Source organism: Rana temporaria, chromosome 7 (genome assembly GCF_905171775.1).
Source record: "Rana temporaria chromosome 7, aRanTem1.1, whole genome shotgun sequence".
In the NCBI taxonomy this organism is placed as follows: Eukaryota; Metazoa; Chordata; class Amphibia; order Anura; family Ranidae; genus Rana; species Rana temporaria.
In genome coordinates this window covers 78,977,115-79,049,203 of record NC_053495.1, presented here as the reverse complement: position 1 = coordinate 79,049,203, position 72,089 = coordinate 78,977,115, and positions in this window count along the sequence as shown.

Here is a 72,089-nt window from a genome sequence, read left to right as displayed (position 1 = left end):
TGACTTACTTACTAAGGTGGCTCACTTCCTCCCCATGAAAGGTTTACCCACCTCCATTCAGACTGCCAAAGCCTTTATCGCCCACGTTCTTAAGCTCCACGGCTTACCATCTCGCATCATCTCGGACATAGGCAGCCAGTTTATCTCCAGATTTTGTAAGGCACTGTGTGGAGCATTACAAATTGACCATCGCATGTCCACGGCATACCACCCGCAAACCAACGGGCAAACTGAACGTGTCTACCAAACACTCAAAGTATCTCCGCTGTTACTGTACCCATCTTCAGGATGACTGGTTCCATCTACTCCCTCACGCTGAATTCACGTACAACAACGCTACGAATTCATCTACGCAGTTCTCCCCATTTTACACGAATTATGGGTTTCACCCTAATACTCTTCTCTCATCCTTCCTTCCAAGTAATGTGCCAGCGGTAGATGACTACCTTTCTACTTTGAAAACGACTTCTGGAATTCTTCGTTCCAACCTGGAAGCAGCTCAACAGAAACAGAAAATTTACTACGATGCTCACAGGACAGCACCCCCTTCATATAAGGTGGGAGATTTAGTCTGGTTATCCACCCGTAACCTTCGCCTCAAGTTTCCTTCCAAAAAGGTCGCCAGTTCATCGGTCCCTTCCCAATTTCACAAGTAATTAATACCAATGCCGTGAAACTCCGGTTACCGCCGGATTGGAAAATACACCCTTCATTCCATATGCAAGAAAAGAGGATATGTGGCGCATGATCCAATAGAGCAAACACAATGGGCTGAGGTATATAGAAAAGTCTAATAATCAAACAAGTCCAAAGATAATGTCCATGAAAGTCCTGGATTATAATAATATAAATGGCTGTAAGGGACACTTGGCGGCAGCACCTAAAGCAGAAGCTCTGAAAGATTCAAAGAAAGAGAGAACAAGATGTGCCAAAGGAGGGAGGGGCCTGATGGGAGATCAGAGATGGAGCTGCTGCTGCTGCTAAGCACGTCCTACCCCTCCGGCAGCATGGAGATCTAGAGCCGCCTCCAGCGTCCATCCAGTCCACACACCCCCGCAGAATTCTGGGAGGACTACACGCCGTACACGCCATACATACTGAAGGCATGTTGTAGCCGAGTCGTTTTCAAGTCCGCGACAGGTACTCTGTGCATCCTATACCTGCTGTTTACAACCGTAGCAGCAGTAGTTGGCTCCCGTGACTCCCGTGTATCTCATCTCTTCTCTTAGCGGGTCTGTATCGGAGCCTGTACCGGAGCTGGACGGGCTGTGCAGTAGTGCAATGGTGCATCGTATCCCCGGGGGGTACGGGTGATATGGGTGACGTGGAGGGCATGGGAGCGGGCTGGAGCGAGCTGGTCCGGTCTTGGTCTGGGTAGTGCTTGGTGTTGAGTGCTTGCTGCTTCTGGGCTCCCTGGCTCCCTGCTACCCGCTCACTGTCCATCGCTGTCCCCCCCCCCCCGGAGATTCGCACGATAGTACAGTGAATAGCACGGAACACACGGCCAGTGCCTGATAGGTGCCCGCTAGAGCATGATACCGTGACACCCGTGACATCCAAGTCGCATTTATAACCCCTGTGTCACTAAAGCCATTTGTCGTCACAATCAGCGCTGATCTGCACTGACCTATACTGACCAATGTTATTTTGAACCTGGGTACTCGGGTGTCTGTGAGTGGAGGTGGGCGCCCGGCCTCCCAGGTGACCTGTCGGTTGTCTGACGTCTGGTAATCAGTATTAGCCTGGTGTATAGCAATGAAAGCATGAAATATGCATGCACCAGAGAGCAGCTAAGGAAGATAATGAAGCAGTGAGTCAAAGGGTGGTTAAGATGTTACAATGATCAAGTGAATAAATGGTCAAAGAGGCTGGAAATGGTATGGTTGTACAAAGACATTAGAAGATGAAATACCACTGAAATGCCATAGAAACTACGGAATATTGTGGAAAGGAATGATTAACATATTTGCTAATAGTTGTTATCGGATTGCACAATTATTTATTACCATTTGTTCATCATATATCCAATTATATATCCAAAATTATCACTGATATCATCGCTGACATTATCGCTAAGGTCTCATTATCATGGAGTATTGATGCTACCACTTGCTACCACTTATACTGTATATTGCCATACGGATCTTTGGGAAGATTCTCCAGTTTACCTGCTGCTATATATCTATCTATATCACGGAATTAATATGGTTCAATACCTACACTTTTTTGGAACTACCGGTAACTACTGGTAACTGCTGGCAAATCACTGGTATTATAAATACTTGTTTCAATATATCTGTTGCTGTGCTTGATGATCTGTGGGGTCTATCTGTGACTCTTGTCCGCAAAAAAAAAAAAAGGGGGGGTTGAGGTTCTTTGTTGAAGACTTTGTTAACTGACCCGTGCTGTGGCTGATACTAGCACCCGTGTATCTGGGGTGGAGGTGAGCAGGGGATGTCAATTGGTTGCTTATAGCAATGGTGTTTTTGAGCAAATGATCTAAACAGCGAAAGAGGAAAGAGATGGTCACGCTGGGTAGAGACATCAGAAACTGAGAATTCCCTTAAAAAATCTTTCTTTGGATATCACTGAATATTTTGGAAATTAAAGTTACTAGCTCTGTTTCTCTCACCATTTAGTTACAGTACTAACTAACAGTACTAACCTTTGGTCGTGGATGGAATAATTGTGTGCGGTCGCCCGTCTTGTGCATACTCATTATTATCTTGCGACATTACTGCGACATCACTATGGACATTATCAGTGGTATTTTTCATGGTCTCATCTATACTGTTATATGCCATTCGGCCCTTTGAGGGGTCTTGTGAACTTTTTCCACTGCCACCTATGCATGTCTCCTTAAATGTTTTTGGCAGCATCTGATGGGAAGGGAGAGCATAAAGAGCGCATCTGGGACTGACTTAGGTTAGGCCTAATATTGCCCGTTAGGTAAGCACACCCTTTGCTGTACCGTGCGCCCCCCCTGAAGGAGCACATATCAGGAATTGTTTTTCATGAGCTTAAAGATGAAGGGGAGATCGGGGAGAGGAGCGGTCGCAAATATTCCTAGAGTAAGCGCAAGCCCCGGATCTATAAGAAAATATATAATACAGGAAGGGGGAAAAGCCAGCCCTATTAACAAGGCGAGTGCTAAAACAAACTCTGACTCTACCAGTTTGTTGAGAGAAGAACTAGAGGACGACGGAGAAATGGAAACAAGACAAAAAAAGCAACAACTAACGAAAGGGGATATGGCAGAAATGCTAGCAAGCATGGAACTAAGACTAGAGTCCTCTATAAAAGGAGAAATAAATAGCCTAAGGGAGGACATGAAACATATGCTGAAAAGAGTGGAGGAAGTAGAAGAAAGAATGGAATGCCATAGCTTAGAAATAAAAGGTTTAAAGAAACAAGTGGAAGATATATATGTAAAGAACAGAGATACATGAGGTATAAAATTGAGGACCAGGAGAATAGGAACAGAAGAAAGAATATAAGGATCAGAGGTCTACCTGAACAACCAGGTGAAGATAACTTACAAGAACAATTGGATGAGATATTTGGTCATATGTTGGGTACAAAAGATGTCACAAGTAAAATCAAGTTCGAAAGGTTACACCGGATTAGAAAACCACCAGAAGTAGGGGCAGAGGTTCCAAGAGATGTGATAGCTAGATTTCATAACTATCAACACAAGGAGTTAATAAATAGCTACATGAAAGCTAACCAACCGACCAAATATCGAGAGACTAGTCTACAGGTCTTCCCAGATCTATCAGGTAAAACGTTATCTCGGAGAAGAACATTAAAGCCATTACTGGACGTACTTAAATCACAAAATATTCAGTATACATGGGGTTTTCCGGCTTGTTTGACAGGCCGTAAGGAGGGCCGCTCAGCAATATTAAGATTCCCAGAGGAGACCCCAAATTTCTGTAGAAGATTGAACATAGACCTAATTGAGATCCCAGGATGGTGGGAGAGATCAGAGCAAATAGATAGTCCAGAAGAAGTTCAGGCATGGCAACCGGTTTGGAAGAGACCACCGGGCAGAAAGAAACTGTAGGCTGAAAGAGGGTGAGGTACATAAGAGAAGTTGTTATGTTTCAAAAGAGGGAAAAGAAAAAACAAGGGGAAAAAAAAAAGGATGAGAGAAAATGTGGTCATTTTGTGACACAAAGGTAGAGGGATGTTTATGCGGGGAGGTTTTGGAGGGATGGAGCTGGAGGAGGTGAACAAGGGGGGGTAGAGTGCTCGATTTTTGTAATCCGTCAGAGCTCAACCTCGAGGAGGATGAGCTGGGGGCCGGGAAAAGGAAAGGAGGGCCACAGCCAAGGGCCTCAGAGAGGCCAGTATTTCCTCCAAGGGACAGGGGGGTGGGAAGGGAGGGTGGGAAGGAGGTAGAGGGGGGCAGGGAAGACAGGGAGGGGGAGGGACTAGTTGAAGGGAAGGGGGGAGCCAGAATGCCGCCAAAATATTTAGAAGAATATTTCCAAGAAAATGTCGGAGATAAACATAATATCTTATAATGCTAGGGGCCTAAATGCACCCATAAAGCGCGCAAATGTAATGAAGGAGCTCAGTTTATTGAAGGGTGACGTGATCATGTTACAGGAGACTCATCTCACCTTAGAAACAAATCGCAAAAATATGACACAATTTCACCCAGTGTGGTATTTTGGAGATTCTCCAATTAGCCGAGCGAAAGGGGTCGCTATAGGCTTTGCCAAAGAGATCAGGTTCATAGTAGACGAGAGGAAGGTAGATCCAGAGGGCAGATACTTGTTCCTTAGAGGAAAATTGAATGGAACAGAAATTTCATTGGCAAATATATACTGCCCAAACAAAAATCCTATCCGCTATGTAATAAAAACGATAACAGAGTTCATGGAATTTAAACGGGGAATAGCTATAATAGGAGGGGATTTTAATTTTCATATGGACCCGGATTTAGATAGTACGTCTCGTGCACAGGGGACTGGAATGGCCTGGAGAAACAAATTGAAAAAAAAACTCCATCAGTCTCAATTAGTAGATGTATGGAGGATACAACATAACAAACAGCAGGATTATACATTCCGCTCCCCTGTGCACGAGACCTACTCGAGGATTGATTTTTTTTAGTGGAGCATAGGTATTTAGAAAATATAAGTAATTCTAGTATAGGAATAGTAACCTTCTCTGACCACGCGCCAGTATCACTGCAACTAAAAATAGGGGAGAGACGGGAAAATAATAGGAAGTGGAGGCTTAATGAAGAACTCCTACAGGATAAAGAGGTAGAAATCAGAATAAAAATAGAACTGGAGGAGTTTTTTTAAATAAATTCAACAGAGGACGTCTCGGAGGCTATAGTCTGGGAGACTCATAAGGCGTTTGTGCGCGGAGTATTAATTAAGATGGGGGCGGGAAAAAAAAGGAAGGATAAGCATATTAGAACAACACTCATAAACGAAATCCATAAGCTAGAACAACAACATAAACAAGACAGAAACAATGAAATTTTATTAAATTTAAATATCAAAAGAGAGGAGCTAAGAGAGCAAATAGAACAAGAAACAAGAAGTACGTTTAATCAAGTAAAGAAAGAGAGGTATTTATGGGACAAAAAAGCAGGGAAACATTTAGCAAATTTATAAAAAAAAAAAAAAAAGCGTGAATTATATTGAGAAAATACAAACAAGTCGGGGGGAAGTAGTTCATAAAACCAGCGAAATAATGGAGAGTTTTAAAGAATATTATGAAAAACTATACTCAATCAAGAAACAGGAGACAATGGAAGAACTAGGATTAAGGGAAAAAAAATATATACATTTCTAAAGGAAATAGAGTGGGAGGTAATATCCGAGGATAATCTCAATAAGCTTGAAGCCCCGATCTCAGAAGAGGAAATTAGAGAAATAGTCAAAAACGCGCCAAACGGTAAAAGTCCAGGACCGGATGGCCTAACGGTTCTTTATTATAAAAAGTTTATCGATATTCTGGCCCCGAAAATGTGTTCGTATATGAATGGCTTAGGCGAAAAGTGGGACATGGGTAAAGAAGCTATTGAAGCTACTATTACTTTAATTTTGAAAGAGGGGAAGGATAGTACCCTTTGCTCGAATTATAGACCGATCTCTCTTTTGAATTGCGACACCAAGATTTTTTCCAAAATAATAGCAGAGAGGATGAAGGGAATAATGAAGGACCTGATCCACCCTGACCAGGTTGGCTTTGTATCAGGACGGGAGGGGAGAGATAATGGGATCAGAACACTGCTAGCCATTCAGAAAATTAGCGATAGTGGAGCCCCAGGTCTACTCTTATCAGTAGATGCGGAAAAAGCGTTTGATAGAGTAGACTGGAGCTTCATATATAAGACTTTAGAGAGAATTGGAATAGGTCAAAAAATGTTAAACTGGATTAAGGTATTATATAACAAACCTGGTGCAAGAGTAAAAATTAATGGGACCCTTTCAGGGGCATTTGAACTTCACAACGGCACAAGACAGGGATGTCCCCTTTCTCCCTTATTGTTCGTTCTGGCCATAGAACCATTACTAAGGAAAATAAGGAAGAATCCTGATATAAAGGGCATAGAAGTCGGACGGAAGGAACACAAACTCGCGGCTTACGCGGATGATATCTTGTTCTACTTAACATGCCCGAGAACAACGTTACCAAACTTATTAAAACTTATGAAACAATATGGAGAGCTCTCTAACTATAAAATGAATCCATCTAAGTCTGAAACTCTATGTATTAATATAGTTAAGAAAGACCAAAATACTTACCAAAAGGAGTTCCCATTTGTGTGGGGGAAAAAGGAAATAAAATACTTAGGGGTAAAAATAGCAATCTCCAAAGAGAGGATCTATGAAGTAAATTTCGTTCCTATGTTGGAAGATATCAAAACAGAACTTAGTAGACTCACGGCAGGGCAGATATCTTGGGGGGGGGGGAGAATGAATATTTTTAAGATGGTAATCCTGCCCAAAATCATGTATAAGATACAGATGCTACCGATTGCTCTACCCCAGAAGTACTTTAAGACTTTACAAACAATTTTACTAAACTTTGTCTGGCAGGGTAAAAAAGCTTGTATCAGTTGGGCAACTTTGAAAAAAATAAGACACAAGGGGGATGGGGAGCACCAGATATAAGAGGTTATTATGAAGCAGTAATTCTCACAAGAGTGATAGACTGGATTAGGGACACTAAGCAAAAAAGGTGGGTAAGTATGGAATACCAGATGAGCAATGTCCTATTAGGGAGCATCATCTGGATCCCAGACAAATATAGGGAGTTAGGTAGGCAATCACATAGCATTACTCGTCACGCTATAAAAATTTGGGACAAAGTTCATAAGAGGGGAAAAATGGGATTTTAATTCACCACTTATGCCAATAAAAGACTCAAACTATTTTACACCGGGGTTAGAGAAGATATCTGGTAAATGGATAAAAAAAAAAAAATGCTCAGCTGAAGGATGTCATGACGCGAGATAAATTAAATACCTATGAGGAATTAAAGGACAAAGGGGAGGTAATAGAGATAAACGAATGGCGGTATGCCCAGTTAAAACATTTTTTTGAGGCTCTCCCACAGCCGTGTAGATCAGCAGAAAACCTACGCCCACTTGAGAGAATTAGTCAAGGACAAACAGGGAAAGGAGTTATCTCCAAGATTTATAAAAATCTGATAGAATTTGATCAATTGGACATTCCACCATATATTAAAAAGTGGGAGGAGGAATTGGGATCCTCGCTGAGTATTCCAGAATTAAAACAAATATGGAGAAGAGTGCATACCTCATCAGCAAATTGTAAAATAATTGTGGGGTGGAAGGGTTATAAGAATTAAGGGAGAAATGTTTAAAAATATGTAAAAGTAGATAAAATATATATTTGCTCTTTTTGGATACGAGAGGGGGAAAGAGGGAAAAAAAAAAAACCCCACACATAAAAACTTCCACATATGATGCGAAACCAGGAAGGAGATATGGCGGGCAAATGAAAGGCGGGCAAGTCTCGCGACCTTCCTCTGCAAATGGTTACGTCTGAGGTGGAAAGAAAAAAAAAAAAAAAGAAGATGCGCCAATCTAAGTGCAATAAGCCCAAATTTAATGAAGAATATAAATAAAATAAATGTACATGTGCAGTGCCTACTCACAAACAAAAGTAGATAACAGACACAGAACCGGAATGGAGGGGTGCAGGTTTTCGGTGGTCAGATGCGTGCCTGGAGTCACTCAGTGGTATCAAATAACGGGTGTCCAAATCACGGGCAGCAGCAGGCTGATGGTATTCAATGTCCGGGGATAGAAACACCAGAAAAGCCACGGAGATTCGGCGTGCGCTTCACCGTGGAGCGCAGCGTCCCGCCGTCACACCGGAAGAGACGTGGGAGTCCAGGCCAGCCAATGGGATTACGCGTTTCACAGCGTCAGTTGTTTCTTCAGATCCATGCTGTCCATAGAGGACAGACGTATTAAGAAGGAGCGGAACTGCTGTGATAGGCTGGCGGCAAACATTGATATCAAACACGGAATGAATTAGACAGAGATAGCTAACATATAAACACTGAGCTAGCGCAATGTATAATGCAACAAGAAGACAAAATTGATATATAAACCGGGCATCTTGGGACATTTTAAACACACATAGAAACAATATATATTAAAAATGAGAAAAAAAAATTGCATATTTAAAATACATGTATAAAATTTATATGTAATATGTATGAAAGCGAATAAAATTATTTTAAAAGTATTATTTAAAAAATTGTTAAAAAAATACTATTTAAAAAATATATATATAATGACAGTGTATCCTATATGGAAATAATCAAATGATGATAATAATGATACTGCTCACGCATACGCATGCACATACATATACAAACATATATGTATACATGTGCGTACGTGCAAAGAATGTACACATAAAATTTAAAATTTAAAAACAAGGGCACCATATACAATATAGTCCTAATCCAGGGTAACCATACGTATAATTAATAGGGAGGAGAAGGAAAGATCCAGGGGTCAAATAATATATTCATTCAAATAAAAAATAGATGTAACATATGATGTAAAAAATAATAAATAAATAATAATGATGATGATGGTGATGATGACTCTCTACTCCTATTATATCAAACAGCAACAATGGAAAGAAGTCATAAGGCACGGAATCACTATTAATATATGTGCATAATGAATATCTAAAATAAATAAATATGCACAATGAATATCTTAAAAACGCAAGAAAACTTCAAATAATGTTGTTAGTGTCAATTTCTTCATTCAAGCCATGCGGCGACATAGTGTTAAGGGAATAGATCCAATAAGTTTCTTGTTGACACAGACGCTGGAATCTCTCTACTGCTGTGGGGGTTTCAGGTATAGCTTCAATAACCCAAACTTGCAGTAGAGATGATGGTGGGAAGCAAAATGACGTGCTACACTGTATTTGGGATTTGCTCCTTGAACAGCCCGCCTATGTTCGCCAAATCTCGTGCGAAGGGGTCTAATGGTACGGCCGATATATAACAGGCCGCAAGGACAGGAGATACAGTAAATGACATAAGTTGTCGAGCAATTGTAGAAGGAATTCAGTGTGTATGTCTTTTTATTAGCTATAAAGTTCTTCTTACCATGCGGGACATTGACAAAAGCTAAACATTTAGATTTTTTACACTGATACATCCCAACCAAGGGGATAAGGGTAAGTTGTTTGAGTCTTACTAATTTGGAGTTATCTGAAGGTTTGGTTTTACTAGGCGCAATCTTGCCTTTAATGTTGGGTGCCCTACGGTAAGCAAATTTGGGTGAAGGGGTAATGGAAGAAGATAGATGAGGGTCCTGAGTTAAAATAGACCAGTGTTTTTCAAAAATCTTCTCCATTTTTTTGTGTTTGGCGTGATATTGGGTAATAAAACGAGTGATAGGTGCTGTAGTGTTTTTTTGAGGTGGAGATGGGGGGTCTCGCCCATACAAATCACAAGCATTTTGGACAAGATTGGGGGGATATCCCTTAGAGATGAACTTATCTTTGAGATTAGTACTCAATGAATTGTAATCTTCAAGTCTGGTACAGTTTCTTTTGAGTCGATTGAACTGACTCTTTGGAACATTATTAATCCATCTAGGATGGTGACAACTAGAATAGTGGAGATATGAGTTGACTGCTGTGGGTTTAGTAAAGCTCTTAGCACTGATAGTCCCATTGTTATGGAAAAGCTCTAAATCTAAAAAGCATAATGAGTCTTGATATAATAGTAGTAGAGAGTCATCATCACCATCATCATCATTATTATTTATTTATTATTTTTTACATCATATGTTACATCTATTTTTTATTTGAATATATATATTTTTTTGACCCCTGGATCTTTCCTTCTCCTCCCTATTAATTATACGTATGGTTAACCAGGATTAGGACTATATTGTATATGGTGCCCTTGTTTTTAAATTTTAATATTTATGTGTACATTCTTTGCACGTACGCACATGTATACATATATGTTTGTATATGTATGTGCATGCGTATGCGTGAGCAGTATCATTATTATCATCATTTGATTATTTAGGATACACTGTCATTATATATATTTTTTTTAAATAGTATTTTTTGAACAATTTTTTAAATAATACTTTTAAAATAATTTTATTCGCTTTCATACATATTACATATACATTTTATACATGTATTTTAAATATGCTAATTTTTTTTCTCATTTTTAATATATATCGTTTCTATGTGTGTTTAAAATGTCCCAAGATGCCCGGTTTATATATCAATTTTGTCTTCTTGTTGCATTATACATTGCGCTAGCTCAGTGTTTATATGTTAGCTATCTCTGTCTAATTCATTCCGTGTTTGATATCGACGTTTGCCGCCAGCCTATCACAGCAGTTCCGCTCCTTCTTAATACGTCTGTCCTCTATGGACAGCATGGATCTGAAGAAACAGCTGATGCTGTGAAACGCGTAATCCCATTGGCTGGCCTGGACTCCCACGTCACTTCCGGTGCGACGGCGGGACGCTGCGCTCCACGGTGAAGCGCACACCGAATCTCCGTGGCTTTTCTGGTGTTTCTATCCCCGGACATTGAATACCATCAGCCTGCTGCTGCCCGTGATTTGGACACCCGTTATTTGATACCACCGAGTGACTCCAGGCACGCATCTGACCACCGAAAACCTGCACCCCTCCATTCCGGTTCTGTGTCTGTTATCTACTTTTGTTTGTGAGTAGGCACTGCACATGTACATTTATTTTATTTATATTCTTCATTAAATTTGGGCTTATTGCACTTAGATTGGCGCATCTTGTTCTCTCTTTCTTTGAATCTTTCAGAGCTTCGCTTCTGCTTTAGGTGCTGCCGCCAAGTGTCCCTTACAGCCATTTATATTATTATAATCCAGGACTTTCATGGACATTATCTTTGGACTTGTTTGATTATTAGACTTTTCTATATACCTCAGCCCATTGTGTTTGCTCTATTGGATCATGCGCCACATATCCTCTCTTTTCTTGCATATTGACTTTATTTGAAGCCTTTTGTGTGCTGCAGACCCTCTAGTGCTTATTTTCCTTTTTATGTTTGATTTTATTCTTTGATGATATTGAGGTGCGTTTATATTTTTATTTTCATCATCTGTCTCTTTGATTTAGTTGTCTTCACTCGTCGGTTTTTATCATGGATATAGAATTGATAGAGAATCAGAAATTTGCCCTTTTGGATGAGCTATATACATTATTCCCTGATAATTTTTTCAGCACCACTGTGCATTCCCGCACATGGACTAATAATAAATATAAAGACACATGTACGAGAATGAAACGTATAGAAGACCTCACTATTTCAGCCAACCAACAGTGGTGGGATTGTTTCTTTCTCCAACAATATTTTGCATCCAAGATTTCACCGAGAGGACTACGGGTCCTCAAGGCATGTACTTTCTTGGACACTGATACTTGCAAAGAATGGGCTGATATAGCCAAGTTCTGCACCCAAAAATGGATACAGATCCTTATTAAACATAGAAACAAACGATACCTTTTGCTACGACAGAAGATTATAGATAATATTGCCAGTCTTTACTCTATATATTCCAACCTTCCGGTTGAATGGTTAAAAACTTTTAAAATTAACACCAAAAAAAGAAGATGCCCTCATTCAAAATAAATTGAGTAAATTTAAAAGAGACCTTAATGATTATGCATTTAATAGAGTTTTCAATTGGAAAAAGAAGTTGTCAAACTCCATTCCGGTACCGCTTATGTCCATCATTGTGACACCTAAATCCACCTGGCCCACTCAGTACACACCCTTACCTAGTAATGTGAGACCTTTGATCTCTAGTCCCCTCATCTCTGCTCCTAAGATTATTGATAGTATAGGACCACAGTCCACCTCATAATGATACTGTCCCAGTAAACTCTCCTCCCTCTGCTGTTATTACTACAGATAAACCATCTGGTTGTGAGATTAATCACCCCAATGACACTACTACATACACATTTGGAGGTCCTTCTAACATCATTTCGGACTCTTTTTTAGTATCACTACCCCTGCCGAAGTCTGTACCTTCCCATACAAAAAGAAAGCACATAGAAGAGGTACCAGAGGAGGTAGGGGCAAACATAGACTTACATCTTCCACGTCCCGACAAACTACGGAAACTGTAAAAATATACAACTTATCCTCTGTTATTTTAAATACGCAAGAAACATCACTACTCGCTAAAGGGTTACATTTTGCTCCCACCTTTTATCCTAATTCTTTTACCATGTTTAAAGACCTCAATAAGTTCATCCGCAATCTTACCTTAAAAAGACACTTTAACATGAAAACCTCTGATATTCTTTCTGAACCCGTCGTGCCTTTTTTTTTTTTATAATTAGTATTTTATTTTAAAAGAAAGTCAAAACAAATACAAGATACATTGACAGTGGAACATCATTACTTAACATAATCCGAACACAGTCGGGCATGCATCTGGGATGGGGCTCTGGAAAAGTAAGGGAGCGGAGGTCATCCGCCCACCCCGGATGTTCGGTCCAGTTGAGCAGGCGTCCCCCCCCAACAAGTGGGGAGCGGGATAGACCCGAACCCCTACCCCCTGCAATGCTAATTACACTCCCAAAGTAACAGTGAAACAATTCTTGGAACAGCTAGGGGCGCCATGGGATGCCGCGTTCGTATCCGGAACTGGTATGCTGGAGGATCACTGACAGACAAAACAACTCTCACTTCCACCTTCTCTGTATCTTCCACCTCCTGTCCGTAGTATCAGCCAGTGCTCAGGGGGTACAAGATGGAAGAAAAGAGAGGAAGGCCCATGGTGCAGTATCTTATGAAATTTATTAGAGTACAAGTAGCAGCAAAGTAAAAACTCACATTTAAACTCACATTGGGGCAGAAGCAAAACACCTACGAGCGGCGAGCTCGTCTCATCGCCGTCGGTCTGTGTCGGCTCTGTAACTCCTATTCCCTTACGCGTATTCGTCACATCACATGACTTCTTCAGGGGATAACGCAGGGTGTAAGCAATAGGCTTGAATAGGCTGTAAAAACATCTATTAAACTGGACGTCCGTCGGCCATTTTGTTGTAGCTCAATGTAGTATACCTATGTGTTGCTAACGTTGGACAGGACGCCATGATACCTAGGTCTTAAACAGAAAAACAAACCAGGCAGCAATGTACACATAGGAAACGTATACATGGGCCACACACCAAAAAACAAGCCATAATAAGTGCATTGCATCTTATTGCAGACGGAAAAAACGATATACATGGGGGACAGTAATGACTGGTAAAATACTATAATTAGACAAGTATAAAAGCATGGGTGAACGATACAGGAGGCTGTGTATAAAGCAATTAGGTGGCTGCCAAATTGAAACCAACACACCTCTCACAGCGTACAGCTTAGGAGACTGTTGTAAAAAAAGTATATAAATGGGACACAGAGAGGATACCAAATTTAAAAGCCAGGACACCTGGAGGTAGGTAGTCAGGCATGAATAAAAACACATAAAATATATATAAAAATATATTGTAAATATAAAAACAGTTATGTTCAATTGAACAATAGGTGTGGTATAAAATAAGTAGAGGAGCTCCAGAGCGGGACATGTCTGACGACTGGGTATAAATACAGACAGATATATGACATATATATATATAAAATATATATAAGACAACCATATGGTAGCAGGGTGGTGCTAGATTGAAAACTAGAAGTAGACGCTGAAAAAACAGGACGAAAGTAAAAAACCCACTGGTACGCAAGGGGGAAGGTAGGTCAATAGGACACTCTCAGAAATCACTAAGGAAGCAATAAGGTCAAAATCTATATTAAGACCCTTTGGTGCAAAAGTATCCATACAGAAAATAAATTTAGATTCTAGCTGGCTTAGAGACCTCACCTTATGTCCACCTCTCCATTGCCTGACATAAGGTGCAATACCCCAGAATCTCAAATGTGAGGGGTCCCTGTTATGGACTGTGTCGAAATGTCGAGATACACTATGCTTGTCAAATCCATTCTGGATATTGACCACATGTTCTTTAATCCGTATCCTAAGCAACCTTTTCATTCGGCCAATATATTGTAGGCCGCAGCTACACTCGAGCGCATAGACAGCGCCCTCAGTGTTGCAACCAATAAATTCATTAATTTCATATTCTGTCCCATTACTGTTGGATTTAAAGGACAATACCTTCTGATTAGGTTTTTTGGTACGGGTACAGGCGTAACATCTTTTGCACGGATAAAACCCTTTGCCTGTGAAAAAGGTAAATTGTTTCTTTGGTGAATCTACGACACTTTTGACCAATTGGTCTCTAAGAGTTGGGGCTCTTTTATATATAAATTTAGGCCTCTCTGGTAGAATCTCTTTCAGTTTGGTATCCGCTTTCAAGATGTGCCAATGTCGATTAATAATTTTCTCGATTTTTCTTATGGTGAATATTATAGTCCAAATCATAGGGACTGAATCTGGTTTATTATTTGGTTTCTCTTTTATCTCTAGGAGAGCACTTCTAGGTACTTTAATGACTTCTTCGATTTTCTCCTGGATAAAAGAGTCTTCATAGCCTTTCTGTTTGAATCTGTCGCCAATCATATTGGCTTGCAACCGGAAGTCTTCGGTATTTGTGCAGTTGCGCCTAAGTCTAAGAAGTTGACCTTTAGGGATGTTAAAAAGCCAGTTTTTGTGGTGGCAGCTCGTAATGGGAAGATGGCTATTGCGATCGACATTTTTGAAGAACGTTTTCGTAGCAAACTTATCTTTGATCCGAGAAATTTCTAGATCTAAAAAAGAGATCTGTTTCTCTTCAATTTGCCACGTAAGGGTAATGTTTTTAGAGTTGATATTTAGTTTCTCAAAAAACAAAACAAGGCCACAACGATCTCCCTTCCAGATAATAAAAATGTCGTCTATGTAGCTTTTGTACATAACTAAATCTTCATGTTGTTCCAAAAACACAGATTCCTCTTCCCATTTAGACATAAAGTCCCGCCACACTAGGGGCAAACTTAGCCCCCATGGCAACACCAGTTGTTTGCTGATAGTATTCGTGATTGTACCAGAAATGGCTATGTTTAAGACAGAAGTCCAGGCATTTGACGATGTATTTCCTCTGGATACAGGGCAAGTTGGAATGTCTACGAAGTCCCCATTTGGTGGCTTCGCATGCAAGAAAATGTGGGATGATCGTGTAAAGGGATGACACGTCTGCTGTAGCCATCAGAAGGGGCCCTATGTCATTTCTACTCTCAAGCAAGGAGAGCATGTCCTTGGTATCTTTGAGATATGCCCTAGTCTTCTGGACCGCTGGTTGAAGAAATCTATCGATATACTGACCCAGTCTAGCCGTGATGGACTCTATTCCATTCACGATGGGTCTCAGGGGGGGTTCGTCCTATCTTTATGGACCTTGGGCAGTGCATAAATGATAGGGGTCCTGCACGCCTCCGGTATCAAATACTTTGCCTCCTTTTTGTTTAGGACTTCTCGCTTAAGGCCCAGGTGCACTACCTGTTCTAGTTCTTTCCTCCATTTGAAAATTGGATTGCTGGGTAGTCGGTTATAGGTATTATGATCTTCTAGCATTTTCATCATGCCATCGTGGTACTGTTCGGTTGTCTGTAACACAATGCCACCCCCTTTGTCTGAAGGTCTAATGACAAGGTCCCTTCTTTTGGTCAGTTTTTTGATCCCTATTTTCATTGCCCTAGGTTCTTCTATTTTCTTGACCGTTAGGTTTTTAATTTCCTCTGTTACCATATTTTTAAACACATCTAAGTGTTTGTTGTCTTTAGATTTGGGGTTGAATGTAGATTTGTTTCTTAAATTACTGTGCACCACTGCATTTTCTTCTCTTGGCCGAGCATTGAAGGGCTTTTCAATCAGGTATTTCTTGATGTTTAATTTTCTGACGTATCTTTGCACGTTGACATACGTCTGGAATGTATCCAAATTCCTTACCGGCGCATACTTCAGGCCTTTATCAAGTACTACAAGTTCTTCATGGGATAGTGGTGCACCTGTAAGATTAAAAATCCCCTCTCCATCTATTCTCTTTGTTTGTTTTCTTTTTCCTGCTCTGCATCCTCTTTTCTTGTAGGACTTTTTCTCCTTGTTTCCTCCATTTTCCTTCCAAAAAAAGATTGATTGGGTCCATTTTCATATCGGTATTCAAATTCTCTTCTCCCATCTCTATCGACATCTCGTAAGTCTCTCAGGGGGGCATAATGGTTATAGGTATAGATGGGGCTCATCTCTCTTGGCCTCTGAGGAGGGGGACCCCGCCCCCTCTAGGGTCATAATATTGCCTAGGGCCAGGACTCCTAATATAGGATCCAGGTCCATAGTGTTGTTCACCTCTATAGTCTCTTGGATCATAGTAGCCTCTTGGGTATGCTGGGCTCCTGTCTTGTTGGTTGGGCTCATTATAAGGGCCTCTCGTGTCTTTCTGTCCCTCGTTTTGCTTATTACAATGGTTATGTGGTTTTCTATTTTTCCAGTGATTCGGTTTCTTCCAGTTCTTCTGAGGGGTATGTTCACTTTGTGAAGGTTTTCCCTTATTACTGTGTGGAGTATGACTACTAGATTGTCTTTGCACTCTTGCTCTATCTTCATTCTTGGATTGATCCTCTTTAGCTCTATTATCTCCTGTTTCTTTCTGAGTGGCATCAGGTCTTAGTCTTTCCTCGATCGGGGACAAAGCAAAATGTTCAGGCCGTTGTCGGGTCGGTTTCTCAGGGGTTGAGAAAGTGGAAATTGGATCGTTTATGTCAAGGTTATTTTGCCATTTATAGACTAAATCATTTATGTAGTCATTAATATCCCTGAGCACTGGCTGATACTACGGACAGGAGGTGGAAGATACAGAGAAGGTGGAAGTGAGAGTTGTTTTGTCTGTCAGTGATCCTCCAGCATACCAGTTCCGGATACGAACGCGGTGTTCGTGGAGATAGGTCCACTATCCACAGCCTCAATGTGAGTGCGTGTATATGCCCGATATATCATTTGCAAGGTTTCCCACAGGGTTATTGGCTATTATCCATTTATTTTGCTTTCCATGTTTGTAGGGAATATTTGATGAGGAGCCCCCTTCATCTCAACCTCAATCCGAGAGACTGCACCCCCTAGGAGACATGTTGGTACTTTGAGCCATCCGTGCTATGGCTCTGAGGTGAGCATCTAGTACCACAAGAGGTGTGTGCGCACAGAAGTTTGCCTACTTTTACACTGGACTGTCTTCTGGGACGTCACTATTTTAAATATACTTTTTTTCAAACATTTTTGCTATACATTGTTTTTGTACACAGTTATTTTGGTTCACATCCGTGCACCTTCACTACTGTGTCTCTGGTTTATCCAGCCTGGTACATTCGTGCCACACCGGACTGTCTTCTGGGATGTCACTTTTTAAATAGACCATTTTTCCCACGTATTTCTGTTAGACATTGTTTCTGTACACAGTTATTTTAGTCTGTGTAAGCTACTGTTTGGTTCACATCCGTGCACCTTTACCACTGTGTTTCTGGTTCATCCAGCCTTTGTACATTCGTGTCACTTTATGTTCACATTATATGTTGTTTATTCACCTTTCTTTCCCTGTAATAGTCACCTATTATCTATTTATTTATGTATTTCACTTTAGGGTTACCTACTTGTTAGGTATTGAGATCCCCTTCTATTATTAGTTCACAGCGCTTCACCATCACTTTCCATATGGGACGCCTAATAAATGTACATAATAATAAGACAGGGAAAAAAAAAAAAAGGGAACATTCCAAGAACATCCTGAGCGCCCGAGGCAAGGCTGGGCACCTGAGCACCACATGCCCGCCTAACATTAACCATAGTCTGCAATAAAAAGGCAAAACCGAAATAAAAACTAAATAAAATAGTAAATTATTAAAAATTTAATTAAATTAAAAGAGAGACAGTGGACTGACACAGAGAAAGAAGAGAAACAAGAGGGGTAGAAAAAGAAAGAGAATCGAGAAGCGAGAGACAGAAGGAAGGTAGCGGAGGAGTCAGCCCCCACCTATGGTACACAAGGGTATTGCAGAATCAGGAGGTCTCCTGGTTAGCCCGTTGTCCGATGCTCCTGGACGAGTCTCCCAAAGGAGGGGATCCGCCAAAGTAAGCAGAGCCCTCCTCTAAACTGGAACGATAACGGGGCAGCTTGTGAATGGTGTGCCTTCCACTCCCCCCAAACAGTGTTTGAAGCGTTCCCGGGTATCCCTGCATTCCGCGAGCCAGCTCTCTGCCTCCATGATCTCCCCCACCTTCCCCAACTAGTCCTGTTCGCTAGGGATAAGCAAGCTTTTCCAATGAATTGGAATGAGACGTTTAGCTGCATTGAGGAGGTGGGGGAGAGCACTTTTCTTATAACGGGACAGTGGAATGGTAGGAACGTGGAGCAGAAAATGCGGAGGCAGGGCCGGGATATCAAACCCAGGCCCTCAGAGATATGCTTACTGACCAACATCCCAGAACGCCGGAGCACCGGGCACTCCCCACCAAATGTGCAGGAACGTGCCCTTCTGTCCACATCCCCTCCAACCACCTCAGAGGCTGTAGGGAAAATCTTTGCTAGCGTAGTGGGTACTCTGTACCACCTTGTTAATAGCTTATAATTGTTTTCCTGGGTTCTAGAGTCCACAGAGCTTGAGTGCGTTAGCTGTATAAGTGATGAAGCTGTTCCCTGGTAAACTCTATGTGTAAGTCCCTTTCCCAATCCCTTATAATGTGGGGAGTGGGGGAAGGCGATGCCTCCCCAGGCATCCCATATAATGCAGAGATCGCGTGGGGCAGGTGTTTCCCGCCGCAGCCCACATCTTTCGATTCTGTCAGGGTAGACCTAATCTGTGCTGTTCTTGCGGATTTAGTCATGAAGGCCTCAAGTTGTCGGTGTCTCCAAAAAGCTGCCAAACCTCTCTCGCAGGGCATCTAATTGATTTCCAAAGCGCCCCCCTCCGCAAATTTTGCCAAACTACAAAGTCCGTCACCTACCCATGTGCCAAGGGAAGCCCTTAGCTCTCCAGGTGCGAACCACGGGAACCCACATATCGGCGCCAAGGGAGACGTTCTGGGCGCCAAGCCCAGTCTGGTGTTCAGCCTATCCCACAAACTCAAGGAGTGAGTCGTCAAGGGGGACACCCACTCCGACAGCCCCCTCTCCTCAGCTGGCACCCACGGCGCATACGACAGGTCTCGCCCGGCCATAGTTTTCTCAAGGGGGACCCAGAGCTTAAGGGACGTGTGGAATTTCCAGTCCAAAATCCGTTGCAATGCGATTGCTTGGTAATATTGTGGTATGTTCGGAATGCCCAGGCCCCCTCTGGTCTTAGCCCGCAGGAGTATAGACATTGCCAGTCTGGGTTTCTTGCCCCCCCACACAAATTTAGTAAAAAGACTGCGGAGGTCTATGAAAAAACGTTTCGGCATGCGAATAGGCACCATTTGCAGAAAGAATAAAACCCGAGGCAGTACTACCATTTTTAGGATGTTCGTCCGCCCCACCCACGTAAAAAGAGCCCTGTCCCACGTCTGGAGGTCCCGAGTAATGGAGCTGAGGAGGGGAACATAATTAGATTTGTATAGAGAATCGTGATGATTGGTGAGTTGTATCCCGAGGTACTTTATAGAAGAGGTGGCCCATTTAAAAGGAAAGGAATCCCTCAGGGTAGACATCAAAGTCTGCGGGACAGTGATCGGCAGTATTTCGGATTTCGTGAGGTTTACGGTCAGTTCCCTCATCAGGTTCGGCAACGAGAAAAAGGGGTCGACGACATGAAACAGTATGTCGTCTGCATAGGCGTTTATGTTCAAGGGAGCCCGCCTGCACCCCCCTGATATCCGGATTATCCCTGACCCTCTGCAGCAGTGGTTCTAAGACCAGAGCAAACAGGAGGGGCGAGAGCGGGCACCCCTGTCTTGTGCCGTTCCGAATGGGGAACACCTCAGAGAGGCCACCATTAACCTTAATTCGGGCCGTTGGTGAAACATATAGGGTGGAGATCCAGTGTAGCATGTGCGGGCCCAGACCTGTCCTCGCAAGTACCGCGCGGAGAAAATCCCAATCCACGCGGTCGAATGCCTTCTCCGCGTCGGTGGACAGTATCAGATAGGGAGGCATCCGACCGCGTGTGTGTGCGCCCAATGTATGAGCTGTAGGGCCCTATTGAAATTATCCCTGGCCTCCCTACCCACCACAAAGCCAGTCTGATCAGCATGTATCAATTCGGGGATAAGGTGTTTCAGTCGGTTGGCCAGTATTTTGGAGAAAATTTTTAGGTCGGTGTTCAGGAGGGATATTGGCCTGTAGCTCTGCGGTTGGGAGGGGTCCTTGCCTTCTTTAGGGAGTACCGTAATGTGCGCCAGCGAAGTCTCCTGTGGGAGGCCGCCGGTCGTTGCCAAGGAGTTAAGAAGGGCACAAAAAGGGACCTTCAACGTGTCGAAAAACTTCAAGTAATAGTCCCTAGTGAACCCGTCTGGTCCCGGGCTTTTGCCTGAGGGCAGGGATTTAATAGTGGTTAACAGTTCGTCAGGGGCAATTGGACGCTCCAGGTCCGTCGCCTGATCTGAGGGAAGGGAAGGGAGCCCAATCGACGAGAGGTATTCTTCTATTTTAGCCCGTTTGAGAGTCACTGCAGCAGGAGAGGAGGCGGATTCCAGGTTATACAGAGACTCAAAGTAGTCTCGGAACAACGAGGCGATCTTTGAGGTATGCTGTGCTTGTTCACCCCCAGGGGACAGTAATTTGTGCACATGGGCTAAGAGCCTCTTCTTCCGAAGAGCACGAGCCAACAACCGGCCGCATTTGTTACCTTGCTCGTAATAGGTGTGGGCCATATATCTCAGTTTACGATTGATTTTACGGTCTAGTAATTTCGAGAAAAGCACTCTAAGTTCGATAAGTCGCTTAAGGTCTTCTGGACCCGACGTCTTCTTATGGCTGAGCTCAGCCTGCCTAAGCGCATGCAGCACCCGCTGGAAATCCGCCTGCCTCTCTCTATTCAGCTTGGCACCTAGAGCAATGAAGGTGCCATGAACCACTGCTTTGTGGCCCTCCCACAGGATGCCCTCGCCCACCTTGTCAGTATTTTCCCGAAAATAGTGCGTCAAAGTCTCCTGCACCCCTGCTACCACCCCCAGATCATCCAGCAAGTTTTCGTTGAGCCTCCAATTTCTGACCCTAGAGAGTGCCTGGGACAGAGAAAGCGTAAGAGTCACTGGGGCATGGTCAGATATCGTGATTTGGTCAATGGTTTCCCCCAAGAGAAGGTCAAGTGCGTCCTGGTCTACCAGAAGCATGTCGATTCTTGTATAGACTTTGTGAACACTAGAAAAATAACTATAGTCCCTTTCCGTAGCATGGAGGGCCCTCCAGCCATCTACCAAAGTGTGGTCCTGGAGTGTCCTCCTGAAGTGTCGCAGAAAGGCGTCAGAGTGGGTGGTCCTGCTCGTCGAAGTGTCTAGCATCGGGTCCGGGCTGACGTTAAAGTCCCCCCCCCAGGATTAATCTGCATTCCCGAAAGTCGGCAAGCTGGGCAAGGGTCTGCAGTCGCAAAGGTAAACTTCTGTCCCATGATCGTGCCCTTTAAAAAAACAAAGCGTCCCTGGGGGTCTGCCTTGTGTCTATGGGTTGAAATTGGCAATGTTTATGGATGGCGATGGCCACCCCCTTAGACCTTGGGCTTTGGTGAGTTGCTAAGGTACCATTGCGAGAACAAATGAGTGGGAAGCTTTGGTAGAGAGGGAGTCTGTGAAATGGGTCTCCTGTAAAAAGAGCACCTGGGCCTCCCAACCTTTTCACCTCTAACCAGAGCCTGTTCCGCTTATCAGGGGAGCACAAAACCACGTATGTTGTAAGATACTACCTTGATCGTCTGCCATGAGGGTACGAGGAGGGTCGCCATACGCTAATCTGATTCCGCAGGGGGCTGACACGCTTCCCTAGCCGGAGAGGAGAGGAAGGAAAAGAGAGAAAAGAGATAGGGGGAGAAAAAAAAACATTAATGACACAAAACATACAAAAAAAATTTACATTCTCAGGTCCACTAATGCCGTAAAGGCACAGGAAGGTGAAACCCTACACTGTTTGCCAGACCCAGGTGGCCCCTCAGATAAAGCGGGGCCACAAAGGTGAGGCAAGGTGCCCATATCAGGGCATATACCCATGACAGGTAGTCCTAGGTGGGAGTCGTGATCGGACACAGAGAGCCAGGAGGTCTCCGCTCCCCACACACTGAAAAAAAAAGAAAAACAACATACTTCCAGCACATCACTACCCTGAGGGGGCCCGGGTATGCCAAGGGCGCCTAACATAACAGGCCCACACTAAGCAGATCAGAGCCTAAGGAACCCCATGGGCCAGAAAGAATCCCATTCCTAACTCCCACCCAACAGACCCTCCCCTTCCACATCTTAATATTGGTTTCCCGGTGGCGATGTATGTCCAAGGCACTGTAACATGGTCAAGGCCGTGAGGTAAAAGTCCCACTGAGGCAAAAGAAAAAACAGAACTAAATAAGAGTAGGACTAGGACCAAAAAACCAAAAAACAAAGCAACTGTGTGCGGAGGGACACCAAAGAAAACAGAGAGGCCCCTAGTTAGGCCCCCCCACCGGCCAGTCCAGGGAGGGTGGTGTTTGGAGAGTCAGGGTCGATCCGTGAACAGAAAAAAGGTAGAATCAGCGGTCTCTTGGGGTCTCCATCTGTGAAGATGAGGCATTGTTCAGATCTTCAGTCCCCTGCTGGAGGTCCCCAACCGGCCACTGTGGACGAGGAACGTTTACGACCACGGGAGCTCCGAAGCTGCTGCCAGGGTTGAGGAGCCGGCACTGTCGGAATAGCAGAAGTCATCCTCCAGTCTGCGAAATCCACCGGTTCCAGCTGCAGCTGCGTCAGGAAACGTGGAAGGTCATCCTTATTGCGTAGGATAGCGGACTTGCCATCTCTGCCGGCCTGCAGACTGAACGGGAACCCCCATCTATACTTGATGTTTGCAGCACGCAGTGATTCCAGGAGGGGGGATAGGGCCCTGCGCTGCATCAGGGTGCGGCGCAACAAGTCCTGATAGAAGAAAAGCCTGGCACCGTCAAAGTCAAAATAAGGGCGTTTTCGCATCAACTGCATGATTCTGTCTTTAACAGTGTACCTATGGAGCTTACATATAATGTCCCGCGGGTTCTCTGCGTCTTGTGACTGCGGCCTGAGGGCCCTGTGAGCTCTGTCAATCTCCACTTTGTCATTCGGTGAGAGGCCCAGCAGCTCTTTGAAAATGCCTTGCAAGGTGGGGACAATATCACTGGCTCCTGTGGCTTCAGGCAGGCCCCTTATGCGAATGTTAGACCTGCGGCTACGGTTCTCATAATCGTCCAGCTGTGTGATCAAGGCCTCAATTTGGTAGTCCTGAGCTGCACACTTGTCCCCTAGTTTAGCAATGGTAGGCAGGGCCTCATCCACAATCTGCTCCAGCGTTTCTAACCTGTTGCCAAGCTGGGTAGTATCTGCTTTCAGCTGGTCAATGTCCTGCTTAAAGGCTTTTTCCACCCTGGTGGCAAAGCGATCCAGATCTTCCCTGGTGGGGAGGGATAGTAAATGTTGCCTCAGGTCCCGGTCACCCAGTACATCCGTGGCGTCAGGAGTTAGGCCTAGTGAAGCCACAGAGCCAAGGGAGTCGGAGGGGGTCGCTGCCCTTACCAGGTTCGGCGTCTGGATAGGAGACCCTCCGTGCTGCGACTGCGGTGAGTGCCTGGCCGCATCCTTCTCCTGTACCTCCGTCCCCTTGCTTCGCCCGGACGTCATCTTGGAAGGTCCGCCGCGTGTCTGCAGGCCGCAACCGAAATATGCGCCGATGGACCCAGTACCGTGCTGTGCGGGATGCTTGGTTCTGGAGGAGACTCTCCGGGACTGGGACATGCCGTTTGGGCCCGGCTGGAGGCAGCGAATCCGCCGGAATTAGCTAATGAAGCTGCGGTGTGTAGGGAGCTCTGGAAACCTGCATTCCTCACGCGGTCCAATGTCCAAGCCACGCCCCCCGTCGTGCCTTTTGAACAACATCGACTTTAGGACACTCTGCTGACCTTCAGGCCCTAATGACCTGGTGATCTTTGGAATGGAGATAGAGACGAGGATGATTTTACAGTGTGGTCCCCAATACACTCAATCTCCTCGCTCTATAGTACACACTCAGTTTCGACCAAAATCTTTTACCCTACTCAATCCAAAGGTCCCTTACCTCTCTAAAACTTTACCAGGTAGGTTTTAGGAGCTCACAGAACTATGTAAGCCTGATATTTCCCAAAAAACTCACTTTTGTAATAATCTCACTCCCATTGGAACACAAAGCGCTACAGACCCTTAGCACTAACCTCTACCATCATCATTAGGTCCGCTGATAAGGAGGGGGGATAGTTATTCAAGATAAATCTGATTATATGCTGGAGGCTAAAAGGCTACTTTCTGATAAAGATACAACATAAAACTAAACAAACGATCCTTTTACCCAATTTTACTTTGGAATCTAGTGACCTTGTGAAACAGGCACTTGCTGAACGGTATATTGACAAAAATTGGAGGCTGCCTTTTTCTAAAACCATTTTTTCCATGTTCCTTATTTGTATCATTTACCGAAGATTCATAAGGACATCAACAACCCACCTGGACGCCCTATCGTGGCTTCTATGGACAGTATTACCACGGCTACTCTTTATACATAGACCACTTTTTACAACCTTTGGCCCAGGCCCCTCCCATCATATCTTCGAGACGGCACCCATGTAATCGAATTATTATCCCCCTATTCCTGGGAGTCTACATACCATTGGGTATCATTGGACGTATGTTCTCTTTACACATCCATCCCTCATTCGGTAGGACTCAAGGCAGTTTCACACTTCCTTAAAGAGGACTCTAACCTAAATTCCAACAGATTGATTTTATCCTTTCAGCTACCAGGTTTTGTTTGGAACACAATTATTTTCAATTCGATAACGACTTTTACTTACAAAAGAGGGGCTCAGCTATGGCGCGAATTTGCACCAAGCTACGCTAACCTCACCATGGGTTTATGGGAAGCCCACTATATTGATAAAAACAATCCATTTGCAGCAAACTATGGTGTTCTATGGCCGTTACATAGATGATATCATCATGATATGGGATGGGCCTATTACTAGTATTATTGATTTTGTGGCTTACTGCAATGATAATTCCTTTGGCCTTAGTTTCACCCTCAGTAAGTGACCCGGACTCATTATGCTTTTTAGATTTAGAGCTTTTCCATAACAATGTGACCTATCAGTGCTAAGAGCTTTACTAAACCCACAGCAGTCAACTCATATCTCCACTATTCTAGTTGTCACCATCCTAGATGGATTAATAATGTTCCAAAGAGTCAGTTCAATCGACTCAAAAGAAACTGTAGCAGACCTGAAGATACAATCATTGAGTACTAATCTCAAAGATCAGTTCATCTCTAAGGGATCCCCAATCTTGTCCAAAATGCTTGTGATTTGTTATGGGCGAGACCCCCCATCTCCACCCAAAAAAACACTACAGCACCTATCACCTCGTTTTATTACCCAATATCACGCCAAACACAAAAAATGGAGAAGATTTTGAAAAACACTGGTCTATTTTTAACTCAGGACCCTCATCTATCTTCTTCCATTACCCCTTCACCCAAATTTGCTTTACCGTAGGCCAACCAACATTAAAGGCAAGATTGCACCTAGTAAAACCAAACCTTCAGATAACTCCAAACTAGTAAGACTCAAACAACTTACCCTTATCCCCTTGGTTGGGATGTATCAGTGTAAAAAATCTAAATGTTTAGCTTGTGTCAATGTCCCGCATGGTAAGAAGAACTTTATAGCTAGTAAAAAGACATACACACTGAATTCCTTCTACAATTGCTCGACAACTTATGTCATTTACTGTATCTCCTGTCCTTGCGGCCTGTTATATATCGGCCGTACCATTAGACCCCTTTGCACGAGATTTGGCGAACATAGGCGGGCTGTTCAAGGAGCAAATCCCAAATACAGTGTAGCACGTCATTTTGCTTCCCACCATCATCGTGATACATCTCTACTGCAAGTTTGGGTTATTGAAGCTATACCTGAAACCCCCACAGCAGTAGAGAGATTCCAGCGTCTGTGTCAACAAGAAACTTATTGGATCTATTCCCTTAACACTATGTCGCCGCATGGCTTGAATGAAGAAATTGACACTAACAACATTATTTGAAGTTTTCTTGCATTTTTAAGATATTCATTGTGCATATTTATTTATTTTAGATATTCATTATGCACATATATTAATAGTGATTCTGTGCCTTATGACTTCTTTCCATTGTTGCTGTTTGACATAATAGGAGTAGAGAGTCATCATCACCATCATCATCATTATTATTTATTTATTATTTTTTACATCATATGTTACATCTATTTTTTATTTGAATGAATATATTATTTGACCCCTGGATCTTTCCTTCTCCTCCCTATTAATTATACGTATGGTTACCCGGGATTAGGACTATAATGTATATGGGTGCCCTTGTTTTTAAATTTTATGTGTACATTCTTTGCACGTACGCACATGTATACATATATGTTTGTATATGTATGTGCATGCGTATGCGTGAGCAGTATCATTATTATCATCATTTGATTATTTCCATATAGGATACACTGTCATTATATATGTATTTTTTAAATAGTATTTTTTGAACAATTTTTTAAATAATACTTTTAAAATAATTTTATTCGCTTTCATACATATTACATATACATTTTATACATGTATTTTAAATATGCTAATTTTTTTTCTCATTTTTAATATATATCGTTTCTATGTGTGTTTAAAATGTCCCAAGATGCCCGGTTTATATATCAATTTTGTCTTCTTGTTGCATTATACATTGCGCTAGCTCAGTGTTTATATGTTAGCTATCTTTGTCTAATTCATTCCGTGTTTGATATCGACGTTTGCCGCCAGCCTATCACAGCAGTTCCGCTCCTTCTTAATACGTCTGTCCTCTATGGACAGCATGGATCTGAAGAAACAGCTGACGCTGTGAAACGCGTAATCCCATTGGCTGGCCTGGACTCCCACGTCACTTCCGGTGCGACGGCGGGACGCTGCGCTCCACGGTGAAGCGCACGCCGAATCTCCGTGGCTTTTCTGGTGTTTCTATCCCCGGACTTGAATACCATCAGCCTGCTGCTGCCCGTGATTTGGACACCCGTTATTTGATACCACCGAGTGACTCCAGGCACGCATCTGACCACCGAAAACCTGCACCCCTCCATTCCGGTTCTGTGTCTGTTATCTACTTTTGTTTGTGAGTAGGCACTGCACATGTACATTTATTTTATTTATATTCTTCATTAAATTTGGCTTATTGCACTTAGATTGCGCAATCTTGTTCTCTCTTTCTTTGAACCCTTCATTCCATGTCTCTCTCATTAAAACCCTTCAAACCTAATCCTTTCCCTAACAGAGTACCGCGCCCTCCTTCTCCGGTAGAAGTAGTGGGCGAGATTGAATACATAGTTGAAAAAATCCTGGATTCCAGAAAGCGCGGATCTACTCTTCAATATTTAATACGCTGGAAAGGCTAAGGACCTCTGGATGACTCTTGGGAAGACGCCTCACATGTTCATGCTCCTCATTTAATCAAGGCCTTCCATCGCAGGTACCCTAATCGCCCATCTGCTCGTCGGAGCCCCGGAGGTGCTCCCTTGAGGAGGGGGCTATGTAACGCCGCTGTACTAACTTTGCACTAAGAACGAGCACAGATGGTTCCTTTCCTGACAGCTGCGATCTGTTCTGTTTGAATATCCTCTCACTTCATCTGCACCCGTGCGCTCCACGTTGGTACGCGGAAGTGCGCCACCTAGCCGTGCTTCTTGCTGCGCTCCAGCGTGGCTTATTTAAACCCCCAGCACTGACAGTATGGCGTTCCTCTATTCTGTCAGGACGCCACTGTCATCTGGAGATCCACACCTTCCTGTAGCAACCTACCTCATCCTGTACCGGACCACCAGGACTCCTAAGCCTTGCGCAATCTCCTACCTGTGTCAGGACTGGATCTGCAGGACGTCCATCCCTTCTCAGCATCCACTATAAACGCAAGTACTCTGCTAATGTTACCAAGTATTGTGGCACGCTCTCATGCTGCTCAGTACCTCCTCACATGCCATTAATCTCTGCTAATGTTACCAAGTGTTGTGGAAAGCTCCTCATGCCTGCTCAGTACTTCACATGCCATTAATCTCTACTAATGTAACCAAGTATTGTGTAATGCTCCTCATGCCTGCTCAGTACTTCACATGCCATCAATCTCTACTAATGTAACCAAGTATTGTGGAATGCTCCTCATGCCTGCTCAGTACTTCACATGCCATCAATCTCTACTAATGTAACCAAGTATTGTGGAATGCTCCTCATGCCTGCTCAGTACTTCACATGCCAATAATCTCTGCTAATGTTACCAAGTATTGTGGAAAGCTCCTCATGCCTGCTCAGTACCTCACATCCCATTGATCTGTGCTAATATTGTCAGGTATTGCTTGAAGCCACTCATGTCTGCCAAGTACTGTTTACCTGCCTATGGACTGTGTACTACTGCATCTCACCCATGACAGCTCAATACTAGTCATTAACCTATGAACTGTGATATTCAGACCAAGCAGTCCGCAAGGACCTCATAGCAGCCTAAACTATACATACACCACTGAACTCACTCACCCAGGCCCAGGTATAGCCCTAGTGTGCAGTTCTAGTACTGCGTCAACTCATCTTTCTCTCACATTGAAGTCTCTAAAACAATGTTTACCTTAGTGTCGCCTATGAAGGAATAAGCGCCATTTACCTTTAATGAGGCTGTGATGATAGAACCCCAACTCTCAACATTGTTTAAGAGTGAAACCTGGGTTCGAACCTGAGAAGTCTCCGCAGTTGCGATCCATAGATCTAAACTCAGATTGGTGTATTATTACAAGATCTGGAATTGTAATGGCCCCCTACTCCCACAATAATCGACATATTGTTGCCACACAGCACGTGCGCTTTGGGGGGCCAAGCCTGTATGACCACAGGCTCACGGGCCACCACTGGAACATCAATGGCCTCATCAGGCACAAGTGTCATGTAGTTTGTTGAGGGTCTCTTTAGGAAATTGTGCAATATGCAGGAGCAAAGTATGACATGGTTCAGATTCTACTTAACAAACCTACAGTCCTTGTCTTGTTTGCACCACCTGTATACTGCTGTTCAAAGTATATAGGGCCAAAGGGTCTTGTCAGGGTCGATCCTCCCTATAGGATCACTATGCAAGCCGCTTAGGGCCCCGCAAAGCTGCGAAAGGGCCCCCCAAATTACTAGAGGCCCCGCCTGGTGAGAAGTCATTTTCGCCCTCTCACCCAGATTCTAAACTCTCTGGCTGAGTCATTTCCGACAGCAGAACACCCCCTCCCCCCACTTCTCAACTTTCTTTAATGTGACATGTCACTGTCGTCAGCGCCCCCCGCTTCTCATTTTTAATGTGCCATGTCATTTTGCTTAGGGCCCCAGGGAGGCCAGGATCGGCACTGGGTCTTGTAATGACCTGGGGGGAGCCAGCAGGTACGATATTTAAAGGAATTTTTCATTTTTCTTTCACTTTAAGCATCATTAAAATTGCTGCTCCAGAAAAAACGACAGTTTTTAAAACTTTTTTTTCCATTGATACATGTTCCCTGGGGCAAGACCCGGGTTCTGAAAGACGTTTTCCAACAATAACTTGAATATTGGGCTTTAAAATTAGCACTTTTGAATTCGAACGTTCGAGTCCCATAGACTTCAATGGGGTTCTAAATGTTCGCGCGAACGTTCGGTCCGTTCAAAAGTTCTGGTGCGAACCGAATGCGGGGGTGTTCGGCTCATCCCTAGTGACCGCCAGGGGCAGAGCTGCAGGGTTGTCCGTGGAAACCTCCCAGGGTTCTCCCTGTGTTGGAACTAGAGGTTGTCCAGGACCGCTTTGGCACTACTCTGGGGAAAAAAGGAGGGACTGCACCACACAATGAGTGTGTGGGTGCAGACCACCCGCCTGGTATGTGACCTGATTGGTGAACAATTTGTTCACCCTGTTAAAGCTGGTAGTGATGGTAGCACCACCAGAACAATCTGGTCAAAATAGTGTATTGCACCCTGCGTTCTGTGACGAAGCGTCGTCCCAATGTGACATAAATTAAACTTTGCTTGTACAATGTGATGTGTATAGAGATGACAAAGTTACTGTTTGTGATGCAGAATGCCAGGTGCCTCCTACAGCAGGTGATGAGGTGCTGCTGACCCCCTTTAAATGGAAGTACAACAGATTGGGACAGTTGGGCCAAACAATTACTAGCCATGTTAGACAAGGCTATGTTGGGCGACAGGGGTGTGAATACAACCACTGCTATGCCAGACAGGGAGATTGCAGAGCGACCGATGGTTGACGGTGCATTGGTCCCTGCAAGGGTTGCTTCCCTCCAGTCAGAAGGACCAGATCAGAGCGCATGCATGGCAGACGTGGTGTTCACAGCCCAGCCGCTAAATGTCAAGTGTCAAGGTGACAATGTAACAAATGTTGACTTGCAGAGGCTCATTGTTGAGTTGGAGGTGATGAGTGGGAGACATGCGTCTGACAATGTTCCAGGGGAGCATCTGGCTGTGATAGCTACGTACAGTGAGGTGGAGGCCCCTTTAAATGTCTCGGACCCTCAAGCTGCAGTGAATGAGCCCCTTCATGTCTCTAATAAGGTTAAGGTCCCCAAAAATGTTTGGCATATTGATGTGGAGTGTGTAGAAATTACAGATATGCTAGTGGATTTGCTTGAACTGGTTAAAGCACAGTACTTGAATACCTGGGTGCCTCCATTACAGTCGGAGGTGGTGGTGCTGCATGGTACCAATGAATACGGTTCAGTACAAAAGGCACTCTGGGGGGCTACTGGAGACATCAGAGGTATCTCCGCCTGATGCGGTGATGGACATATCTGCTAGTGTGGTCCGAGGTGCGGCTGAGCAGTGTTTAGTAAATGGCGCGGATACTGCCTCACCCGTTACACCTCCTAAGAAGAAAGGGCCAGTTTATGGACGCAGCAAAAGCAGATATTTTGTCTCTCACCTACAAAGAGGTACAAGTTGGGGTACCCGGAGACACTCTCAAATATAGTATGGAGAGGAACAAAAAAATGTGACATGGAAAAGTGTGAGCTGGCAAAAATTGGTACTGCTAAAAATGGGTCATGCGTTGTACAATGTCAGTTGTTAGGACAACTGCCCACAGAGATTTGAACAACAGGTGAATTGAAGCATTGTGAAGGCCCCATAGGGGATAACTGCTCACCTGTGTGTTGTCCCTCTTTAGGCTTGGCCCTAACAAACCCTGAGCAAGAAATAACTGACACGATTGGTAAGCAGTGTTGCTCATCTTACTTTAAAAAAGTAATTAGTTACAGTTACAAATTACTTCTCCGAAAAAGTAATTGCGTTAGTGACTCAGTTACTACATTGAAAAAGTAATTAGTTACTCAGCAAAGTAACTGTGACTTTTTTTTTTTTTTAAGATTCTACAATGCAATTATGTTCAGTACTACTGAGAGGATAATTTAGGCTCTATAAATTAACAAACGCAGAAAACATAGGTCTAGGTTTTTGCTAGGATCAATATATATTTTTTTCACATTTTAAACGGATATAAAAATGCTTTTAATGGCATAATTATTAGACCAAAAGGTGCAAATAAATGTTAATTCGCACATGTGCAAATCAATGTTGTGCCTTGCCTTAAAGCAGCCTATTTAAATAGACTACCAAAGCGCCACCACAACAAAACTAAAAATGCGATTCCAGCACCGGTTCCCGGACTAGGAGACGCCTGTCGGGCGGAGATTGCTGATCAGTGTGGCCCCCATATGATCAGTACAGTACAGGAGCCTCCATATGATCAGTACAGTGTGATAGATCTGGATAAAATTTATATTTTGAATTCTTGAATTAAATTGGCCTCTTATTTAAAATTTTTGTATTTTTTTATAATTTTTAGGAATTGTTTATATATATATATTTCTATGATTATGATCATCATGGGCAATCTGTGCATTATTGGTGTTTATATATACATTTTTATCTGGTACAGTCCAAATGCGGTTTTAATATATATGTATTATCTATTTGTTTAACATTTTTTTTATTTTCTAATAGGTAGGCAGTTACATGTTACAACACTCAAAAACATTACAACTTATATATATATATATATATATATATATATATATATAACATATACTTCATACTCCAATTTTACTCAAAGATAAAAGAGAGCCATTAGCAGAGAATAAATCCATGGTGTTACTTCCATCTTTACCTTTAACTCCTTACCCCCGTTCATTCCCTTCATATTCTCCTACAGTCTAGGTTCCCTTGACTCTAGTTTACCTTAGAGCATGCATCTCCTGCCTATTATCTAACCCCCTAAGATCCCCCCTACCCAATAAAAAAAAAATATATAAAAAAAAAAAAAAAGAGAAACCCCCTCCCCACTCCTCCCCCACCCCCCCCCTTTCCCTAACTAATCCCCTGACGGGAGGTCTGCCCCATATCTATTTTATGCCGGACCCTTTCCATGTCTCCGTATTTTACTTCAATTTCCAAGAGAAATACCAAACTCTTTCCATGTCTCCTAGTTTACTTCAATTTCCACAAGAATTCCCCCCTCCTCTGAGGACACAAAAGAGTTCCAGGGTGCCCATGTCTCTAAATACCTTTCCTGTTGTTGGCGTGAGGTGAGGACCAATTCCTCTAACCTACTAATCTCTTTCACCTTTCGGGCCCACATTTGTGTTGTTGGAGCTGTTGTAGTTTTCCACCTCAATGGTATACATGCTTTTGCAGCATCCAACAAATGACAAATGAGTGACTCTTTATATTTTTTCTCCGGCATATCATTCATATGAAAAAGGCATAGTGCTGGGTCTTCTACCATATTTAAATCTGTAAAACGTTGAATAATTTGTCTGATCTCTGTCCAAAAGATTTTCAATTCGGGACAGTCCCAAAAAATTTGTAGCATAGTACCTCTTTCCCTCTGACATCTCCAGCATATATCTGAAACGTCTGGAAAAATTTTGTTCAATTTTTCTGGGGTTTTGTACCATCTAGAAAAAAATTTAAAGTTGGTTTCTTGTATTCTTGTGCATCTTGATGTCTCGTGCACTAACCTACACATCCTTTGTTGCTGTTCCTGATCAAAAGTTCTCCCAATTTCTCTTTCCCATTCCCGAATACATCTCAAGGAAAGTCCTTCTGGCTGTGTTATCAGTAGTTCATAGCACACTGAAAGTGCATGAACTACTACTCCATTTCCATTACATAACTTCTCAAAACCATTGAGAGGTCTAACATACGTATCTGGATCTGGCAATGCATCAAGAAAATGGGCAAGTTGAAGTGCACTCCAAAACTTAAGCTCAAATCTGCCCCCTTGTCAGTCATTTTCCTCAATTGTTGGCCAAGTTCTATTTTGAATGATACTGGAGGCATAATGCATCCACCGTCAGTCAAACGTCGGAAGTCCCTTCCTTCACACCCTGGTTGAAACATAGATTACCCAACACTCGGGTATAAAGTGAAGTTTCAGGGACTATCCCTAAGTGGGGAACAATGTCCGAACAAAGTTTAATCGTGTTTCCAATCACCGGATGTTCCTTCACTTCTCTAGGCAACGTCTTATAACACCATGGGGTTCCATTTAGTGGGATCTGTATCTGGGCTTGTTCTATTTGTACCCATTGTTTAGTTTCCCTGTGTCTGTTCCAGTCTATGATTCTATTCAGATGTGTCGCCTGATAGTATTTCCGTATGTCTGGTTGTAAGGGCTTACCTTGGCTGGAGTCCATATTGCAGAATTGTATGCTCACCCTTACAAATACACACAGCCCACGGTAACAAAGTAATAAGCTACCTGGGCTGTAAGTCGTGCACGGAGCTTGACAGGATTTGCCAAAGGATGGTAAAAGTTAAGCCCGTGGTCAGGGATTCCAGAATTCAGAGTACACGATAAACATAGCCAGGGTCAGAAGCCGGAGTCAGTCTTGTAGTTGAAACAAAGCACAGGAATACAGGTACACAGGAACCTTTGGCAATAACAGGACAATCACAATGAACTGACAACTCCTCAGAGTGAGGCAGTGTTTTATACCCTAGTTGATTGGGTAACCTGCCTCAGCTGGACCAGTAGAGACAGGTGCAGATTGCAAGGAGATCAGCACATCATTCAGAACCACCTTAGCTGGAAAGCAAGCAGAAAAACCCAACTGAGGAGTGGCTCAGAGGTAAAGACCTGAAGCAGCAACAGAGAGTCCCAGGTTCAATACCACCCAGAGCCACGACCATGCCTCGCCGTCTGCCCGGCACGGTAATAACCATGACAGTTCCCCCCCTTTAAAAACACCCTCCGGGCGTGGACAAGAGCTCTCTCATAGGCATCGTCTTTAAAGTCCAAACCACCCTCTTCACTAGAGTAGCCAAGCACGTCATCAGTAGACAAGAGAGATGTATTGCCATAGTCATCCATGCCATTACGTGTAGTTCTCATTAAACCCATGGGGAAACAAAGCACCAACAGCAGAGCTGAAGACTTTTTCTTTTTCCCTTTGGTCTTAGTTTTCTTTGGAGTTCTAGAAGGGGATGCATTTCGCTACTTGCAAAGCTTGTTCAAACATTACTAGATCCTGTTTACGGACCATGGTACCATTCGAGGCATATGTGCAGTCAGGTGGAAGAACTTCACTTGTGAACACAGAAACTGGAACTGGAGACACAGAAACTGAACTGAGACACAGAAACTGGAACTGGAGACACAGAAACTGTGGACAACTGGAGCCGGAACTGGGGACACTGGAGCCGGAACTGGGGACACTGGGAAGGTAGGTACAGCAAGCTGAAGAACAGTGCATCGGACTGAACAGTAGTCACCGGAATGTCAGACTGGGGCAAAGGAACTTCAAGCGGCATAGCAGGCAAAGATTCTGGGGTAGCAGAAAGGCTCCCAATAGTACCCACCTGAAGAACCTTTGACCGAGGTGGGCGAGTTGGGCAGAGAGATATAAAGTGCCCGGCTTACACCACAGTAAAAACAAAGTCCATAGCCTCTTCTCCGCTCTTTTTCTACCTTAGATAGCCCGGACCGGATGACCTCGATCTGCATGGGTTCCACATCCTCCAAGGTAGGCGTGTGTGCATCCACAGGAGCGTCAAGGCTTTGTGGTATTGGAGCTTCATGGCTGGCACATACAGAGCTTCATAGCTTGGCACATACTGGCTGGCTTGGTGTTGTGTCTGTACAGAATATTTCTGTCCCTGGATACCGGTAGGCCACGTGAACTGAGAGCAGACTTGGAGCACTGGTTTTTCTGGAGACAGGAATGTATGAGTCCAGAGCAAACATGAAAGTTTCCCAGCTGTCCAAGACTCGACTCTTTTCCTGCAACAGCTGATGAGGCCTATGATTTGATTTGCCCTGTTAGCAGGTTGATGGAAGCGCGAACCTTAACATAGTCCGTGGCATAGGTCCTAGGTTTAAGAGCAAACAGCAGCTCACAATCCATCTTAAAAGACAAGAGGGATGCACAGCTACTGTTAAACCTCTCTGGCATCACAACAAATGGCTCAGGATTTGCTGGTTCCGGGCTGGGCGTACTGTCCCTTTAAGTAATTGAACTTCTTGCTGTAGTGCCAAAATGGTATGGCCCAGGCTGGAGACTTGCAGAGCCAGGAGGTGAGCATTTTGTACAACTCTGTGGACTCCATGTTGTTGGTCAGTCATTATGTAAGGGCTTACCTTGGCTGGAGTCCATATGCAGAATTGTATGCTCACCCTTACAAATACACACAGCCCACGGTAACAAAGTAAGAAGCTACCTGGGCTGTAAGTCTGTGCACGGAGGCTTGACAGGGATTTGCCAAAGGATGGTCAAGTTAAGCCGTGGTCAGGGATTCCAGAATTCAGAGTACACGATAAACATAGCCAGGGTCAGAAGCCGGAGTCAGTCTTGTAGTTGAAACAAAGCACAGAATACAGGTACACAGGAACCTTTGGCAATGACAGGACAATCACAATGAACTGACAACTCCCTCAGAGTGAGGCAGTGTTTTATACCCTAGTTGATTGGGTAACCTGCCTCAGCTGGACCAGTAGAGACAGGTGCAGATTGCAAGGAGATCAGCACATCATTCAGAACCACCTTAGCTGGAAAGCAAGCAGAAAACCCAACTGAGGAGTGGCTCAGAGGTAAAGACCTGAAGCAGCAACAGAGAGGTCCCAGGTTCAATACCACCCAGAGCCACGACCATGCCTCGCTGTCTGCCCGGCACGGTAATAACCATGACACTGGTATTGATAACCCTCCCTGTATTTTAATAAAGGTGAGTTGTTTGCGTTTTATCCTCGGTTGTTTATGTGCCCATATATATTCGAATATTATCCTCTGACACTGCTTAAAATAACTTATAGGGGCATATACTGGCAATGTTTGGAACAGGTAAAGGAATTTAGGGAGTATACTCATCTTTATGATATTACTTCGCCCTAACCACGTATGATATCCCGGGTTCCATTTATCTAGTAACTGCTTTACTTTTTGTAGTAGGGACGGAAAATTTAAATCAAAAATCTTTGCTACATTTGTTGGAATTTGTGTACCTAAGTATGTTAGGGCTCTGTCTGTCCATTTGAACCTAAAATCTTTTTTCAACTGTGTTATTGCTGTTTGTGGAAGATTTATCGGCATTGCCTCTGATTTATTAAAATTGATACTTAAATTGGAAATCAAGCCATATCGTTCAAACTCTTTCATCAGTTCTGGGATTGTAAACATTGGGTTACTAAGTGTAAATAACATATCGTCTGCATATGCCGAGATTTTACACGTATGGCCAGATTCACGTACACTAGCGACGGCGCGACGTATCCCATTTACGTACACCGCCGCAAGTTTTCAGCGAAGTGCCTGATTCACAAAGCACTTACCTGTAAACTTGCGGCGGTGTATCGTAAACACGTCCGGCACAAGCCCGCCCAATTCAAATGGGCGTGTACCATTTAAATTAGGCGCGCTCCCGCGCCGGACGTACTGCGCATGCTCCGTTAGGAAATTCCCGCCGGCTTTTGCGCGAAGTGACGTCATTTTTTTGAACGGCGACGTGCGTAACGTACTTTCGTATTCCCGGACGTCTTAACGAAAAAAAAAAAATTGAAATTCGAAGCGGGAACGATGGCCATACTTTAACATGGCTTGTGTAAAGTTAAGGCATGTAAAACGAGGCTTAACTTTGTGATGGAAAAAATTACTAGCGACGACGTAACAAACGCGAAAACCGTCGTGGATCGCAGTAAATGCTCATTAGCATACCCGACGCAGGAAAACGACGCAAACTCCACCCAGCGGCGGCCGAAGTATTGCATCCTAAGATCCGACGGTGTAAGTCAATTACACCTGTCAGATCTTAGGGCTATCTATGCAGAACTGATTCTATGAATCAGCCGCATAGATACGACAAGAGATACGACGGTGTATCAGGAGATACGCTGTCGTATCTCTTCTGTGAATCTGGCCCTATGTTCTTTATTTGTATTCCTCCTATATTTTGGTTTAAACGAACCATGCGCAAAAAGGGTTCCAATGACAGGGCAAATAGAGCGGGGACAAAGGACATCCCTGTCGTGTCCCGTTAGAAATGTAAAGGTTTCTGAAAGTATTCCATTAACCCTTATTTGGGCTGATGGGCATGAATAAATAGCAGATATCCATTGCAGTGCTTTACTGCCAAAACCTATATATTGTAATACTGCCTGCATATACCTCCAATTCACCCTGTCAAAGGCCTTTTCGGCATCCGTGTTCAGGAATACAGAGTGCTTATTTGTTTTATTTACTATCTGTAACAGGTTAATAGCTTTTGTAGTGTTATCTCAAGCTTCACGAGCTGGTATAAATCCCACCTGTATAAGGTTCGGTAGATATACTTGGATCCTATTCGCCAGGATTTTTTGCAAATATTTTTAGGTCTTGGTTTAAAAGGGAGATTGGGCGATAACTTCCACAAAGTCCCGGATCTTTCCCCTCATTCGGTATCAAAGCTATATGTGCCAGCAAGGTTTCTTTTGTTAATGATGCTGAGGAACCCAACCTATTAAAAAGCTTAATCATGTAATCCACTAGGAAGGGAGTAAAGTTCTATAGTATTAAGCTGTTAATCCATCCGGGCCCGGCGCTTTCCCCAGTTTCATTGCTCCCACCGCTTTCTCTACTTCTTCTTTAGTGATTGGTTCCTCTAGTTTTTTCCTTGCGCCTTCTGAAAGTTTAGGCATTATTGAGTCTGAGGCCGGGTACTCACGACCAAACATGTATGGTGAAAGCGGTCCGTCGGACCGTTTTCACCATACATGTCTGCCAGAGGGCTTCTGTACGATGGTTGTACACACCATCGTACAGAAGTCCGCGCGTAAACAATACGCGGGGCGTGTCCGCGGTGTCCGCCGCGTCGATGACGCGGTGTCACCGCGACAATGACGCGGCGACGTGGGCGGCCCGCCTTAAAATGCTTCCACGCATGCGTCGAAGTCATTCGACGCATGCGAGGGACGGCGGGCGCCTGGACATGTACGGTAGGTCTGTACTGACGACCGTACAAGTCCGAGCGGGCTGAATTCCAGCGGGCTGTTTTAAAAACAAATCAGGAATATTTGTCTGCTGGGAAAAGGCCCGGCGGGCAAATGTTTGCTGGAATTCGGCCCGCTCGCGCCCACACACGACCAAACATGTCTGCTGAAACTGGCCTGCGGGCCAGTTTCAGCAGACATGTTTGCTCGTGAGTATGGGGCCTGAGAGGTATTGTTCTATTTGGTCTGCTGTGGGGTAGCTATTCTGAAGATTATACAGCGCATGGAAATATTTTTGAAATTCTTGAGCTAAGTCCCTTGGTTTTGTCACCTTTATGTTATTAGATATGGTATCTGAGGAAATAGTTTCGTAACTTCTGATCTCTCAGGGTCTGGCTAACAATTTCCCACATTTTCTCTCTGCTTCATATGAGATTTTCCTACATCTTTGTATATCCGCCTTTGCTTTGTGATAGAGAATATCTGTTATTTGTATTCTTTTTCTAGCCAGGTCTCTTTCTACCGATATTGAACGTTTCTGTTTATGCTTTTCTTCCAATAAAGTTAATCTTCCAGTAAACCTTTTAGCTGTTTTGTTCTTTCTTTTTTGATCCTTGACCCATGTTTTATCAGCATATTGTTCCTGGGTCACAGTCTGGTGTATCATTCGTATCAAAATAAAAATGTATCTCTTGATCACGTCTTCCAGGACCTCTCCATCCCTTAGAAGACTCTCATTCAACCTCCATTGGTTAAGTCTGGGTTAGAGAAGTCCTGTAAGTCATATTTCAGAAGGATAGGGGCGTGATCTGACCAGGTGATGGACCCTATTTTGGCTTCTTTTACTGAATGGAGTTGAGCATGTGGCACTAGAAAAAGATCTATCCTGGAGTACGATTTATGGGGTGAGGAGAAAAATGTGTAGTCCCTTTCTTTAGGGTGCAATAAACGCCATATATCGATTAACTGGTTCTTATGAAGGGTTTGAATAATATTTTTCGGGCACTATGGGAGATAGATGATATCCCAGAGATGTATCTTCTTTATATCTAACGGAGTGTTCAGATCCCCCCCTATAATCAAATTCCCTTCTTAAATTCCATGAGGGTCCCCAGAGTCTTGTTCAAAAAGGTCACCTGATTTTCATTTGGTGCATACACAGTACTAATGTTACTCTTATATTACCATTTCCCCTTTTACAAACAGAAAACGTCCTGCTACATCATGTCTTGCGTCTAAATATTTCCATGGTATTCTCTCTGAAATCATGATGGATACTCCTTTTGACTTTGCCATTTGATTTGTAGAATGGTAAACTATCGGAAACCCTTGACTCTTTAACATCAGAATGTTGTCATCTCTAAAATGCGTCTCTTGGATAAATGCAATATCCGTTCCTATTCAAGTAAATCTTGGAGAAGGATCTTCCTTTTCTCCGGTATGTTTAGCCCCTTGGCATTTAATGATAGTATGTCTAGGGTCTCCATCCCGTCTCCAAAAACAAACAAAAAAAACCAACCCCCCCTTCCTCTTCCTAGCCTATCTTTACCACCCACCCACCCAACCTCCCTCCCTTCCCCTACAAAGAGGGTTTAACCCCTCTCTGTCTAATATATTAGCTCTCGCTAAAAAAAAACACTCACCGTTTTCGACGGTATTTGAGTGCCTACCTATTTAGAAGTGTATAGGCCTGAAATGGTCGGAGGTTAGGTTCCCGGAACCTCCCTGCCCGAGAGAAGAGAAAAAAAAAAACATTATTTTAATGGGGAGTGTTGTGTCAGTTTTGTCAGTTTTATCATGCACCCCCCCCCCCAAAAAAAAAAATGGGGAGCACTAATCGATTCCCTTTTAGAGTCCTTTAGTATATTGAGGATTCAAAGTAGGGTGCCAATGGAACTTATCTTCATGTGTATTCACTGCATACATTCAAATTTGTCCTAGTTTAAGCACTGGATTCCTATCTATAGGACATGGGAAGACAGGAGGAAATATAATATTTATTTATAAGGGGGTAGGGGGGGACTCGCTCTTTAAAAAAAAAAAAAAAAATAGTTAATGGCCTCCATCTGCCCATTTCTCTTTTCTCTGTATTTCCTCTATCCTATTCCCCAACCTCACCCCCCCCCCCACCTTTCACCCCTGCTCCTCCCAGTCTGCGTCTATATCAATCCTGCTCTTCTATATCCTGGCTTTGCTTAAATTCACCTTACTTAGATATGTTTAAACATAAAATTGTTTATAACTCATTATTCCTTTCCCTTATTCATATCTATATATCTATACATTATATACATACATTATATACTCATTATATATTCATGTATGCTTATTTATACACATTATTTATGCACATTTCTACTTCTCTACTTCATTATGAGTCATTCCAATTCTAAATGCCTGTGATAAAAAAAAAAATGAAAAAAGTAAGGGGGGCATGGGGATACGTACCCATCTTCCATACTTCCCCTCCGTATTCCTAACCTTCCCCATCCTTCCCCTCACCCTCTCCTACCCCCCATTCCACTCCCTCTCCCTCCTTCCCCTCTCTCTCCCTCCCTCCCTCCAATATTATTATTACTCACCCCTGTGTAAAATCTATCACATAAGTTGTGTTATTTGTGTTATTGTACCCTTGTTATCCTTATCATCTTACATCTTACAAATATAAAAAAAAAAGAAGCAATATAGTATATGTGAATGTGTAAGAGAACCCTCTCTAGGGCTCATATATACTTACATCCCCCTCCTAGTACCCTTGTGCAGTGGTCCCCAACCTTTTTGGCAGCGGGGACCGGCTGCATGGAAGAACATTTTCCAAGGCCGGTTGGGGGGAGGTTGGGGATGGCATGGCGGGGGGGGGTAAGCGATTTTTCGCGGGCAATTTGTCAGCGCATTATTTCTATTTATTACATTGTAGTAAAAAATAAAGTTAAACCCACCATAATGCAGAATCAGTGGGAGCTTTGAGTGTGTCACTTGCCACACTGCCTGCCACCAGATGCGGATTGTCACTTACCATGCTGCCTGCCACCAGATGTGGATTGTCGCTTGCCACGCTGCCTGCCACCAGATGCGGATTGTCACTTGCCATGCTGCCTGCCACCAGATTTGGTAAGGCCCCAACAGATGAAGCTAGTGCCCTCACTAGGCCCTGCTCACACTCACCTGTCACTGGTAGTGTTGTCATACTCTGGGCTCCCCCATTAACAGTACTGTCATCTGCCACTATTTATATCATAACCCCACATTACAGTCCTCAGTCCCCCCCACACATTACAGTCCTCAGCCTTCCCCCCCCCCCCACACATTACAGTCCTCAGCCTTCCCCCCCCCCACACATTACAGTCCTCAGCCTCTCCCCCCAAATTACAGTCCTCAGCCTTCCCCCCCACACATTACAGTCCACAGTTCCGCCCCCCACACATTACAGTCCTCAGTTCCGTCCCCCACACATTACAGTCCTCGGTTCCGTCCCCCACACATTACAGTCCTCGGTTCCGTCCCCCACACATTACAGTCCTTGGTTCCGTCCCCCACACTTAGGGACAGATCGGAGGGAGGCACAGCATGAGGAGAAAAGTTGCAGGGAGGGAGGCGGGACAGTTCTGGATGGAGGCCGAGGTAACAAACAGGTGATTGGCTGCTAGGATGAAGGACAGTCCTAGCAGCCAATCGCCTGTTTGATAACCTCGGGCAGCTCCGCCCTCCACCCAGAATTGTTCCGCCTCCCGCTGTCGGCTCTTATGAGAAACGCAGGAGGAAGAAAAGTCTCCTTGCGGTCCGAATGGCAGAGTGCGCGGTCCGCATGTGGGCTCTCTCATGCCGCCTGCTCGCGGCCCGGCTGCAAGAAGTGCCGCGGCCCGGTAGTGGGCCGCGGACCGGGGGTTGGGGAACACTGCCCTAGTGCTCTAGTAATTCTATCCTTATCCTCACGGGTGACACAAATCGTGACCCCCCCCCCCCAAAAAAAACACCTAAAAAAAAAAACACAACCCCCCCTAAACCCCCCCTCCTCCCTCCCTGTAAGGCACAATGGGGCACCCCCCCCCCTAAAAAAAAATAAGAGAAAAAAAACCCACAAGTCTGTTTATCTATATATGCTTATATTTTCCCTTGTGAAAAAATTACGCCGGACCTACTGCGCATGCTCCGTTTCTGAATTCCCGCCGTGCTTTGCGCGCAGTGACGTCATTTTTCGAACGGCGACGCACGTAGCGTAATTCCGTATTCCCGGAAAGCTTACGCAAACGGCGTGAATTTTTAAATTTCGACGCGGGGGAACGACGGCCATACTTTATATAGCAATACGTTTGCTGTGTAAAGTTAAGGCACCAAAAACGTCGACTAACTTTGCGACGGGAAACTAGACTAGCGGCGACGTAGCGAACGCGAAAATCCGTCGTGGATCGCCGTAACTCCTAATTTGCATACCCGACGCTGGTTTACGACGCAAACTCCCCCCAGCGGCGGCCGCGGTACTGCATCCTAAGATCCGACAGTGTAAAACAATTACACCTGTCGGATCTTAGGGATATCTATGCATAACTGATTCTATGAATCAGTCGCATAGATACTCTGAGAGATACGACGGAGTATCTGAGATACTCCGTCGCATCTCCGCTGTGAATCTGGCCCCTAAATACTACTCAATGTTCCATCCCACATTACACCCGTCACACTTTATAAGCACACTTAATAGTCTTTGATGTGGGACAGGCTCAAAACATATCACCCCTAAAAAAAAGGGCAAAAAAAAAAATTATACTTAATTATATTTAAAAATTATATGCCCCTCCCCCTTCTAAAGTTCTTCCGTTTCTTATGACATAACTTTAACTCCCACTACCATTTATTCTTCACCCCTGACCCCCCCCCAAAAAAAGGGGTAGAGTGGGTAGAGAGGTGTGGGAGGGGGTAAAGAAAAGAGGGGTGCTTTTTCAGTGAGCCTCTGTGTCTATTTATCCCAATAAACTTTGTCCCCCCCTAGGGATTCAACCGTTCTGATTCAGGTTCTATTCCAGTTACCAGTTCCCTCTCTTCTACCCCTTTCTGTGAAGACAGTTCTACTGAATATATTCCTTGCATTTTCATAAATTGTCCCTGTCCCTGTGGATACAAGGATCTCCCACGGCTCCTCACTAAGTCCAGTAACCAGTTTGGGACTTGGATAGGGGGTATATCCAGAAACTGAAAAAGTTCTGGTAGCTCTGCAGGGACATGAAGAGTAAATGAAATTGTGTTTTTTCGGAATGTGACCGCCAATGGATATCCCCATTGGCGGTCATTGGTGTACCCCTTGCTCTCTGGCCTTGTCCAATATGGGCCGAAGACAGGCCCTTCGCTGAAGCGTTGCCCGTGACACATCTGTAAGATTTTAATATGAGCTGCTTCATGGGTAATATCCCCTTTATTCCAAGCTGCTCTTAAGATCAGTTCCTTCTGTTGATATCTATTAATTCGACAAATTATGTCCCTCGGTCGCATAGGATCTTGTGATTTAGGGCCTAGGGCTCTGTGCACCCTGTCGATCACTATATCATTAATTGGGGGTTCTAAGATGCTCAAAAATATTATTTTCATTCTCCCTTCTAAGTCCTCCACCTCCATCTCCTCCGGGAGACCCCGTACCCGCAGATTACACCTGCGACTCCTATCCTCAAGCATCTCCATTTGTAACTGCATCTCTACTATTAAGTCAGCCTGTGTATTCTGCAGCTTTTCAAAGTTTCCCATCCGTTGCTCCAGAGATCTCATTACACTCTCCCCACTCGTCACTTTTTCTGATAGGGTAAATAAATCAGCACTTACCAGTTCCAGATCACGGCGATGTGTCTCCTCTACCCGTATGTCATGGTCTTACCTCTCTCCTGTCTACTTCGTTTGACATGTGCTGGCGGCCATCTTGGTTTCTAGGTCTCTTGTAGCCTCCCACCCTGCGGCTCCTCCTTCCCACTGGGAGGAGCTGGATGCCTGGCTCACATATATAGGAGGTCTGTGACTTCAGTTCCTTGCTTGGTCCTCCTGTGTGCACATGCTTCTAAGACTGCTGCTGCTTCTGGTTCTGATCCTGGCTTCGTCTGACTTCTCTGCTGGTTCCTGATCCTGGCTTCGTCTGACTTCCCTGCTGGTTCCTGATCCTGGCTTCGTCTGACTTCCCTGCTGGTTCCTGATCCTGGCTTCGTCTGACTACCCTTCTGGTTCCTGACCTCTGGTTTCACCATCCGTTTGGACTTTTGCTTTACAGCTTGATTTTCAATAAAGCTTTCTTATTTTCACTTATCTCTTGTTGTACGTCTGGTTCATGGTTCCGTAACACCGTAGGATCAAAGCCTCAATGTCCTGTTTTGTGGGGAGAGCCGCCAAATCTTGTCTGGTCGGCAGAGCCTCCAGCAGGGCTCTGATATCATTCATCTCCATATCTCCTGTTTTTTTTCTCTCTCTCTCCGCTCGCTCGTCTCCAGCCTGCAGTACTGTCTCAGTCCTCCGTCTGTCACCTGACCTGTCACCTGATCCAGCAGGGTCCCGTTCGGAGTGTGTCTTCTCCGCCCCCGTGCATGCCAGGACGCCACTTGTGGCTTCAGCCTTACCCAGGGATAGCCGGTTGGAGACTGGAGGTGACAATATCAGGTACTGCTGGATGTCTTCTCGTGAGGCGTTACCGGACGTTTTTTTTTGCAGTATGTATAGCGGTAGCAGCGGCGGCTGTAGCGGACGATTTGCACCTACGGTCTCTGTTCATGCCGCGGTCTGGGTGTCACATAACACTCCCTTCTTCATCAATCAGGCATGGAGGTCCGGGAGCTCTAACTCAGCATGTCTTTACTCCGCCATGCTCAGACCACACCCCTGTATTATCTATTTGTATGGGAATCTGACTAACTATATTAATTGTGGCCACTAGAGGGAGTGTGACGGTAGTAGAAAATATCCCTGTCAAGAATTCCCTTCTTCCCATAAAAGACCATACATGAGCCAAAGCTTAATGCTGGAACAAGACACACTTTAATGGCAGCATGCTGCTAGTTATATACAGTTTACAAGCTAATCATCAATCAAAGAACAATGAAATCTCCACCCCCTTTCCACACACTGGGCTCCCATACAGATTATAGGTAGACACTTTGGAGCCGACCCTGACAAGGCACATTTCTTTAGATAATGACATCAGTGAAGTTAATTACTACAACGAAGCAATCAGAATAATTAACATGAGCCAATTATCTATCATTTAGCCTGACGATACAATACACATCTCTTAAGGGTAAACACAGTTCTTCTTCACACACACAATAGATCAATTACCCTTTAGAATAGAGAGCTGGCTGGGGATGGGACATTAACATTCCAACAGTCTGTTATGCAGAGGAATGAGTCATTCGGGTCCCCATGAAATCACCTTCTACACATAACACACAGACATTAAAATAGCAGGGAGAGAATTAAACTGAAGCATATAGGCAATTGCATAAAAGTCCTTCACAATGGCCCCCCTTTTTCTCCCTGCTCCGGCAACTCGGTTGGACCTTTCCTGGTCCAGTAGGGTTGACGGGTTTCGAGCTTTTAGTCTGAGGTTAACTCCGTTTGGCGTGACAATACATCGGCATTCCTGTTTTGCTTGCCTGAGCGATAATGAATCGTAAAGTCATAGGGCTGTAAGGCCAAGCTCCAGCGTAGCAAACGGGCGTTGTCCCCTGAAACCCGGTTAAGCCACACCAAGGGGTTGTGATCGGTGATGAGAGTGAAAGCCCGGCCATAAAGGTAAGGTGTGAGCTTTTTGAGTGCCCATACCAAGGCCAAACACTCATTTTTCAATGGTGGAGTAACTGACCTCCCTTGGCAACAGCTTCTGACTCAGGTATGCCACCGGGTCGTCAGATCACACGCCGGTCAGTCTCCAAGACTTTGTGCGATCTGCAGAGTCACCAGAAGTTAGTGTGAAGACGGCGGATGGGTCTGTGCGCCGCCGTCTAGGTGTCCCGCTATGGGAGGGGGCAGGTTAGGGCTCTGAAGTGACAATCACAGGAGATTCATAAAAAGAAATATTGATTTTTGTAGAAATGCTGTAGCACTGGTGCTCAGAGTCCGGGGGGGTTTGGATCAGTGCCCCATAGGGTCAGCCACCCCCTGCTCCCTCCGCAGCCGCCGGTTCTCCTCTTTGAGATTCTCCAGCTCCATCTCCAGTTCATGGAGCCTTGGGGGGTTGGCCTGCTGTGACCTCAGGCGGTTGTTCTCCTCCTCCATGCGGCTTATGCACTTCTCCAGCTCCATGTACTCACGGATCAGCTCCTGCTTGCTCATGTCCTGCAGGCTCTCCACGTGGTACTTCATCATCAGGAACTGGGTGGTGTTGTAAGGGGCCACCGGTTGGCCCTTGGCGAACATCTCGGCCCGCATCTGGGACGCCCGCTGCGACTCCCTCTCCTCCAGTCACTTCTTCTCCTCCCAGGTCAGCTTGTTATACGGTTTCCAGGACCTCTTCTTCTTGGAGGGTAGCCGGCAGTGCCTCTTTGTGCCCAGCTCCCTCCAGGGCCCCTCCGGCTCATGGTTGTCGCCCACCCGGCTGTCTCTTAATCCCTGGGTGGTTTTTCCGTTACCCATGCCCAGCTGACAATGGTGTTTCCTGTTGTCCGTAATAACGGATTGTACCATGAGGGCTTCGGAAAGGGTGCCCAATGGTTCTTCCTGACCCAGCTCCTGGGGATCCCAAGCCGAGTCTACACAATGGGCTGCTGCTGGTGGGCGGTACCCAGGTCGAGACCAATTTGACCTGTTGTTGTTGTCCATGGGGCAATTCTGCTTGAAGTGACCCAGCTGTTTGCACCGGAAGCAGCGTTGTTCGTTGTCCTCCTGGCGTGGATAGCGAGGGCTAGATGTCACCGGTCTGTTAGAAGGTTGGTATCTAGCGGCTGGTGGGTGTGAGGGCACCGTTGGTCGTGGAGGTTGTACCCGTGGTGTGACCTGGTTCATCTTGCGAGTATCCGCATATTCAGCCGCCAACTTAGCGGCCTCTGGTAGAGTCATGGGCCTGCGATCTCTCACCCAGTCTTTGACATCCGTCTGGATGTGATTGTAAAATTGCTCCAGGAGCATTAGTTGCAAAATGTCCTCTGCGGTGGTGGCCTGGCTGCTGTTAACCCAGTTAGAGGCTGACAGGGATAACTGGCATGCCCATTCCACGTAAGAGTCTTTCGTGGTTTTGCGTGAGTCCCTGAACTTCTGTCGGTAGGACTCTGGGGTTACTGCATAACGAGCCAGGAGCACTTCTTTAACCCTGGCGTAGCTATGGATCTCCTGCTCTGGCACGGTCCGGAAAGCATCAGAAGCTTTGCCTGACAGTTTGCCTGACAGTATTGAAACCCACTCTCCTCTAGCTATTCGGTGCAGGTTACATTGTCGCTCAAAATCTGCCAGGTAGTTATCAATTTCACAGTCTTTTTCATCAAAAGCTTTAAAAGCGCTAAACGGAATCTTCCTTGTGTCTGCTGTGCTGTACTCACTGTTTGGAGAATGTGCGGCTGCTTGTTGGACTGCTGCCAGTTTTAACTGTAGCTCTGCGTCTTTTATTTGTTTAGCCTCCTTCGCTAACAGGTCCATCACTTTCAGCACCACATCCGCCGTTGGGTTCGAATCTTGGTGTAAAGGAAAGTAGAAGGGAAAATCCCGCTGCTGCCAACCAGTTGTGACGGTAGTAGAAAATATCACCGTCAAGCTTTCCCTTCTTCCCATAAAAGACCATACATGAGCCAAAGCTTAATGCTGGAACAAGACACACTTTAATGGCAGCATGCTGCTAGTTATATACAGTTTACAAGCTAATCATCAATCAAAGAACAATGAAATCTCCACCCCCCTTTCCACACACTGGGCTCCCATACAGATTATAGGTAGACACTTTGAAGCCGACCCTGACAAGGGACATTTCTTTAGATAATGACATCAGTGAAGTTAATTACTACAACGAAGCAATCAGAATAATTAACATGAGCCAATTATCTAATCATTTAGCCTGACGATACAATACACATCTCTTAAGGGTAAACACAGGTCTTCTTCACACACACAATAGATCAATTACCCTTTAGAATAGAGAGCTGGCTGGGGATGGGACATTAACATTTCAACAGTCTGTTATGCAGAGGAATGAGTCATTCGGGTCCCAATGAAATCACCTTCTACACATAACACACAGACGTTAAAATAGCAGGGAGATAATTAAACTGAAGCATATAGGCAATTGCATAAAAGTCCTTCACAGAGAGAATTAAACTGAAGCATATAGGCAATTGCATAAAAGTCCTTCACAGGGAGTATTTAGGATTTTTCCTATTTCTTGACCACAATAATCAATTCCACATATTGTATATGTTTATTGTTTTTTTAATTGATGTTTAGAATGCATCGCTTCCTCCGTGCTGCTCATTTCCGGGTTTACATCCGTCTGAACACTACAAATGACTCAGCTGGCACTGTTCACGGACATTACCCATGATTAAGTCACGTTGACCAGTGATGCAACGCGTAGGGGAGGAGCCTATCGTGACGAGACCATCGGACTTCCCGAGTGAGGATCTCATGTGTTACTGAGCGGCTTTAAGTCTAAGGGGAATTCGTGAGTATATCAGCTTATACCTATCGCATTGGTTCCCCATGTGTTACAATATTATGCTATATTGTTTCTTTCTTTCACATGTCCTGTGGAATTGAATGGAGTGGAGGGAAGCTGGATATCTGTTTACATCCATTGCTCGTTTTGCAAGACTGACATTCATTTATGGTGCTGTGTTTAAACAGGCTGATGGCTATGCATTAGAAAAAAACAAGATGCGCTACACATGATGTGAAAATACCCAAAAACGAATAAAATTAATTGTCCGTGAGTAATGTGAGGAATTTAAATGAACGACAAGGTATCAAAAAAAGTCCTTGATAAAAACAATAAGTCCTTTCACCAGTGAATAAGAAAAGAAAGATCCATGATGATAAGTGACAATCCGATAAGAAGAAACCTCCACCAAACGAGTAATGAATCTGCTTACCAGATTCCCGGTGGTCTCTTAGTTAAAAGAAGACCCCAGGTAGCATGAAGACTGATACTTTGGAGAGTAAAGGCCTGTGTGGACAATCCGGATGTCGATCTCTGTTACACTCCCGTGTTGGAGGATACGATGACCATACCACATAAAAAACATAGGGGGCCACAATAGTGTAAATCCGTATAAAAATTATTTTATTTAAAAGTAAAGACAAAAACACACTTACAGATTAGCAGTGTTTGAAAGGCTTGTCAAGTTGGAGCTCCGGCCGGAAGCAGACCAGACAACCCATCAATGGTGTGGAATAAGTGCAGTCAACGGGGGGTGATACCGATGTGGATGCACGTTCCGCCCGACCTGGTTTCGCGACAAATCGCTTCCTCTGGGGCACGGGCAACACACCGAATCACCCCCCCTTAAAATAACAAAACGCCGATGTGGGAGGGGACTGACGTCATCAGCCGCGCCTGCGCATGATTGAATGAACCAAGCCTCATCCTGGAAACAGAATCAGTGGTAGTGCGCATGCGCTAGCGGGACGGATGCCAAAAAACGACATTACATAGCGTTAATGTCGTCATATGTTACTCCCAAATCGGCGTGCTTTAAAAACAAATAGAATCCCGCAGCGTAAAGCAAAAACAGCTGCGGGAAACATATTCAATAGAATCGCAATTGGAGCGCAGGGATCACTTCCGCGTCACGTGGTCACTCGCGATCACGTGACACATCAGCGGCGTGATGCTGTGACCATACGGGGGAGCCCTACGTGGCAATGCAGGTCATAACAGGCATTCTGTATGTAAATGCTGGTCAGGCCTCGTTTTGGTACAAACCAGGCCCAGACGTGCCGATCAATTGGTCAAATTACACCCAATTACACGGCTCCGTTGGGAGAAGGCTGGATAAACGCTCCAGAAACGGAACACAGCATGACAGCTGAGTGCTGCGGAGTAATCCAATAGCGATACTCATCTGTTTGCAACTAGCATAGGTAATGCTCATTAAATTAAAACAAAAAATCGAAATTGGCATAAAAAATCCACACTAATGAAAATGGAATTAAAAATACCAGCAACCCCCAAATATAAAAATGGAGAATGGAAACTGGAACAAACAAAGGAGCTGCGTCCCAATGTAAATGATACACTGGGATACATATCTTGTTCACAGCAGATTAATGTCTAACATACTGCAATTAGACAACAAATGTGGTCAAAGAGAAAGCCCTGTATGCAGAATCTATTATGTTAACATTCAGATACACAGACCCTCATGTTTGTGAAGGGCAGTCAACTCCATAGTATAGAGCATAAAAACCTTAATAAAAACATTATTTAAACAATATTTGAAAAAAACATATACTTCTAGATGACACATGATAGCATAATATAAACTAGGTAAGTGAGTCTAAGAGTTATTTATAAAGGCATTGATATCTGTGTCGATATTCAGCCCATATGGCGTATAAGTTTTGACCCTATGGATCCACGCCATTTCCTGCCTGGATATTTCACGAACAAGATTACTACCCCTCCAGTGCGGGCGATATTTGTCAATACCAACAAACAACGTATTTGAGGGATCTCTATTATGTTTTAAATCAAAATGTCTGGAGACAGAGTGTTTATCGAATCCTGCCCTAATTTTGGCAATGTGCTCATTTAACCTGACTGACAAAGCTCTTTTGGTGCGGCCAATGTATTGCAGACCGCAAGGGCACTGGATGAGGTATATTACCCCTTTGGTCGAACAGGTTATAAATGGTTCGACCTCAAAAGTTTTTTTAGTCGCTGTAGATTGGAAGGAACAAATCTTCCTATTTTTGCAGCTATTTAAAGAGCAAACTTGACATTGTTTACACCTGAAATACCCAGTTAAATTCTCAAGAAATGTCCTAGTGGCCCTAGGGGGGTCATGTACACTGGGAGCAATACGGCTACCGATCGTGGACGCACCCCTGAACACCACATTAGGTCTATCCGGAAGCAGTGGCGCTAAGACCTGATCAGTTGTCAAAATGTGCCAATGCTTCTGAATAAGCTTCTTAACACTGAAGTGTTGAGCAGAAAATGTAGTGATAAAGGGTAAAGAAAAACTCTCATTTTGGGACCCTTTAACCTTATCTGCCAATAGTGTTGGCCTGTCGGTGTTTCTAGCTCTCTCCAATGCCTGTGAGAGAGTGGATCTGTCATACCCCTTCTCCTCAAACCTTTTGGAAAGGACTGAGGCCTGCTTCTCAAACGTCAGGGGGTTGGAACAATTGCGTTTAAGATGCATGAATTGACCCAAGGGGACGGATTTTAACCATGCTGGCAAGTGGCAACTATCTAAAGGTATGTATGAGTTGCGGTCGGTTGGTTTAAAAAAGGTGGATGTCACAAATCTACCATTATCAATGGAGATCTGGAGATCCAAAAAATGGATGGACTGCTGGCTAGATTCATAGTTGAATTTAATGCCCCTAGTGTTCTGATTCAAATGTGCCATAAAAATAAGCAGGTCAGACTCAACACCATCCCAAAGGAGGAGGACGTCATCGATATACCTCGACCAGAGTAGTATCTCCGGTCGACGTTGGCAATCAATGACGTCCTCCTCCCACTTGGCCATGAACAGGTTGACCAAACTGGGGGCGTATTTAGCCCCCATGGCCACACCTCTATCCTGTCTATAAAAGGTGTTGTCGAACAGGAAATAGTTATGGGTGGCCGCATACTTCAATAGAGTCATGATGAAATCTATTTGTATTTGTACAAGACCAGACTGTCTTGTCAGGTATAGTAATACGGCCTCGAGTCCCAAGTGATGTGGGATTATGGTGTAGAGGGAGGTCACATCGGCTGTGACCATCCAAATACCTGACTTGGGAGAGATGCTGGCTAAAGTATTGATCACCTGCTTCGTATCTTTGATATACGAGGGGATTTTCTGTACAAGCGGCTGCAGGAAAAAATCGATATACTTGCCCACCCGGGATGTAATGGAATCGATACCACTAACAATAGGACGTCCCGGGGGGCAAGTTTGATTTTTATGAATTTTAGGTAGGTAGTATATGACGGGAGTCCTCGGGGCACTCGGTACCAGAAAGAGAGCTTCCTTACTGTTCAGAATACCCCGCTGAAGCCCCCGCTTAACCAACCCTTCAAGTTATTTTTTGTAACTAACTATTGGGTCCCTATTAAGAGGAGTATAGGTATCCTCATCATCGACCAAACGATGCATTTCCTTCAAGTAGTCGCTCTGGTCAAGGATGACTATGCCACCGCCCTTGTCGGCCGGTCTAATCACTAAGGACTTGTTAAGGCATAGAGATTCCAGACCATTAGTCAAGTCCCTATTCAAATTGGATTTACGTATTTTAAGCTTATCCAAATCGTTCAGGACGACATCCCTGAACACCTTGATACTTGGGGCCAGAGAGCCTGGCGGGTTGAATAAAGAAGCGTTAGCCAAGGATGAATGTTGAAATTCATTAACAGTCTGGTGACCAGAAATGGGATTGGAGAGGAAGTATCTCTTGATACTCAGACGTCTGGTGAATTTATGTACGTCCATGTAGGTTTGGAACTTGCTCAGATTTCTAGGTGGGGCATATTTCAGTCCTTTATCTAGAAGCTTAGTCTCCGAATCGGTCAGTGTCTGTTGGCTAAGATTAAAAATGCCTATTCCTAAGTTCTCTTTAGTTTTGGCCGACTGGGCCCTCCTCCCCCCTCTGGTGCCTCTCTTCGTCCTGTGTTGCCTCCCTGGTCGGGAAGGGCCCTGCGAAAATCCCAATTCTGGTTGAATGGGTTTATAGGAGGGTTAGCAGGGTAATTGAAACCCTGATGGACGCCGGACATCTCTGGGTAACCTAAAGGGTAAGTGAAGGAGTTCCTCATTGGATTAGGAAATCCAAATCCCGCCCTACTAGGTGTGTGACCACTGATGTTATCAAAATCGGATAAGGGCAAAAAACGGTTCTGTGTTGGAACATTAAAACCATGACCACCTTGACCAAAATCCTGTTGATACCCATAGTTTGAACCGGAAAAACCCATATTAGGAGGTGGAAGTCTTTGGTTAGCTGGAGTTCTCGTCCACATGCGAGGAGATGAAGGCTGGTCATAATGTACCACACCACGGCCTGAATTATTCCCATTGTAAGGCCCTTTAGGGCCCGCCCCCCTCTGATTAGGTCCCCTAAAAGGACCTTTGGATTTCCGAGTATTATTGGGAACATGAGGTGGGACCCCCTGGCGAGGAGGATGTGAAATGACACGTGGATGTTTTTGACTTTCGTTCCAAACGAGTAGTTAATTTAGAGGGGGTTTTTGACTCTACCCCCATAACCCCAGGTACTGACGTAGGGGGTCTGTTTTTGCGACTTAAAAACCTATTGGTAGCTGAAATACACACCCAATGGGATGTCGCTTTTCTAGAGACTTACATTAAGGGGTCTATGGTACCAAGAAGTCTAAGATGGGAAGTGTCTCCCCATCAGGGTGACACCGACCTCGTTGGATGGTACAACTATTTTAATGAGTCAGGGGTAGCCTTTTTGCGATTCCTCCTGAAAAGGAGGGTAGACAAGTTGGCTAGATTGGATGATGAAATTAAGCTTGTTAAAGATCTTCTTACGCCGTTTAAAAACGGTGATGAGTATAACACCCATTCTACTAATTTGCTTAAAACACTGGATAAGGAAGAGAAGGAACAGAAAGCCAAAAAGAAAAAGAAGTTCATCAGGGACAGTGATGATTACAAATCAGGTCTTGTGTTCTTATGGCAGAAAAAGCTCTCCCTTAATAACGAGGGCGATTTAGGGATGGATACCACGCCACAACCTTCTAGTGGCGCGATCCCTCCCCCGACCCCCATCTCCTCATTACCACGTGTCATTTCACATCCTCCTCGCCAGGGGGTCCCACCTCATGTTCCCAATAATACTCGGAAATCCAAAGGTCCTTTTAGGGGACCTAATCAGAGGGGGGCGGGCCCTAAAGGGCCTTACAATGGGAATAATTCAGGCCGTGGTGTGGTACATTATGACCAGCCTTCATCTCCTCGCATGTGGACGAGAACTCCAGCTAACCAAAGACTTCCACCTCCTAATATGGGTTTTTCCGGTTCAAACTATGGGTATCAACAGGATTTTGGTCAAGGTGGTCATGGTTTTAATGTTCCAACACAGAACCGTTTTTTGCCCTTATCCGATTTTGATAACATCAGTGGTCACACACCTAGTAGGGCGGGATTTGGATTTCCTAATCCAATGAGGAACTCCTTCACTTACCCTTTAGGTTACCCAGAGATGTCCGGCGTCCATCAGGGTTTCAATTACCCTGCTAACCCTCCTATAAACCCATTCAACCAGAATTGGGATTTTCGCAGGGCCCTTCCCGACCAGGGAGGCAACACAGGACGAAGAGAGGCACCAGAGGGGGGAGGAGGGCCCAGTCGGCCAAAACTAAAGAGAACTTAGGAATAGGCATTTTTAATCTTAGCCAACAGACACTGACCGATTCGGAGACTAAGCTTCTAGATAAAGGACTGAAATATGCCCCACCTAGAAATCTGAGCAAGTTCCAAACCTACATGGACGTACATAAATTCACCAGACGTCTGAGTATCAAGAGATACTTCCTCTCCAATCCCATTTCTGGTCACCAGACTGTTAATGAATTTCAACATTCATCCTTGGCTAACGCTTCTTTATTCAACCCGCCAGGCTCTCTGGCCCCAAGTATCAAGGTGTTCAGGGATGTCGTCCTGAACGATTTGGATAAGCTTAAAATACGTAAATCCAATTTGAATAGGGACTTGACTAATGGTCTGGAATCTCTATGCCTTAACAAGTCCTTAGTGATTAGACCGGCCGACAAGGGCGGTGGCATAGTCATCCTTGACCAGAGCGACTACTTGAAGGAAATGCATCGTTTGGTCGATGATGAGGATACCTATACTCCTCTTAATAGGGACCCAATAGTTAGTTACAAAAAAGAACTTGAAGGGTTGGTTAAGCGGGGGCTTCAGCGGGGTATTCTGAACAGTAAGGAAGCTCTCTTTCTGGTACCGAGTGCCCCGAGGACTCCCGTCATATACTACCTACCTAAAATTCATAAAAATCAAACTTGCCCCCCGGGACGTCCTATTGTTAGTGGTATCGATTCCATTACATCCCGGGTGGGCAAGTATATCGATTTTTTTCCTGCAGCCGCTTGTACAGAAAATCCCCTCGTATATCAAAGATACGAAGCAGGTGATCAATACTTTAGCCAGCATCTCTCCCAAGTCAGGTATTTGGATGGTCACAGCCGATGTGACCTCCCTCTACACCATAATCCCACATCACTTGGGACTTGAGGCCGTATTACTATACCTGACAAGACAGTCTGGTCTTGTACAAATACAAATAGATTTCATCATGACTCTATTGAAGTATGCGGCCACCCATAACTATTTCCTGTTCGACAACACCTTTTATAGACAGGATAGAGGTGTGGCCATGGGGGCTAAATACGCCCCCAGTTTGGCCAACCTGTTCATGGCCATGTGGGAGGAGGACGTCATTGATTGCCAACGTCGACCGGAGATACTACTCTGGTCGAGGTATATCGATGACGTCCTCCTCCTTTGGGATGGTAGTGAGTCTGACCTGCTTATTTTTATGGCACATTTGAATCAGAACACTAGGGGCATTAAATTCAACTATGAATCTAGCCAGCAGTCCATCCATTTTTTGGATCTCCAGATCTCCATTGATAATGGTAGATTTGTGACATCCACCTTTTTTAAACCAACCGACCGCAACTCATACATACCTTTAGATAGTTGCCACTTGCCAGCATGGTTAAAATCCGTCCCCTTGGGTCAATTCATGCGTCTTAAACGCAATTGTTCCAACCCCCTGACGTTTGAGAAGCAGGCCTCAGTCCTTTCCAAAAGGTTTGAGGAGAAGGGGTATGACAGATCCACTCTCTCACAGGCATTGGAGAGAGCTAGAAACACCGACAGGCCAACACTATTGGCAGATAAGGTTAAAGGGTCCCAAAATGAGAGTTTTTCTTTACCCTTTATCACTACATTTTCTGCTCAACACTTCAGTGTTAAGAAGCTTATTCAGAAGCATTGGCACATTTTGACAACTGATCAGGTCTTAGCGCCACTGCTTCCGGATAGACCTAATGTGGTGTTCAGGGGTGCGTCCACGATCGGTAGCCGTATTGCTCCCAGTGTACATGACCCCCCTAGGGCCACTAGGACATTTCTTGAGAATTTAACTGGGTATTTCAGGTGTAAACGATGTCAAGTTTGCTCTTTAAATAGCTGCAAAAATAGGAAGATTTGTTCCTTCCAATCTACAGCGACTAAAAAAACTTTTGAGGTCGAACCATTTATAACCTGTTCGACCAAAGGGGTAATATACCTCATCCAGTGCCCTTGCGGTCTGCAATACATTGGCCGCACCAAAAGAGCTTTGTCAGTCAGGTTAAATGAGCACATTGCCAAAATTAGGGCAGGATTCGATAAACACTCTGTCTCCAGACATTTTGATTTAAAACATAATAGAGATCCCTCAAATACGTTGTTTGTTGGTATTGACAAATATCGCCCGCACTGGAGGGGTAGTAATCTTGTTCGTGAAATATCCAGGCAGGAAATGGCGTGGATCCATAGGGTCAAAACTTATACGCCATATGGGCTGAATATCGACACAGATATCAATGCCTTTATAAATAACTCTTAGACTCACTTACCTAGTTTATATTATGCTATCATGTGTCATCTAGAAGTATATGTTTTTTTCAAATATTGTTTAAATAATGTTTTTATTAAGGTTTTTATGCTCTATACTATGGAGTTGACTGCCCTTCACAAACATGAGGGTCTGTGTATCTGAATGTTAACATAATAGATTCTGCATACAGGGCTTTCTCTTTGACCACATTTGTTGTCTAATTGCAGTATGTTAGACATTAATCTGCTGTGAACAAGATATGTATCCCAGTGTATCATTTACATTGGGACGCAGCTCCTTTGTTTGTTCCAGTTTCCATTCTCCATTTTTATATTTGGGGGTTGCTGGTATTTTTAATTCCATTTTCATTAGTGTGGATTTTTTATGCCAATTTCGATTTTTTGTTTTAATTTAATGAGCATTACCTATGCTAGTTGCAAACAGATGAGTATCGCTATTGGATTACTCCGCAGCACTCAGCTGTCATGCTGTGTTCCGTTTCTGGAGCGTTTATCCAGCCTTCTCCCAACGGAGCCGTGTAATTGGGTGTAATTTGACCAATTGATCGGCACGTCTGGGCCTGGTTTGTACCAAAACGAGGCCTGACCAGCATTTACATACAGAATGCCTGTTATGACCTGCATTGCCACGTAGGGCTCCCCCGTATGGTCACAGCATCACGCCGCTGATGTGTCACGTGATCGCGAGTGACCACGTGACGCGGAAGTGATCCCTGCGCTCCAATTGCGATTCTATTGAATATGTTTCCCGCAGCTGTTTTTGCTTTACGCTGCGGGATTCTATTTGTTTTTAAAGCACGCCGATTTGGGAGTAACATATGACGACATTAACGCTATGTAATGTCGTTTTTTGGCATCCGTCCCGCTAGCCCATGCGCACTACCACTGATTCTGTTTCCAGGATGAGGCTTGGTTCATTCAATCATGCGCAGGCGCGGCTGATGACGTCAGTCCCTCCCACATCGGCGTTTTGTTATTTTAAGGGGGGTGATTCGGTGTGTTGCCCGTGCCCCAGAGGAAGCGATTTGTCGCGAAACGTGCATCCACATCGGTATCACCCCCCGTTGACTGCACTTATTCCACACCATTGATGGGTTGTCTGGTCTGCTTCCGGCCGGAGCTCCAACTTGACAAGCCTTTCAAACACTGCTAATCTGTAAGTGTGTTTTTGTCTTTACTTTTAAATAAAATAATTTTTATACGGATTTACACTATTGTGGCCCCCTATGTTTTTTATGTGGTATGGTCATCGTATCCTCCAACACGGGAGTGTAACGGAGATCGACATCCGGATTGTCCACACAGGCCTTTACTCTCCAAAGTATCAGTCTTCATGCTACCTGGGGTCTTCTTTTAACTAAGAGACCACCGGGAATCTGGTAAGCAGATTCATTACTCGTTTGGTGGAGGTTTCTTCTTATCGGATTGTCACTTATCATCATGGATCTTTCTTTTCTTATTCACTGGTGAAAGGACTTATTGTTTTTATCAAGGACTTTTTTTGATACCTTGTCGTTCATTTAAATTCCTCACATTACTCACGGACAATTAATTTTATTCGTTTTTGGGTATTTTTTACATCATGTGTAGCGCATCTTGTTTTTTTCTTATGTTACCACTGTTTTTATATATCCAGTAAGGTGCAGCTTCACTTTATTACATTTGAGCATCACTTTTGTAGTATTCATTTTTCTACCACCCATTATATTAGCGCAGTTGCTCTCCCATTTTTTTCTCATGATGGCTATGCATTGTCAGTAGTTTTCTGCAGTGATTGCTTATATGTGGACACATTATCAGTATTTATTCATATGTGCATTTGATGTTTTTTCACCAGTTATTCACATTGTTGGATATTTGTGTGTATCCATCGTTCAGTCACTATTTGATTGCACTTGATTTTTTGTATTGGAATCACATTATTAGTTGTTCTTAGCACATTATTTATAATTAATCAGCCTATTTAAATAGACTACCAAAGCGCCACCACAACAAAACTAAAAATGCGATTCCAGCACCGGTTCTCGGACTAGGAGACGCCTGTCGGGCGGAGATTGCAGATCAGTGTGGCCCCCATATGATCAGTACAGTACAGCAGCCTCCATATGATCAGTACAGTGTGATAGATCTGGATACAATTTCTATTTTGAATTCTTTTATTAGAATCACTTAAATGTTGCTTTTCTTATATTCTTATATATTGTTTTTATATTCCTTTATTTCTTGATCGATATAAGGTGTAATACATATGTATGTGAGTGTATTAGAAAATAATTTTCCTTAAGAGTCATTAAAGAGTTAACCAACCCTTCAGGATGTGATTAAGTGAAAACAGATGTGCCGTCCACTCACTATATCCCCCCTTCACCTTACTGCATTGAAAGTGGAGGATAAAGCTATTTTGAAACCAGCAAATGTTCTCCCATCCCCCTCCTTTTCACTCGGATCTCCTGAAAGCTTGTGGAGGAAACTGGTCTGCTTTACTGAGAGAACGTTTATGTCACGTGGATTTTCAAGAAGAACATGGACTAGGAAAGACCCCTATATGAACTGACCAATGAGATGCTTCATTCCAAGGACAAGCCATATAGGGAGGGAGGAGGGTAGAGTGGGCGTGCATGTTTTGTGATTCTGTGGTTTTAATAAAAAGCCAGCAGGCTTTAGTGACTTCCTGTTTGGACGGAGCTAAAAGGTGAGCAGATGTAGATTTTCTTGTCTGGTTTTGCATGTTTTTCTTAATTTGAAATCAGCCGCAGAAATGGGTAACCCTGAGATTGTATCAGGAAATCAATTAATTAATTAATCCACATCATTTGTACAGGAGGCCCCATATGATCAGTACAGTACAAGGGCCCCCATATGTACAGTACAGGGTCCCCCATATGATCAGTACAGTACAGGGGCCCCCATGTGATCAGCACAGTACAGGGTCCCCCATATGATCAGTACAGTACAGGGTCCCCCATATGATCAGTACAGTACAGGGGCCCCCATATGATCAGTACGGCCTCACATATGATCAGTACAAGGGGCCAGCATATGATCAGTGTGGCCCCCATATGATCAGTACAAGGGCCCAGCATATGATCAGTGTGGCCCCCATATGATCGGTGTGGCCCCTGGCCCCTCCCCCCACACACACATGTGACCAGACAATGGTCTCCCCCTCACCCAGCAGAGTTCCGATCACCCGGATCGCCCCCTCGTTCCTCCGCTCATAACTGTCCACTATGGAGGCCAGGACCACTGGATGAACCTTCACCACCGGGGCGTTCAGAACCACCGGAGCCCCGTAACTCGTCCCCGGAGCCGCCATCGCTGTGTGCTGAGAAAGGAGAGGAGGGGCGGGGCCGGGACATGTCATACAACGCGCCGGGAACGGGGATTGGACGAAAGGAGGAGGAGGAGGAAGTTGCGCGCGTCGCTCTGTGTCAGCCCTGAGCTGTGATTGGCTATTCCTTGTGTAATTGCGGTAACGCCGCCCAAGTAATGGGAACGGCGTTACCATGAGGGGAAGAGTAATCAGTTTGATTACTCGTTACCCTCAAAAGTGGCTGCGTTAGGTAACAGTGTTTATTTTAACGCCGTTACTTACAACACTGTTGGTAAGTGGAGAAATGGTAACTTTTTACTGAATGTTACTATAAATAATAACCTGGATATGAAAATGAATAATTTCTTGGGAAATGAGCCTGATACACAGATGTTGAGCTCTGGGAAGTTGGTGGTCAAGAGCAATGGCAAAATAGTTGGTAAACCCAAGGGACCTATTGTGATGGGGAAAACGGGTACCAGTGAGGGAAAATGGTTCCTCATCAGGTGTAGTGTCTGGAGCAGGTTTCCTACAGAATCGAGAAACTAAGTTTAAAGGAAGTAGCAGGAAAAGCAGGGGGCCACCAGAAAAGAAACGTGAGCTCAGGAACCCCAAGGACAGAGGGAGGCTGGTGGATACAGAATGGTAGGACCCCGATGTGATCCAGGGTAGGGCGTGCCTGGAAACGCACCTGAAAAAAAGATTGGGCCTAAGCAGCGAACAGCTGGCGTAGAGGTGCCCCAATCAAGGATTTGGGCTGGTGTGTTCCGCCCCCTTTGGGTTCGAAACAAGGGGGGGGATATGTGACAGTAGAAGCTACTGTCAAGGTAAAATGGACAGTTTGCTTTACATAGGGTATGCACATTTGCTAGGTGCAAGACTACAGAGTGTAGATGTGGACTGGAGAAGACTGCTTTTGCAGCTTTCTCAAGGTTTTGGTATTTTGACATGTGGCTCTGTAGTTTTGGAGATTTCAGTGTCTGGGTGGGATGGGATCTCCAACCTTGTATACAGATTTTGTGGATGACCAGCAGGGTGTGTGCTCAGGTGAGCACAGCCCTTATAATGAGAGTGTGGGAAGACCTCATGGCTTCCAGTTGGAGACAGCGCCACACTAAGAGACAGGAGGTCTCCAGAAGTCAGAGAGCCAGAACGTTGGTGACTGCAAGAGGCAGAGCTGTAGACGCTAAAGGGAAGCTGTCTACTTAGAGGAGTCCGCTGGTCTGGGTGACCAGGATAAAGTGCAGAAGTACTGCTACAGAGAGCTAGGTGGGCTAGCATTTTCTGTTCTGTGTATTTGATGGAGAAGAACCCTCTGCATGGGAAACCTTTGTTTGGACTTTAATTTTGTTTCCTTTTAATAAAAATGGGCTACCATGCCCTTAAATATAGTTCCTGACTGGCTTGAATCACTGGAAAAATGCATCCACCACGAGAGCTAATAACCCCCATCTTACTATATATAATGCACTGCAGCTCACTGAGTCACCTGCCTGCCTGAAGTATAATAGAAAAAGTACACCACAAACGGCCTGAAGTCAGTCAGATCTAGCTACACTGGATACTGTGTGTGTGTGTGTGTGTGTGTGTGTGTATGTATGTATATATATATATATATATATATATATATATTGTGAGGGTGAGACTCTGTGCTATGTGAAAGATTGCTGGTTTACGCCAGATTTTGGAGAGAAAGACACATTAATTGCACAGCTGTGTCTTGGCTTTTTTAGTTCTGACCTGACATGGCTCAGAGCCCCACCCAACAGACAGGAAGTCTGTTCCTGGGAATCAGGTGGATTCCCAATCCCTCTCAGAGGAGTCAGAGGCGCTGCATGGGTTGCAGCTAGAGCATGCATATCTGCAGGAGGCAGATGTCGTTTGATGATTGAGCAGCAAGACGCTTATCAGGAGAAAGCTAGGTTTGAGCTTATCCCTAGGAAACTGTTTGTTCTGAGGAACAGAACTTAGGCCTAGGCTAAAGGCCTTAAACAGCCGGATGGCAAGTATGGAAGCCAGGAGGCTAAACTGTTGGTTATGCAAGATGCAGAAATACTGTTGTGTTTGTGAACTTTTGTGCTTTTAAATAAAAGTGGACTACCAGGCCCTTAAAAACTCAGTTCTGGACTGGCATACTCACTGGAAAATGCACCTATCGCTGGAGTCTGATCACCCCAATCCTACATATGGTGGAGGTATTGCTTCGGGCAGTTTTGGAAGAGTTCCAGATCCTTGCATACCAAAAACAGTGAGTAGAAAGAAACCGTGGGCCGGATTCAGATAGGAGATACGACGGCGTATCTCCAGATACGCCGTTGTATCTCTGAGTGCGGGGCGTCGTATCTATGCGCCTGATTCAGAGAATCAGTTCTGCATAGATTTCCCTAAGATCCGAACGGCGTAAGTGTCTTACACGTCGTATCTTAGGCTGCATATTTACGCTGGCCGCTAGGTGGCGCTTCCATATAGTTACGCAAGGAATATGCTAATTAGGTATTTACTCCGATTCAGAAACGTACGTCCCGCCGGCGCTTTTTTTTACGTTGTTTACGTTAGGCTTTTTTTGGCGTATAATTACCCCTGCTATATGAGGCGTAGCTAATGTTAAGTATGGACGTCGTTCCCGTGCCGAGTTTTGAAAATTTTACGTTGTTTGCGTAAGTCGTTCGCGAATAGGGCTGGATGTCATGTACGTTCACGTCGAATACAATACGTCCTTGCGGTGTACTTTGGAGCAATGCACACTGGGATATTTCACGGACGGCGTATGCGCCGTTTACAAAAAATGTAAAATACGCAGGGTCATCTTAAATTTAAACAAAACACGCCCACAACATCCCCATTTGAATTAGGCGGGCTTACGCCGCCACACATACGTTATGCCGCCGTAACTAAGGGCGCAAGTTCTTTCTGCATACGCAACTTGCGCCCAAAGTTACAGCGGCGTAACGTATCTGAGATACGTTACGCCCGCAGATAGATAGACGAATCTATCTGAATCCGGGCCAGTGTGTTTTGCAGCAATGCTGTGATGAGCAGCCAATGTGAACTGAAAGTCAGGCCCCGTACACACGACAGAGTTTCTCGGCAGAATTCAGCGAGAAACTCGGTCAGAGCCGGATTCTGCCGAGAAACTCTGTCGTGTGTACACTTTCGGCCCGATGGAGCCGCCGAGGAACTCGTCGAGAAAATAGAGAACATGTTCTCTATTTTCTTGTTGTTCTATGGGAGAACTCGGCCCGCCGAGCTCCTCGGCAGCTTCAGGGCTGAACTCGCCGAGGAACTCGATGTGTTTGGCACGTCGAGTTCCTCGGCCGTGTGTACGGGGCCTCAAAGTTTTCTGCCGTGAACTGCTGCTAGCTGTGTGTGGCAGCCAGGCGAACTGCATTGCACAGGAGTTCAATTGATGGACTGTGTTGCATACAGGTTGTGTACCTGTGGAAGTGAGCTCAGCATGGCCTGAGAAGAAGTATCCACTTGGGAAGGCCCAGTGAATGGTTGATTCAAGCGGAATCGCAAAGAGTGAAGTCTGCATATGAAAGTGTGCTGTTTGCAAGTCTTGGAGACAGTACGCCAAAATGTTCCTGTGTTAAAAAGGAACTGTGTTAAAAAAAAACATTGGCCTGTTAGCAGCGATGGGGAGGTCAAAACGCAAAAAGGAAGCAATGATTGCAGAAATGAGAGACAGAACCTTGTGGCTAGAGGGGTTGTTACCGACAGAACAAGCCCCAAACTGGTGCAAGATGCACTTGGCTGCACTGAACCAAGTCAAAGGGAAAGTGCATGCTGTTTCCCCTGGCAACGTTGGTGTAGGCCAGCTAGCTATCAATGTGAAAAGTGTTGAGATCCAGGTGTGCTGTTTGCGGTGCAGTGAGTGGGGGCATGAAGTTTCCAAATGCCCTTTCAGCAAAGCAAAGGTATGAGAAGCCTGCTCTGAGTGTAAAGAGTGAGCAGATGGGTGCAGTCGCCCATAGCAACGCCTGTGATGTCAGGTCAGTGGACCGCAAGACAATAATATTGCCTACAGAGGGTCGGGGCAAGTTTAAAGCAACGCCGCTTCATGGAGAGAGAAGTCTATGTGTGTGGGAGAGCCAGCAACGTGCAGCTGGGAGAGCACCGTTTCCGTTAGCAACAGGAGAAAATGTGCCAATGGGAAGGAGGAGATACAGGGAAGAGGTATTTCGCTTTCCCCATAAAGATGCCAGTGAAATTCTGTGTGTTGGGAGAGTGCCATCTTCCTTAGCAACAGGAGAAAGTCGCCAAACACCATGCCTGGAATGTGGTCAGCTGGGGCACGGCATGTTTTCTTGCCCTAGATTCTGGGGTGCAGCTGGAGGTAAGCCAAGATTCCCTTTCAGATATGTTTGCAGTCACCCCTGGCAACAAGGAGTTTCCGGTTGTGTCTGCAGGGGGTGCTAAACAGTGGGAGATGCCTGCTTTGATTTCATCCTGTGGCCACCAGGGGGAGTTGGCCAGTAAATATGCAACTGAGAGACAGCGCACTCAAATGAAGACCGAGTTACCGGCTACAGGATATGGTAAGACTGTTGCAGTTTGTGATCCAAGTGAAGTAGCCGTTTGTCCCGTGAGGAGATCTGCAGAAGGGGTAAAAATGGACTTGCTGCAGTGTGCTACCCAGATCAGTGGGGAGACACAGGTTAAAACCCTGCTTGCAGCAAGGTCAAAGTCTGAAAAGGACATATGTAGCCAGATTCAGGTAGATGGGCGCAACTTTGTGCCGGCGTAACGCAACGTATATGCGCTACGCCGGGATAAGTCAGAGAGGTAACTACACGATTCACAAAGCACTTGCTCTCAACGTTGCGCCTGCGTAACGTAAATTTGAAGGCGTAAGCCGGCGTAAGTGTAAGTGGGTGTGACCTTATGCAAATGATGGCTTGAGCATGGAGCAGTGGCTTACGCCTGGCGTATCATCAACGGAGCATACGCAGTGATGTCGACGTATGATCGCTTCCTTGTGCGCATGCTCACAACTACGCCGGCCCAACTTCCTGGTATACGCCGGCCTATCAGCTTACGCCGAGTGCATAAATACGCCCAGACATGCGCCCGTCCGACGCAAAATTACATCCTGATTCCCCCCCCCCCTGAGCAAGGTAATTTTGCTGTGCGATGGCTGCTACAGTGAACAAGAGGAAGAGGAATTTTTCTCCCCAGGAGAGGGCAGTCGTCATCGCTGCCATGGAGAAATATGATACCTTCCTCCATGGTGCCCAAAGTCGAGATACTAGTCGCACCAGGAAACAGGTCATCCTGGAGACCATCGCGACTGAGGTTAGTGCCCTTGGCAATTCGACCTGCAGCGCCAAGGACATTAATATGAAGATAAATTATCTGAAGCTCCGTGTGCAGGAGAAGCTGGCCGCCATTCGGAAGCACCAGAGGGGCACGGGTGGCGGACCACCATGCAATATCAGTTTGACCCCGGAGGAGGAGGTGGTCGCCCGGTGTCTGCAGAGGGAGCAGTTGGAGGGCGTTGAGGGCTATGATTCCTGTGATGATGCCCTTAGAGGACAGATAAGTGTTTTATATCCCCTATCTGGTGTGTAGCATGTGAGGGGGTGGAAGGGAACATGTGACAAGTGTGTGGGTCCCCCAACATGTGACTGCTTTGTGTCATCCACAGATGTGCAGGAGGTAGCGGGCCCATCTGCTGCCGGTGGCCGTCCCACAACATCTTCCCCGTAACAGCCTCAGCCAGACCCTCTAGATCCAGCGGTGGAGGGGAGTGGCCACACCTCTCCTCTTGAGGAGGTGGTGGAGGAGTCGGTGGACCTTGGGCAGATTTGCCTCATTATAGAGGAGTCCACTGTTCTGCCTGGGCCCTCTCACAACTCCCCCCCATCAGGGGAAGCCCCTCTGTGTCTGCTACCAGCAGGGGAACCCCCTCAAGGGGCTCACCCTACACCCGCTCCCAAGCGTCTTCTGCCCCAAGGAAGGCGACCCGGAAGACCAGGGGTGTTCCTGATGCCGTGCAGGAACAACTAGCCATGGACCAGGGCCAGCAGACCCGGCATATGGGGGAGATAGCCGGGCACCTGCACCGGGTGGCAGAAAACACTGCCCAGATTCTTGACACAGTGCAGGATGGCAATGCCAATAGTGCAGCAGTGGTCACCTGCGTTGGGGAGCTGCAGGCCACCACTGCGAACCTAGTGGCAGAGGTTCAAACCCTTACTGGGGCCATCCACGCCAACACGGCTGCCATCCAGGAGGAGGGGAGGCAGAGGCAGCGCAACCAGCGGCATAAACTCACCTGCCAGCTGAGGATGAAGGCCCAGACTAACCACTTTCTGAGCCGCATTGCCGTGGCCTTGGAGGGCAGGCAGCCATCACCTGCCAGGAGTGGCAGACCCGGGGATGAGCCACCTCCAGATGTCCCACCCCAGGCTCCCCCCAGGCAGCTGAGGAGCCACAGAGCTGCCACCAGGCGCAGCCCCCGTCAGGCCAAATGAGTGGCTTTTTTTTTTTTTGGACTCAGGAGTTGAGTTTTTTTTTATGCTCGGGTCATGAGCCTTTTTTTTTTATTTATGTAAGCACACGGTGAGGAGTGCTGGCTACAGTGTGACTGGTGTGTGAATGTGGGGGTGACACTCCTGCCAGTAAGGGGTGTCACCCTCGGTCGTCGGGGAGAAATTATCCCCACGACGTGTGAATGTGGTATGAATGGACAGCGACATAATTGGGGCCTTGGCGTGGCATTGCTGCTCCCAAGTCCTGCATGGTGGACTTGGGCTAATCCAATGTGATGTGGATGTGGTGTGTGTGAGCTAGGGACCACAGTGGTGTGCATGCGTGCATTCTCCTTGTGCCATGATGAATGTGTGTGTTTAACGTGCAAAGATGTCTTCTGTGAGGCATCTCCTGACTGCTGTTCCCTCAGCAGACAGGGTAGCCTCATTTAGGGGGGGATTGTGTGGTTCGGGGGTCAGGTCATCACATAGGTCAATCTCCAGGCCCTTTCTCATGGCGTAGTTGTGCAGCACGCAACATGCACCGATGATCTGGCACACAAAGTTTGGGGAATACAACAGGGTCCCCCCGGACTTATCCAGGCATCGGAAACGGGACTTCAGGACTTTCACCACTGCACGGGTACGTATGTGTGCAGCATTGTAGTTTATCTCTCCTCTGGTTTGGGGATTCCGGTATGGAGTCAGGAGATGGGGTCCAAGTGCATATGCAGAGTCACCTGGAAGGGAAAAGACAGGAGGATGTTAGTCATGCATGTGCCCCTCGTGATGTCTGCATCATGGGGTCAGACAGTCATGCCTGACACCCATGTCACTCACCAACCAGCCAGCTGTCCCAATACACGTTCTGTTCAAAATCTGTTGGGATGTTGCTTTGACGGTATATGTAGCTGTCGTGGCTGGACCCTGGGTGTTTGGCACGGACGTGCCATATGAGGCATTGGGCATGGGCTATCACCTGTACGTTGATGTAATGCCACTGCTTCCGATTGCGGTATATGTGCTCTGTGTCACGGGGGGGCCGTAGTGCCACATGTGTGCAATCAATGGCCCCCACGGTGCCTGGGAATCCTGCAATTTGGTAGAAATCCTGTATAGCCTTCTGCCGCAGATGCTCATGGGTGGGTCTGATGAAGTGGTGGGACATGCGTCTGAGGAATGCGGGGACAACCTGGTGCACACATCTGCTCATGGTGGATTGTGACATCCCAGCCACGACTCCACTTGTATGCTGAAAAGATCCACTGGCGAGGAAATGCAGTGTTGCCAGTACCTTGACCAGTGGCTGCACTGCATGTGCACAATGTGTCATGCTGGTGATGTCATCATGCAGAGTTGTGGCTAATTCTAGGATGGCATCAGGGCTGAATCTGAAGATGCGATACACCTCTGAATCACCCATGCCAAAGACGTCCATGCGCGTGCGGTATATCCTCTCCCGTGCCCTCCTACGAGTCGGTGGACCCATTAGTAGTGCTAGGACCACGGCTGCCCCTGGCATGTTGGCACACAGATGTGTTCTCCTGCAAGTGTGGTTGCTCAGCTTGCTCAGCTCGACCGTAACGGTGCTGCTGTAGCTGCTCTCCAGCTGACCTGTGCACGTCTGGTGCAAAGATAATCCAGCTTTTTGATGGAATAAATTTAGGCCTGACGTACGACTTACACGCACCGCACGTAGCCTGCGTCGGGCGCTCTTACATGCGTGAATCGGCATATCTCCCTCATTTGCATATTTGAATAGGAAATCAATGTGAGCGCAAGATGCGTCAAGCGTAAATATGCGCCCACGATATGCCGGCGTAGGAAAGTGTAGTCGGTCGGAGGAAGCCTATTTTCAGGCGTATCTTGTTCTGTGGGTACGGAACATAAATACGGCGGCGCATATTTACACTTACGCGGCATATCTGTAGATAGGCCGGCGTAAGTCTTTCTGAATCTGGCTAATGGACTCTGGGTGCACCTAAAGTAATCCAGCAGAGTGCTGGGAGAGATGTGCTAGGGGTGACCAAAGCAGTTGATGTGCTATGTTCCCTAGTGACAGAGACAGGTGCTGCAGAGTTGCCAAGGAAAACTGCCAAGGAGCCTGTAATGGTGAGGCAAGTGGTTTCCCAGGACAACTATGAAGCCGCCCTAGTGGGCAAAATAATTCCTTTGGAGAGTAAGGGTGATGTGCTGAGTGGCACGCAGGGTGCCATGCGTTCTGGCAAAGGGCAATCTGATAGAGATTATAGAACTGCTATGTTTATGAATGCTGATGATGAAGATATTGCTGATGATACATGTACTTATGGTGATGTGATGAGGTAGGGGTGATCGCTAAGCAGGATATGCGATTCCCCTAAGCAACCGTATATAGGGCTGCAGAGGTGTCCTTAGAAACCTCCAGGAAGCTCTGTGTGTTGGAGCCAGAGGTTGCCTGGGACAACTGTGGTGCCGCTGTGATGAATAAGAGGGTACTTGACCTTGTCTGTCACTGCTGGCAGAAAAAGTCCTCATGAGTTTAATGAAGAGCCACCTGAGCAAAGTGGTGAAGTTAGGTTACTGCAGCTTGCTGTGTTTAAAAATGTGTTTGCAGTACAGTAGGTAATAGTGGAGTGGACACAAGTTCTGCTATGCAAAATGGAGAGACTGCAGGGCTGGTAGACACAGGTGTGCTGGCTTTTGCAGAAGTTAACCCTCTCCAGTTGGAAGGATCTGAAAAGGGCGCATACATAGCAGAGGTTTTGTCCACAGCAAAAGAGATGAGGAATGTTGAGCTTCAGGATGATGGGGTAATGAATAGCGATTTGGAATCACTCAGTGTTGCTGAAAGTGAGATGATGAGTGTGACACATGCGATTTGCAGTGCTCAGGGGAAGCTGCAAGTTTTGTCAGTTGCCTCTGAGGTAGAGAGAGGTCTCTGTAAGTTTTTCCAGTCTCTCGCGCCTTAGCAAATGAGCCCCTCCACATCGTTAGTAAAGGAAAAGTTTCTAGAGTTCTGTGTTTAGATACGGCATGTCTAGAAATAACTGAGATGTTGTTGGAATTGGTGAAAATCTTTCCAATGTACACCTGCATGTATCCACAGCAGAGGGGCGACATGGTACTACGCAGTACCAATCGGTGGACACAGGTGGTACAGGCGCTGTTAAGCAATGTTGATGAAAATTAGGTGCTGTACTGTTGGTTAATTTTGTGGAAAGTTGTCTTACAGTTCTCTTCGAGAGTGCTTCCAGCGGCGGTTGTGTGCAGAAGGCGCTCAGGGGAATTGTTAAAGGAATCAGAACTAGACATAGTGGAAGTCTCTCCATATGCTGATGTGATGGGGTGTATTCCTGCTGGTGCGGTTCGAGGTACGGCTGAGCAGTGGTTGGTACATGGCGCACGTACTGTCTCACCCTCTAGACCTCATGTAAAGAAAGGGCTCGGAATGGACATGGCAGTAGTGGGAATTCGGTCCATCACTCGCAGAGAGGTGCAGTTTGAGGTACCCGGAAACACTTTGACAGGAAATAACAGTAATGGTAACTGTAACGAAAAAGTGTATGAGAAGCACTGTAGAGCACTATCGGACATTGCTATTGAGGGTAAACAGAAGGATGTGGTGTTGATCTCAGATGGTTTGGTTGCCAAATGTAACCACATAGGGGTTAGTGAACCTGAGAAACAAATGTGGTTGGTTAATGTTGCATCAGGTAGTGAGAGCAGTCAGTCCCTGACAGATTTCATGGAAGTGGGTCCCCAACAGTCCCAGGAGAGTAGGTCTGTGGGAGGAAAAAGAAGGATCCTGAGGCCAGAAGGTAGAAGGGATAGAGGGATTAGTATGAGACCACGGTTCAGGAAGAAGTGCTGGTGGAAGCACACACGGAAGAAGATGTGGGTGGAGTGCCCCTTTAGAGAAAAGGTTGCTACTGATAGTTGGCACAGGGGTGTGCTATTTGTGATGATGGGTCTATGTGTTCCTCCCTCCGGTTCGAAACAGGAGGGGAGGATATGTGGGGGTGGGACTCTGTGCTATGTGAAAGATTGCTGGTTTACGCCAGATTTTGGAGAGAAAGACACATTAATTGCACAGCTGTGTCTTGGGCTTTTTAGTTCTGACTTGACATGGCTCAGAACCCCATCCAACAGACAGGAAGTCTGGGCCAGATTCACAAAAGAGATACGACGGCGTATCTCCTGATACGCCGTCGTATCTCTGTTTTAGGGCCGTTCTAACTATGCGACTGATTCATAGAATCAGTTACGCATAGCTAGCCATAAGATCCGACGGGTGTAATTGAATTACACCGTCGGATCCTAGGATGCA